We start from the raw sequence: 69,191 nt of genomic DNA, 5'->3' as shown, positions 1-69,191 counted from the left end.
TTTGACAGTAGGTCATATGGAAAGACAACATTATAAAATTTTAAAACTGCAGGAGCCACAATATAGTAACTCTCATTTACAGTGTCTGTTTACAACCATTCACTTTGGCTGCCAAACTGTCTGCTGTATACAGCTCTAAAAAAGCTTTGGCAAGATTTAATGGCAACCGGAGCAAAGTTGGCTATGTTCAGTATTTGCTTCTGAGGAGCAAGTAAATAAAGATACTCTGCAGATTTCCAACTGGCTAGAATAAATAACAAGTTACTATGCAGAAAAGATGCTACCTTTCCCTCTTTCCTATCCTAAATATAGTTCCTAATACCAGTAAACATTTACCTTTTGCCCTTTTAATCAGTTGTTAGCCGCTTCTCTGTGCAGTGAACTCCCAACAGTTTTGGCCTTTGAGAGAAGACTCCTTTGGGCCAGGCTTGGAGGCAACCACTCACTGACTTGATACGATTCACTCAGGCCTGGCCGCTGACTGTTTGCCTTAAAAACATCAGCGCCAACTGATGCCATATAGAAGGGGTAATGTCCTGGGCTCCGCTGAGTTGGCTTACCCAGATTTACACCCCTAAGTTCCCCGCAGATGGATTTATAAATTCTCCTATTGAATACCATGGCATGATGCTTAGATAAAGAGTAACTTATTTGAGAAAATGCTTTAAAAAACCCCTCTGTTGTTCAGCTACTATTTTAATGCGCTCAAGCTGGCAAAGAATACAAGATCTACAGCATGGTTAGCAAAGGCTGATTCCGCATGGACCAAAAACAGCAGTGTGAAAACGTTGTGAAAACAGTATAAACCCCTTTACACCATTTTAAACCCTTTTACACCATTTTCACACCGTTTTCACACTGCTTTTTTTGATCCATGCGGAATCAGCCAAAGCCTTTCAGAAGCATCTGGGTTTGGTTAGTGACCAGGTAGGAGATTGCCTTGGATCCTTGTGCGTGCCTTCCAATGTTTCACAGAATAAAAATAGAGCCAAGTGCAGCCCCTTTATTTTCATAGCAAGGTTCCCTACTGGAGGCCCTCATCCCCATGCCATACATTGCTGAAGGATCTATTCTGCTTGTTGTATGCTGTATTCAGTTACTCTTTAACAGATTTAAAAGCCAAGATGGTTACAGATATACTAGAAAAATGTAAGTAACCTATTACACTTCAAAATGTTTACCAGTTTGGTAAAATGTTTACCAAAAATGCAATGTGTACCTCTCTGCCTACAATTGCCAGCATCCAAGAGGAGCCTGGAGATTTCCCAGAATTACAACTGATCTCTAGATGACAGTTCCCCTGGAGGAAGTGGCAGCTTTGGAGGGTGGATTCCATGACACTGTACCCCACTGACCTCTCAACCCTCCCCAAACCCCGCTCTATCCAGGCGCCACTCCAAAAATCTCCAGGAATTTCCCAACATAGAATTGATCAACCCTGCAGTCTTAGGTCCCGTTCTGCAATATGCAAAATGGGGTAACCATACAAACCTATCTTACAGAATTGTTTGGACTTCTTAAATATTTGTGAAGTATATTGCATGCCGCAAAGCACTGCATGGTTGTTATTGTTTGGATGGATGTAGATGCTTTAAGTGGCAGCCTTCCAGTGGTTGGAAAATCTATTTATTTTACTGTTTTAGAAATTCCCTAGGACCATTCTTTTCCAACAGGCATTTGGTTGATCCTGGCTTTGACCTGTTCTAGAAATGTGATATATAAAAATAAAATATAATATTGTGGAATAGCTATTTCACTATTCCTAGTAAAGAGGAATGTAGGGAAATATTGCCCCAAGGGTGAGATGCCATTGGAGTCCCCCTGCTGCATTTAAGGGATTGTCATCCTTAGCTGCTTATAGCATTCCTGCTCGATATGGCCTGGAACTGAAATGGAACCTTGACTGCCAAAGTAAAAATGAGTGGGATCGAGAATGCTGGCAGAAAACTGAATAGTGCTGTAAGTTTAAACATTTTAAAATTTGACTGTGCTCTCAGAGTTGTGTTGTGAGTGGTGCTTATTTTTTTTAACTTTTAGAAAAGATTGATGGGGCAGATGCCTGCAATCCCCTTCATACCATCTGACCTGAGAAGTCATTCCCCTTTTGCATGTTCACCTGTTTAGGAATTTCTGTTTTATAGGTGAGAAGTTCCCTAGCATTTTTACTTTGTGTAAATAGAATAGCTATGAGGATAAGAGACAGACCTTGGATAGGTGGAGTTTATTTAACCCTTCCCACTGTACAATATTTCCAATTTGTAGAAAGCCCGTAGAGCTGCTACTTACATAATTGGAGTAACTTCCAGGCACCAAAGGGGCAAATATCATCTCAGCCTGTAGGAACAAGAAGATGATGCTTTGTGGTCCCAGGGGAGTGCCATGTGGCTACTGTTTACAGTTGGGAGCTCTGAACATGGAACACCCATCTTGGAAGGAAAAAAGTAGGCCAGGCGTGGGTTTTTCTGACAAATATTTTTACTTGTAATTATCTATTAAAACATAGTATCTAAGATTGCCAACCTCCAAGGTGGTAGCTGGAGATCTTCTGTTATTACAGCTGATCTCCCTGCAACAGGGATCAGTTCACCTGGAGAAAATGGCTGTTTGGGAAAGGTGGACGCTGTGGCAATATACCCCGCTGAAGACCCACTTTCCCCAGACGCAGTGCCCTCCTCAGATTCCATTCCCACAATCTCCACGTATCCCACTTTTTATCACAAAGTGCCCCAAAGTCAAGTGGCACTTGGTACAATGGCTGCAAAACACTAAGAACAACAGCAGCTGCCAGAGTTTGGTTTTGTTGACTTGCTCCACTCCAAAAATAGAAACTGTGCTGATAAAAAGCTCCCTGGCTGAGTAAATTGTTCTACTCTGTTTCTGCTCATTATTGGCACTGAAGTAATTTATAGGGATTCTTTTAAGTTTTGACTTCAAAATGCACTTGTGGAAAGGCATAATAAAACTTTACTACATGCCGATGGTGTGTTCTTATTCATTCAGGGTCAAAACTCTGCCTGCCAATACAATTTCTGATCCTTCATCTCCTATCTCTTCTATCGCTTGAGCTAAGAAAACAAAAATTGCTATGTTGGCAGAAAGGATCTGATTGGCGGAGAGTCTGGGTGGACGCAAAGACTCCTTCTGCTCATGCTGATGAATAGCAGCACCAGTTTAATTCTGATATAAAAATAGCTTTATAGATTGGTAGCGCACTTAAAAGGAGAGAGCCTGTGTCTCAGCTGCCTGCCCTTTTGTACTCTTGAAGCATTTTTATCTGATAAACCAAGCTGAGAACAAAACATCAGTTACTTAGTAAAATCTCTCCCAATAATCTTTAGACTTTTCTAACAAGACATTATTTCACTCCTCTGCTTAGTTAATCTGTGTCCCTAAGTTAATCAGCATTGGTTGGCATTTTGGGGCTTATGAATACCATTTCCAGATCAGGGTGAAGTGTCTGGTTTCTTGCCTTCCTGTTCTCCTCCTTGGTTGGTCACAATGGAGAACAAATAAAAGCTGGTGTAAAACAACCTTTTATATGATTAGCGGGGCTCTTACATTAGCTTGAGAGTTGCTCAATACAGATTTGATGATTTTTACCCTAACTCCATCTCTGCCATACCAGGCAACTTTTGACCTGCCAAATTCTTCCCTCATTCTCAGGGCCCCACAACAACCTATGACTTAAAGCCAAATGTGGCTTAGCCTGGAACCAAATATGGCTCTTTGAAAAAGAAATCATTACGTTAAGGATATTGTAGGGGTGGGCAGGATGCTAAAATAACCAGTAGATGACAGGAATAGCAGATAATGGTTTTATGAGACTAAAGGACTTTCTGGAGATACTGTACAGAAAGGGAAATGACAAAGGTGAAGAATCTGCAGTAATTCAAGTGTGACCTATGCACAGATTTATGTGAGCACACTAAAAAAATATGCAATGTGTTCCTGGGTATATTTATTACTTATTGTGAAATCTAATGAAGGATTCACAACAAGCAGTTTTTGAACTGTAGGAACTTTATGGATTATGAATTAACATTTAAATTATCAGTAATGTTACATTGTTGATCTCTTACTCTAAAAATTGCTGTAATTTTTGGCTATAAAAGGCTTCACACCGCTATCATTCTCCTCCTAGTTGCTGCCCCTAATTCATATTTGCTCTCATCCTACCCTTCATTGGTTATGTCAGCTGTGTTATTTGAAGCCATATAATTTATCAATTCATTCTTCAAGAATCTATAGCAGGGGTTTCCAACTCTGGCACTTCATATGTTCATGGACTACAATTCCATTGGCCATGCCAGCAGGGACTGATGGGAATTGTAGTCCATGAACATCTGAAGCGCCAGAGTTGGACACCCCTGACCTATAGAGATGGTTTTTCTATGAATAAAAAGTATTGAATGAGTTAAGGGGCCAGCGTGGTATCGTGGTTATAATGTAGAATCAGGATTGGGGAGATCCATGTCTTTGCTCTGTGCCATTAAATTTTCTGAGTGACCTTGAGCTGGTCATATTCTGTCAACCTAGTCTACCTCACAGGGTTGTTGCATGGATATAATGTAGAAGAATCACGTATGCTGTGCTGAGCTCCTTGAAGGGAGGGTGGGATAAAAGTAATTGCAATAAATAAATAAATGCTCCTTGATTCCCATTTCCCTCAAGGGTTAGTAAGAATCATTATGGCTGTTTCCTGTAAAGCAGGGATGGATTTGGGTTGCATCAGCTTTCTGCATATGGCCACAAGGAGTTATTTTCCCGGAAAGATTTCTCAGCCACACAAGACTGCATCATTCCGGAACAATAAATAAGCAAGATAAAGGGTGGGTTGATGAACTAAATTACTTCACAACAGGATATCCTATACTTAAAAGTATTTTATGACCATTAGAGCTAGGAGATGACCTTCTTTCTTTTCCATACCTTGAAATCTAATTATGCGTAGCCACTGATGCAAGTCTGTTGAGTTTTGCATCAACCTTACCATGGATCTGTCCACACAACAGGTACATTTTTCTGGACACCAATGCGCAACTATGATAATGGATTCATAAGCACCTTCTTATATCAGATACCCGCTGACTACTATGCAGATCTGCATGTTTCCAGCTATTAACCAACAATGACCAACAATAGCCTGTAGTAAAGTTTTACATTACCATGAAGTTTTAATTTTTAGAGTTTTGGGAAAGAAGTAGAGTCTTGAAGAACAACTTGCACAAATATTTTAAGAGGACTTCTCCAAGCAGCTTTGAGTCTCTTGACTCCAAACGCAGAGTATATAAATGTGTAGATTGAATAGAAGGCAAAAGTAGGGACAAAATGAACGTAATGATTTACCAGGGATTGTGGCTAGAAAATGGAAACTATCCCTAGTAAATGGCAACCAAAGGAATGCACCTTCATAGCTAGGGGCAGAACCATTAATTGCTTAACAAATTACTCTTTGCACAGCAGAAGAACCAGCTGACTGGTCAGAACCAGAGGTGCGTCTGATGAATCGTTTTAAGTGGTCTGAAAACCAGAAACATCTGGAGCTTCCAAACTGCCATATGGAGTGTTTTTCCACAGCTAGCTGAGGTGTCTATTCTTGACATAAATGGTGCTTAAACTAAGGGTTTCTCTTTGCAATCAGAAACCATTCAGTAAATACACTTCTGACCACACTTAGGGCTTTGAATAATTTCTCCTCTCTGCTTCTTTTATCTCTCCACTGTGTCGCCAGCATTAGGATAATTTGTGTTTCTGAATTTTAAAAGCATAAAACTCAGAAATCTCAGTCTTTGAGCATATACATCAGAAATATTCCCTGCATAGGCAAAGCTAATTTTTTAATACCATTCCTGCCAAGTATTAATTTGAAGCATTTTGGTGGTTACCTAGTATGTCTGAATAAGGCATATGCTAAATTCATAGAAGCCTAGTTTAGAAAGCAAAAAATCAAGATTAAGTGTTTCGTGTAAAAACAAATGCTATGTTTAGCACTCTTTAATTGCTGTTGGTTGCCAGCTTTCTTGCTGCTCCTGGTCCTTTAACAGCAGCCTCAAAGGCAAAACTAGTGAAAATAAATATTTCCCCATCTCATTCCAAAATAACGTTGCCATGACTTTCTTTTCATTGTACAGTGTATTTTTACGTTTTAACTGCAAACTGCTTTGACATTGTCAGCAGGATGTAAAACAAACAAACAAACAAACAAACAAACAAATAGTAAAAGCATCATTGAACCAGGAGGTGAGAGAGACCTTTTCCTTTCCTTTGGTTTCATCCACTGTAACTCCTGCTTCTTAAACAAGCAGTGAGCTCCACAGTGAAAGGAGAAGGCAGACAAAAAGCAAAGAAAGGGGGAAAGGCTGGGAAATGGGCAAGGTTCCATGCCACCCAATTAACTGGAACATTTGAAATAAAGACACTAAGCTGGCACCACATACATTGTCCCTATGAAAGCTTATCATTGCTTTCTAGAGTTGTCAACTTTAAATTGGTCCCTTTCTATCTGTCCCTTTAGTATCCATTTGATCTGTAGCCAAAATCAGGGATGTTATTTCTGTGCCTTGAAGACACATTGATAATACAGTCATCCTATACCCTGCTGTTATAGACTGCAAGATTAAAGGAATTGGTATCGATCTTACAAGTTGCTTGTTGGTTTTTTAAGAGGAAAAAGTACAGAGGACGCTTAGATATAACCTCCCCTAATATAGATTGCATGTAAAGGTTCAGGCACCTTATTGTTTTAATAATCAGATACTACACACAGATAAGCAAGGGAGCATGAGGCTGTGCATGAGATTAGGACACCTGGGTCTCCTCCATCCCCCTCAGCAGTGGTGCAGCAGTGGCGTAGTGGTTAAGAGCAGGTGCAGGTAGATTTCCTATCAGAGGGGCTACCATGGAGGACCATAGAACAACAAAGTATCCTTAGAGTACCCTTTCTACTTTTACAGACTCAGCCCCATAAACATATCTATCATAGGTCCAGAAAGGCCCAGGAAGCCCTCACCCCAGAGGGTAAGTTCCAGGGGGGCAGGGCAGGGGGCACGACGCACTGGGCGTGGGCCTCTGTGGGGGTGTGGCAAGGGCATTCCGGGGGTGTTCCGGGGGCATTCTGTGGTGGGGCGGGGCGGAGGCCACACCAGTGCACTGGGCGCTTTCTCCCCTTGCTATGCCTCTGCCTTGCCCATAATAAAAAATAGGGAGGCAGACAAATGTTCAGCCTCTAAAAATAACTGGAGTAGATGTATGACATGACAACCGTAGAGGTTTAAAACAGGTTTATTTAAGGCTAACAATATGAACTATAGAACAGTTAACAGCTAACAGAAGCTCTCTCATGGATAAAATTGCATTTGGGCACAAAATATTCTTCAAATTTTCCCAGTTTATGATGGTTCACTTGAAACTTAATAGAGTGCCAAAAGCAGAATGCACTTTGTAGCAACTCATGTAGTTAACTATAATTACAATGACCTGTTGCATCGCCAAGAAGGTGATATTAGAACTACCGCCTGGATGGTTTATTCACTGTGGGCTCCTAATGAGACTCTTGCTGTCTTGCAATGCCATCATCTAGCAACAGCTGCTTTGTCTTACGTCAACCCATCTTAAAAGATGAACTGCCTAAAGGTGTCCAATATTCCTAATATGTTTGTAAACATCAAAGCAGGTATTTCTACTTTTTCGAGATCCTGCAAACTATGGCTTAGAAATCAGAAGGATCAGAACACAAACAGTTGCTCTAAGGATGTACACGAACAAGTGCGTGAATCACTTTGACCTATTTTGCTTAGAAGACAATAATATACAGCATTTCTCAAACCTATAATGGATATCACTTCTCCCTTTCTAAGGTTACTTTTTGGAGATCCTCTGGGGTTTGGGGAGGGGAGGGGATGGATCAGGAATGTAATGGTGTAGAATTAAGCTTCTGAAACTGTCCTTTCCTGCAGTCAAATTGATCTTTGTGAACTGAACTGGTAATCGCTGGAGTGTTGTGGGGTTTCTGGGCTGTATGGCTGTGTTTCACTATGTAGTAATGCACTGCTGACCCAGCAGCACCGTGGTAGAACGTTGGGACGCCAACGGACCTACGGCCTTCTGGTCGCACCGCACCCCCACTCCTCATCCCCCTATGAGTCACGGGTCATGAACTGTCTGGCTCAGTCACCGGGCGCAGGGACAATGGTCTTGCCCCCAGGTGAGGATTAGGCTCAGGCAGCTTAAATCCTCTCCATGCGTAGCCAGGTGAGATCATGCATCACATGATGATCACCAGGTCTCCCGTTATAGCTCATCTCCCTACCCACCTCCTTTACACGCCCTAATGAAACCCTAATAAAAGGTGCCAGAGACCAGCACAGGGCAGAGTTGTCAGGATCACGAGAAATCGGCGCTTCCTGTTGCTGGCGCTTCCACCAGATGAAACCTCCTCCCAGCGTCTCGCCTATTCCTTAGCGACCCTGCGGGGATGACTACAAGCTGGTGCTGAAACCGAGAATCCTCGAACCTCCACCCTATAAATTAAGCCTGGAAAGGGCAGCGATACCGAGAAAGTCCGCTGGATCGAGCATCCAGGGACCACCGCTTCGGTATCGCCTGTCCTCTGAGATCGGTAGCATCCAGAGACACGCGTCCTAGGACACTCTCGTCCGGCGGAACACCCGGTGAGTAGGAGCTTGCAAAAGCAGGGCTTATATGACAAGCGTTGGCCGAACTGGCGTTAGCTGAAATCGTGGGGTCGATAAAGAAGGGAGCTGCTTAAATTGGTTGAGGAGATTGAAGCTCAAATTGTATGACTTTGGAAGGGGGGGGGACATTGAATCTTAAGGACTAAGAGAAACATCGAGGCGCCTCTTCCGCTTGCGACCTCGGCGTGCCGATGTCACTGCTACTGGCGATGGAGACAATGTTATGTCGCCATCAGCCTGCAGACCTGGCTCCCTTGCTGTAGGCCACCCTCGCTTCGATCTTTCACCTTCAATTTCAACCTCGGAATTTTCTCTATCCACTAAATTGGGCGTCTGTCCTCCTTCTGCCTTATCCTTCGCCCATTTCAAACTCTCCGGAAACAGGCGCCCCTCTACTGCTCCGCCTTCATTTCCAAAGCCACCGCACCTGGCCGTCGGCGCCAGTAATGGCGGCGGGTTTCAAAACTCTGCAGAGCGTATTAGCCCACGATCTGCGGAAGGGAAGAGAAATTGACGGAAGACGATGCCGATATTCGCATTGTGCCCCGGCCCATTTCACAGATACCGAGGATGGCGTTGTCCGGGTTGGCCGATTTTAAGCCCAACATCCTCACTGAGCTCTAGCAGCGGTCACGGGGCGGTATCAGTCCCTATGGAGGCATGCTAGAAGGCAGTCAGCGAGGAATCACTTAATGGTTCCGGGCTGGAAGACCACCTTCCATGCTCCTGAGCCCTGCACAATTTGTGATCTGGGAAGCCAGTTCCGCCAGCAGTGCTTCAGCAAGGCAACCGCCTCCGGCGAGCGCCTACACCGCCGCTTTACGGCCGATGCAGCCTTCGCAACCCCAACAATCAGATTGTCCTACCTGAGGCCATCCTTACGATCGCCTCAGGCGCTACAAGGCGTTTGTCAAGGTTCCAATGCCGGCCAGCCCACCCAGAGCTTCTCCACCATCCGGCCAAAACCCCCAGAACCCTATGCCGAAGTTTGTGAGCAGGCTCCAGGAAATCTCAAAAGGCAGGTTGACGAGGAGGCTCAGGCGGAAACAGCGCGCGAGCGCTCGCGAGTGTTCGCCAAAGCGGTCACAGGCCTAGGAGAGGAACCCGAGCTGGCGACATGCTCAAAGCTTGCCAGGATATCGGGTCTTTCGCCCATCAAGCCAGCCTTCTAACCCGCCCGCCCTCTCCGCTGCCATGAGAGAGGCGGAGTGTCTCCAATTGGCGGCAAGCCAGGACATTTCGGAGGAATTGTAGCAGGCTGCCGGGGGCCACCTACAACCCGGTCTCCCAGAGGCCAAGACCCCAGGAAAGTCTAAGACCGGCCCAATGCCGCTGGGAGGCCAGCGCCGGGCATCTCCCCAGCCCGGAACAAGATCCACCTCAAACCCTTCCCGGAGCTCCCCATGAGATCTTGGCTGCCCCAGCTCAGTATAGTGATCCCATCCCCACGGAGACCATGGGGCTGGTCTTGCCAGCTTGCTCCCCCTCGTCTATACTTCCTGCTCTGCTAACCCTTCTACTTCAAAGTCACCATGCCTCCGTAGAGTGCCCCAGAATGACGCATTTCAAAATCTCTGCAGAGTCCACAGTCACTGAATTGCAACAGAAAGAAATGCTGTGAGGACTGCCGTTTTGAACCCTCCTCAGAATGCCCCATAGCCAATCTACAGGACAATGAGGCATGGAAAGGGAAGATGCTCACACAATGGCCTTAAGCCAAAAGTCCTTCGTGAAGAAGAAGCCCCTTGGCCCTCTCTCCAGCTGTAAGGTTCAAACCAGATCTCATAGCCTCTCGCTCTGTGCAAAACCCTAAGCTCAAAGCTCCCAGTGGCAGCAAAATGCGTCAGTACCTCAGAGAGCAAGATCTCAAATCAGAGTTGTAATCCTCCTTGTTACTTTATATGTGCTCTCTGTATGCTGCTTGTATGTTCTTATGTCTTGCCCCTTTCAAGAGACCCTAAAGTTTTCCCCTCATAAGAGGGATTTTTCCATTGCTTCTAAGCTATGCTCTTGTGCTTCAATTAAAGTCTCTCTCCTTTTGACTATGTGTGCCAATGCCTTGAAAGCTTCACCCGTGACATCAACCTTAAACGGGGCCTTGGCTCGTGCATGCTCCTAGGAGGCCGATGGGACCTGCTTCAAGGCACTTCCCATCTTGGTTAAACCCTCGAAACTCTTCATTCAAACCTTTCCTTAGAGAACCTTTTCCTTGTCCAATGCAGGCTGCCCACATTGGGTGAAGCAAGTTTACATATGAAGCCAAAATCATTTTCTGCTCCCATTTCTCTGCTGGCTCCCTAGTCACAGTGCCAAGGGGTCTCTCAGCCACACCTATCTTACACAGCCTCATGAAGGTAGGAAGCCAGCTCAAACGGCCAAAGTCCCTTACAGGAGGGAAGGTAGAGCCTGGCTTCAAACCGCCTGCCTTCCTTTCTGCACCTCCCTCTTTCTAATGGGCTGGCACCCCACCTCTGGAATAGGAGGATCTGATAAAGGGTTTTTGCAAACCCCCCCTCTCAATTTGCTCCTGTGATCAAACCTCAAGCCCAGGAACTGTTTTCTTTGCATCTTCTTACATCTTTCCTATAGATGCTATTACGATATGACTATAATTGTGAATTGTTTAAGTTGCTTTTAAAAAAACCCCACACCTTAGGCGGTGGTGGGATTGTTTTACAAACAAACATCCGACCTGGATATGACCTCTCCTTCTCCTAAGCCTTGGGCAATTCCTGCCTTGTATCTCTTAGCAGATGTTGCAAGTGATGGATTGTGGAATGGGCTGACTAGCCTAATAAAGCATTTATATAAGCGAAAGAAAAGAGATAGTTCCCCCTATTGACCCAATCAAGGTCTCATCAGCAGACCATATCAGTGCTACTTCTCTATTACTCTATCAAAATTGCTTGCTACTCAGGGCTCCGGGCTTTCCATTGTCATCTATAAACTAACTCGTATGCTTGAAAACCCTGGGGCATTAAGCTTGTTTTCTCTTCTATACAGGAGTCCAGCTTCATGCCATGCCAGAGCCAGCCCATCGGAGATGGGCGGGGCCTCCCTGGAGAATCGACCCACTTCGCCCCTGTTGAGAGAGAGCCCGATTGCCCCCAGCCTGGGGCCGAGATGGGAGGGATCTCTGGAGCCAGCACACCCATTCTTCCACACAAGGATCACAGCCCCGCTGCATTCACCCAGAACGGCAGCCTGGAGCCAGCTGTGGCTCAGAGGTTGATGCCCGGCGTGTTGCTGCTCCTGGCCGTCATTCTCTCTCCCTCTGCCTGCGCTGGCTGAAACTTGGAATTGCAGCCAGGAACATTCCTGATAGATTAACCCTTGGAACTCTCCGCTGTTTTTCAGTCAGCGAGATGTCGATGAACACGCCTTCTCTCACAACCTTGCTCGTGAGAGTCACTGAACCTGCAATGCTAAGGAGCTATCAGTAGCTCTCCCTCATCTTGAGAAACCCATGGACTCCTACGCCATGGCTTCTGTAGCTTTGGTAGTCAAACAGCAAGAGCCATGCATTGGACAATTATGCAACCGGGTTGCCTTCCTTCTTTACATCTAGCCTATGTACCGTTTAGCTATGTTTATTGTTTTCATTTATATGATGTCGCCTATCTACAAACATGCATGTCTTGTATATATTGTTGCCAATGTCTGATGCCTTGCTTATGCCCATTGGGCGACCTCCAAAGGGGAATTGTTGAGTACTGTGACCGACTGATTATTGAAGTTACTGCATGCCTGTAATTTTAGAAGTTATAAGTATTTACTGTTGTTGCATTCCATACAACTATCTGCCTGGGGACTCTCTACTGCCGTCTCACCATTGTTTTGCATCAGGCTTCACCTCGGGGAGCCAAGCGCGGTCGCCGCTCCGCCCCTCCCCTCGACCCCCCTTTGCGAGATGACACAGAAGCGGCTCTAGCCAAAGGCCGGAGCATGTTTTTCCCTTCGCGACTCCTTGTAGATCCCCGACTTGTTTCATGTAACACTAAGACTATCGGCCCGCTCTGGCCTGTGCCTCTGCGAGAAGTCTAATAGCTCTACCTCCACACGCTCTGGATGCCCTGGCCTCCGAAAGCAGCAGGAATTTCGTCAGCGACCTTAGATAATGCGTGCAGCTATTGATTACTTATTGTTGTTGCATCACCAAGGTTGTGAAAATGTCGTAATATGTGTTGCTTTAATCTCTGATAATTCCCAATTGATTCATATGAAGATGCCTTGAATTGCAGGAAGTTGTATCTAATCTGAAGTATGATGTTTTGCCCCATTGGTGGTCAGCCCTCTCTGGAGCTGGCTGCGGAGGATGGTTGCTATTGTACAGCTCTGCATTGGTTTAATTATGCCTCATTATCCCGGATCTTCTTTTCGTTCAATGTATGTCTAATATTGCCTGTAACCTATGTAAGAAGCCCTCGAATTTCCCTTACCCGCCAACCAAGTTCTAATGTGTTACACAACTTTAGCTCGGTCGAAGCTTGACCAGACGGAGGAATAGCGTCATAAATCACCCCTTAGCATTTCGTCCCCTTCTAAATATAAAAAAGGAGGAGATGTCTTAGTAATGCAATTGCTGACCCAGCAGCACCGTGTAGAACGTTGGGGCCATGTAGCGGACCTCACGGCTTCTGGTAACACCGCACCCCCACTCCTCATCCCTATGAGTCACGGGTCATGAACTGTCGGCTCGAGTCACGGGCGCAAGGGACAATGGTCTTTGGGTGAGGATTAGGCTCAGGCAGCTTCAGCTCCTCTCCGCCCGCACGTAGCCAGGTGAGATCATGCATCACATGATGATCTCCAGGTCTCCCGGTCTCCCGCTCATCTCCCTACCCACCTCCTTTGCGCTGGCGAAACCCTAATAAAGGTGCCGAGAGACCAGGGCAGGTTGTGGATCACCGAAATCAGCGCTTCCTGTTGCTGTATCTCCAGATGAAACCTCCTCCGCGTCTCGCCTATTCCTTAGCGACGACCCTGCGGGGATGACTACACACTAGCATTTTCTCCTGATGTTTCGCCTGCATCTGTGACTGGCATCTTCAGAGGATCATGCCTTTGACAATACATTGAACTGAAAATCATTGTAATTCTGAGAGGCTGACAACACCACTTCTATTACAGATGAGGATCTTTGGACTGGAATAGGTTCTATTTTATCATTCATTCATTAGATTTTCATCTTGCTCTTTTCCCAAGGAGCATGAAGTGACCCTTGCCCCATTTTTTCTTCACAACAATTCCGGTGAGCGTATTCTTGGCTGAGAGAATGTAATTAGTCCAAGATCACCTACAGTGCATTCCTAAGAAGAGCTACTGCTATTCACAATGGCTGTCTTCTGCTGCATGCTTTCATTGGTGCCTTCCATATCTGGCCTATGGGGAATAGCCAAGTGCTCAACATTGTAATTGGTGGTAAAACCTCTGGCAATGGTGTGTTTGATTGTATTTAGCTTTTCTGCTCTTGACTCTATTGCTCGGACTGACTGTCCCTCCCATTATCACTTTTCAATCATGACGGCCAAATGCACGATATGACCTGAAATAGAAAAGCCCTGTAAAAGTCCATATGTATTAGAAGGGTGTTTGTTCGTGTGTTAGATAAGAGCTAAGTAGCTCGGATAGACTCTAGGTAGAGACTTGAGCGGATCAGATTGACCTCTGTCCCATTATCACTTTTCACTCATGACGGCCAAATGCACGATATGGCCTGAAAGAGAAAAGACAGATCCAAAAGTTAAAGAACATGCGGCAGCCAGGCTCATCACTGGAGCTTCAGTGAGGGAGCACATTACTCCCATCTAAATCAGCTGCATTGGTTGCCAGTCAAATTCCAGGTCATGTTCAAGGTGTTAGTTTTGACATTCAAGGCCTTAAGCGGTCTGGTACAGTCACATGTTTGGGACCGTATTTTCCCCATATTGCCTGTGGAAGTTACTTCATTCCTACAGTGAAAATCTGCTGGCGGTCCCTGGCCCCAAGGACATTAGGTTGACCTCAATCAGAACCAGGTCTTTTTCAGCCTTGGCTCCAGCCTGGTAGAACTCTATTTGTGCCAGGGCCCTGCAGGATTATAATCAGTTCTGTGGGGCCTGTAAGACAGAGATGTTCTGCCGGGCTTTTGGTTGAGGTCATCCATCATTGTGTATCATCCTGCTGGCCTCCTGACCACTTAACGTCAACCAAAATCGGACCACTGAGATTAATACCAGGGAGCGCCTTTTTAATGTATTTAACCCGTGCACCTCCCCCCTTCTTGCTTACATCTTACTGTCCCCACTTATCTTTTGGTGATTTAGATAATGGGGATTTTACAGCCTGAATTGATACGATTATTGCCAGCAGGGAAGTAATTTAGATCTTAATATTTCAACTGTATTTTATTGTTTATACATATGTAGTATTTTTATTGTTTGTAAGCTGCCCCGAGCTTGGCCATGCCCTGGGATGGGCAAGATATAAATGTAATGAAATAAAATAAAATAAACTGCTAAACATTTTTAAAAATATACAAGGATATTTTCAAAACAAAGCATTCTCAAATTCTCTGTGAATTTAAGACTTGCATTGCATTCCCTGTTCCCTTTAGATAATGATGTTGATTTAATAGCCGTTGGGCCTATTGACCACAACAGTGTCCTGTGATAAGCTGCAGAGGCTAAATCTTTTCCATGTGCCATTTCCTACTGAAGCCTTGCGTCATCAACGAGGCAGATAGGCCTCAAATCAAGATACGTGAAGCACCACTGATAGAGCAAAGAGCACTGTGACAAGAAACAGGTGCATTCTGGAAACAGTAATTTTTTAAAAGCAGATTATAGAAGTTATGCCTCATACTGATTTGGGAAGGAGAACAAATCTAAAGGGATGGGGGTGGGGAAACCTGTTGGAAAAAAATTATGTGAACTTTTCAGTACACTACAGGTGTGTCAGGAAGTACTGACTTTTCCATATTGATTTTAACCAGTTACCACCTCCTTTTTATTTTCACTTGCCCCATAGCCTTCAAAAGTCTTTTTCCTGCCCATTCCCCAAATCTGAAGGAGGCCTGTGCTCTCTTAATAGTGGGGCAGAAGAGGGGATTTTAACAGGTGTAGGTGCAAGGAAAGCTACACCTGCTGAAATACTTTGGTCCAACTAGTCAAGATTCCCAGTACCATCATTCTTGGCATCCAATCTCCCTGGTTCCAGTAGGCATGCCAGCTGTGATAAAGCCAGACACTTGTTGTGGTTTAAACAAGAACATCAAGTAATTCTAAGGATGGCATTTTGCAGTCTTTTTATGTCACTAGCCTCTGGCCATGGACAGCCCCAAGGAGGGACTGGTTGGCTCCTTCTTTAAAATAATCAAGTCATGCTAATAATCAAGTCACACTCTTATTAGAGTGAGTCTGGCATGTGATGAGAAAGATAATGGATCAGAAAAGAGTTTATGTTTGTTTATGGGAGGCGGCATGACCTCCAGGATATGTCAGGCTGTGATGTGTGATGCAACAGAGCCGAAGCCTTACAACAGTGATTCTTCTGCTGTCCAACAGATCCTGCAAAGTTCCAGAGAGGAATAAGATTATAAGGCAAATAATATATTTTTCCTCTATCAGCAAAGCACCTGGGTTAATCAAATGCTTCATGGGACTGCACGCTCGTTGATCCACACTGGATTTCTGGGAGTGAATGGACTCTTAATACTCTGCTAATCTGATTTAGGAAAACGGAGTACACAAACACTGGTCTGTTAATATCTCCCCATGACTAGTTTGAAGGTAGGAGGGGTCCACAGACCATGCCCCAGTGAGATATACTGTTGGATTCAAATTCCAACTCTGCCATGAAGCTCGCTAGTGGTACAATCCTAAACAAAGTTACAGCCTTCTGAATCCATTGAAGCCTAGAAGAGTGATAGTACTTTATCTATATACATAAATACCTCTTTCCATATCAAGTTGCAAGCATGCCTCCACTCACAGATTACAGCAACTTCCCAGCCCAGGGATTCCTACTGCCTAGTGGTCAGGAAGCACAAAAGGAGAATGATTTGAATTCAGACAAGGGACTCAAGGATTCAACTAGTGTTAAAAATTTTGTATGCAACATAATCCATCCATCAAAACTTTGAACAACACAACACCTGACAGAACAGTTAGAGTCCATCATGTAGCCCAGCAACAGGATTTATTATCATCTCAGCAGTAGGTGGAGGTGGGGAGAAGAGACAGGAGATCTTTGACGTTTCCTGTTGCTTTGTGCTGCAGTGGCTAAGTTCATTAACAAAAGAAACTGTAGTGTAGTAGCAAACTGTCCTTTTCAAGAATACATTGGAAGACAGTGGAATCCTTAGTGAAGTTCTCTTTGTATTGTGGAGTTCCAGGTGGGCATTTTAAGGTTTTGAGGGACAAGTGTTTTTCATCTGTCATTCTTTCCCCCTGCCTGTTGGGTGTAAATCTGTGTTAAATGTTTCCTTTGTGCATCACCAAACTCTCCACTTTTGTACCCATAATTCTTTCAGCATGGGGCAAAACATTGCGATTCTTGTGCTATGACTTTTGATATGTGGTCAGTGTTTCCTGCTGTGGATTGTATATGCTGGGAATGTGATTGACTGCAAAGCTGGTTGGAATTGAGCTGGGGTGCTGTGTGTGTTGAGCTGGGGTGCCTGTGTGTGTGTGGGTCTTCCTGGCTTTACAATTAGTGACGTGAACTTGTCTTAATTTATGCCACCTCTTTTGCAAGGGTAACTTTATGCCATTGCAGAAGTTGGGACCATGCCCTTAGCACTTCGACTACGACACACTTATGCCATGACATGCCCTAAACTTGATAAAGGTTCCCCCCACTCCTTTGCATAACTGCTATTTAGACAGCATTGACTGCCAAAAGCACTATGTTGGTGCTGTCCAACACAGATTCACTGTGCTAATATATCTTTGTACTGCACCAGTGTAAGGCAGTTTAGGAAAATCTTATTCTTCCACCTTTTCAGCATATTTGAACTGGTAATAGGATTGCCTGTTGCTCTGTTAAAGCTTATTGATTAAATTAGCCCAAGCCATTTTTCTCCACAGTGGTGACATGGGTGGTTTTTTTAAGCTGATCGGCTGATACACCACAGAAGCAGCTTTGCACCTGCACAGTAACCACTTGTGCTGAAGGGTCATGGCTGGTAGTCATACCTTGCTGTTTATACATGTTGTAGCGTATGGCCACTTTTGTGCTTGCATAGTTGGTGAATGAAATAATCGTGATCTAGGGAGAAGAAGGCACGTGGGTCATTAAGTTGGCCCACTTGTCCAGTGTGGGTCATTAAGTTGGCCCACTTGTCCAGTGTGGGTCATTAAGTTGGCCCACTTGTTGAACACATAATCATTTCCTTACCCACAGTCTGATGACTGACCTTCGATACGTTGATTGCACAAATGTTTATACCTATCCTTATGTGGAAAGTTTGGTTACCTTTTATTTTTTTAGTGCAATAGTCCAGCAAAAATAGCCCTAGGACACATGTTTAAAAATTATTCTAAAAGATGTAAAAAAAGATTTCTGTAGATATGTTTGTGGGGGAATGCCTCCTACAGTAGCCATTTTATGGCAGCAATTTGTTGCTGTGCTCTCCAAGCTGAGTCAGAATTCAGTATGTGCCACAGGATCAAAAAAGTTGGGGACCCCTGCCCTAGAGTGTTTTCTGTTTTTTAGCATTCTTTTCCTTTTTTCCCACCAGTCCAATAGGATCACAAACTTTTTCTTCTTGGTAACTTTAGCAACTGGGTGACATGCAAAAATTCAGTTAGTTAAATCTTCATGGAGCATAAGCTTGATTTTGTTCTAAGCCTGAATATTCATAGCCTCTCAAGGCTTGTTGGTAGAACCTTGACTTGGATCAAGTGTTGATTTGAAATATTTTATATTAATTAAATATTGTTGTATAAAGTAGACATTTAATTGTAAGATAAGGAGATTTCCAATTAAATTCCAATTAAATACACAAATGTCAGTGATGTGCAATAAATCATGGAGATGAGCTTGTTTTTAATATATACTTTAAAATTAAATTGAGTTATTGAGTTTTTGCTAAAGCTGTACAGTTTGGTCAACAATTTGGTGATATGTATATGTGTGTGCATATGTACATACGTACGTACCTATATGAAAAGAGATAGGAGATGGATAATCTAAAATGTGGGAATTGGTAGGAATGTAAGACACAAACTCTGATTCTCAACTTGATGATTATTTCTTATACTCCTAAAAGAAAACAAGGAGTTGTATAATTATGATAACAGTGATTGGTTTACAAGGCCTGATTCAGATCCCAACTCTCCCATGAAGCTCACTTGGAACCTTGGGCCAATTGCTTTTTAACTTGGGTCTCTGAAATGTTATATACTTAGACCACATGGTTACACCCTGTCTTCAAGGAGTGGCAGTGGTTCCTTATCTAGATGGCCCCACAGTTTCCACTGCTAGCAAAAATGTGCCTTTTAATTTTATTACAAATTCTAACTTTGGAAAACTGTGAACCTGAGAAGGGGAGATTATGGAATTAATGAGCTCCTCCGGAGAAAATGGCTCACGCTCCATCTCCAAGTCTCCATGAATGTCCAGGCCGGAACTTGCAATGTTACACACTAAGAGATGAAGCAGGAACAGTACTGTATATTGTAAATACCATAATATGTTGTGCATCCTGACCATCTGTGCACATTCAAAAGCGAGTCCCATTGCATTCAATGGGTTTACACCCAAGCACTGCAGTGGTGCAACCTGATCCCATGTGTACTTAGAAGCTTGCTCCCAAATAACTAGGCACTGGAATTCCCACAGTGGGACTTACTCTCAGGCACATACAAAGAATTGCAGGTTTACAGCATGCTCCACATACTGTCAATTTGAGGAGGACAGTGAGGTATGGCTGGTGTGTGTTGAGCAGTGTTGTGCTTGATGCTAAGGCCCCCATGTTTCAGTACAGCTATCTGAATTTTTAAAAAACCCGCACTAATGAATTTGAATTCTCAATTTGTGAATGAACCTTGGGTGATTCCAAAAGGAAATAGAAACTGAACCAAAATGGCCGTCGTCACGGAGGACCACACAGTTGTTCCCTCCTCCACGTTAGGATACAGAAGGCAAGCTTTCAGGAGGTTTCAGGAGTTACCCTTACAGCCCGAATTTAGGCATGTCTTGTTAGAAACAAGCCCTGTTTACTTCTGTGCGATTTACTTCCAAGGAAGCGAAACTGCGAGGAAACACAGACCGATTTATACAAGCGGCGCCTTTCCTGTCACGCAAGGCGGGAAAATTGTAAGCGGCGCTGCGACTCCCGCAGGCGACAACGACTGAGGAGATTAGAGGCAGCCAGACACACAGGGGCGGAGGGAGCGGAGATAGTCGTATATACATATTTTGCCTTGGCCACAACAGGTAATAATTATTTATAGGAGTTGCTCTCGTAGTCCTTAATTTAATGGGGGGGGAGGGGGAATTCATTTGCAATTATCCTTTCCAAGCGGTACGTTAGATGCCGAGATAGCGTTCGCTCACCGTTCCCGGCCTCGCCCTAGATTATAGTTGGAGGATAAGGGGCGGGGCCTTATGGAAGATGGGCGGGGCCTGGTCCTATAAATACCCTCGTTGAGGGCCGCCGCGTTCATTCCTTTGAGGCGCCAGCTGTTGGGAGAAGGGTCGACGAGCGGTGGTCGTCTCCACACCTGGTTGCCTCTCGAGTGATTCTCTGTTGTGTCTGTTTTTGCAACTTCTCCCCTTTTTTTAGTTTCCCGATATCGCCATGAACGGCTATCGCGACAGCAGAATCGAGGAGGGCACCTTCCTTTTCACCTCAGAATCAGTGGGGGAGGGGCACCCAGGTGAGTGAAAGGGGAAATCAAGCGGGGGAGGGGCATGCCCGGACTGACCGAGTCGATCGGGGGGGGAGGAGGAAGGGGGGGCTGCGGCGTCGGCGGTCATCTGAGGCTTCTCGCGGGCGGGCGGACGAACCGACGAAGAAGCTGTGGGGGAGGGCCTCCAATCCCACGGATCCGACTGAGTCGCGCTGGATTATGGGGCGAACCGGGTTGGGGGTGGGGAGGCGTTCTGTCCCCCACTTTGTGTAATCATGGGAATGGGCAAAAGGATAAAAAAAGATGACGAAACCGGCTTCTTGTACGGGCGCGCGCTCCCGCCGACTCGCGTGCTGGCGGGGACGTGCCCCCGCATTGCAGACGACTCTGGCGCTGACCACGTGGTGTCCGCATGGAGCCCTCTCAGGAAAGATGATGGGGACGAGAGGGGAAAGCAGAAAAGCTTGGAGGCATCCATTTTAAAAAGTCTTTTACATGTTGGGGAAAGAGAAGAACGGGGTTTCCTTGTTAAGCATTTTTTTAAAGAAAGAAAGAAACTGAACAGGATGGGTCCCGTTCCGGAATTATTTAAGGAGAGGCAGGTCATACCTAGCGTCTAAATTGGTTTGTTTTTCTCAAAATCAGTAGTGGGGCAGGGGAGAAGAGGCTAAAAACCTTCGCAAAAATGCTTGGTTTGGTTTGTCTCAAATGGGAGTAGTGGTTGATATGTCGACATGCTTGAGAAGGACTTGCTTTGTGTCCTCCTTCATGGCGGCTGGGTAGTCTGCCAGTGCTGAGTAGTGGCAGAGGGTGGGATGGTATGTATGATTTTGTATATGGGGAGATCTTTTCTAGATTAGACCTGTAGAGGTGACCTGTATGCCAACAAGGAATTTTTGATTCAGGAGAAAATGAAACAGCAGCAAGCCGCCTTTTTCTGGAAAATCCATAGCAATTGCAGCAAAAAGACACGTGGGCTAATTAAGCCATGTGGCATCTCAGGGCACCTTTGCTTTATGGAGGAAATATAAAGACCTGCACAAGAAAACCTAGGCAAATTCCAGTGGTTTTATTCTGTCTTTCATGTTACACCTGCATCAATAATACATTCTTCTGACCTTGACAATGTGTCCAACAGTCATTCTTTTTATGTGATAAATGTTGATTCCCCCGAAGTCCACATTCTTGTGTCACTATCATAGGCAGATTTTTATAATGCTTTTCTGCTCTGCCAATGAGTCATTTATATTGGGGAAGAAGGGTTAGGCTTTGGTCTATGATACTAAATTGTGATAGTACTCACAGTTGGAGCTGAAATATAATAAGCATTCCTGTTAAGGTTTTGCTGGAGAAATACTGGGAGGAAGATGTACTTTCCTTTGGTAAGCTGGACCTTCCTTGGTGGATGTTAGGATGCTAGATCTTTGCTGTTGTGTTCTGGAGACTGCCTGTTCACAAGTGCTCTGAAAGGTCTGTTACAGACTTCTTTCTGCCTTTAGTCAAGCTGATCTTGCTCATGCTACAATTAGTGCTTCATCAGGATCACAGAGCATACCACCAGTGGAACATCTTGGCCATAGAAGCAGGGGACTTAAACATTGGGAAGGGACGGGGAGAGAAGAAGAAAAAAATTGTAATTATTTTGTAAGCCATTGGAAGAGTTTTATGATCAGAAAACAGGTTAAAAATCAAGTAGTCTCTAGATGATACCAGCTTTAACTGTAGTATTTTAAGATGTGGATTTTCATTAGGTAGGATTGGGTGAAACACCTACACAAAGTGCTTTTCTTCTGCTTAAAGCTAGTCACTGTGCACACAATACTTGAAAATTTGGATGTGACTTTGGGGTCATCACTCTTGGGGGGTCCCATGAAGATATCAAAGTAAAAGACTAAATGTATGTATTTAAGTCCTAATTGGATGTGGAATCTTGACAACATGAGGTCTGAATAGAATTAGGGATGGCTGAAGAATATAAATGCAAGACTTAATTACTTCTGCTGAACCTTGATGAGGTGAATAGTTGGGTATTCCTGCAATTCAGCGGATAATGGCTATTTTGATTCTAGTGTTCTTGAAGTAAAAGAATAAAGGTTGTCTGTGAGGGGTGACTTCAGTTAACTTAAACTCCTATTTTGGCATTAGACAGGCACCTGGATATATGATTTAGTACTATGCAAGTTGATTTAAATTTTAATAGCTATTCATCTTGGGAATAGCCAGTAAATGGCTAGATTGAATTTTCCCATTGCTTGTCATTACTTTTTCTAAATGAATAATAGGGTTGGTAGTTTACTGAACTTTTAAGCTTTGGAGTAGTAGCAATCAGATTTTGGCAAATAATGTGGACTTTCTGTTTACAGATAAGATTTGTGACCAGATTAGTGATGCTGTCCTTGATGCACACCTTAGACAAGATCCAGATGCCAAAGTAGCATGTGGTGAGTCAACTCTTTCATTAAAGGAAGAAACAGCACCTGTGGGGGTGCGGCTAGTTAGAGTAGCAGTCTTTTTCTTGAAATTCACCTGGTACAATTTTCTTTTGTAGAAGCAGTTGCTAAGACTGGAATGATTCTCCTGGCTGGGGAAATAACATCTAGAGCTGCAGTTGACTATCAGAAAATTGTTCGTGAAACAATCAAGCATATTGGGTATGATGATTCCTCAAAAGGTAGGTGGTCTGGATGTGTGGCTTTTTCTAGCTCCGAATGGGAAACTTTTGGCTGTTGATACTTTATTGCTTTTGTGTGTCTAGGTTTTGACTATAAGACGTGCAATGTATTGGTGGCTCTGGAGCAGCAGTCCCCTGATATAGCTCAGGGAGTTCACCTTGATAGAAATGAAGAAGACATTGGGGCTGGAGATCAGGTTGGTGTTCCTAGACTACATGGGACACAGTAACATTTCAAAGGCAGTCTTGGAAATTGAAGTTCCACATCTTTTTGTTACAGGGCTTGATGTTTGGTTATGCTACTGATGAGACTGAAGAATGCATGCCATTGACGCTTGTTATGGCACACAAACTGAATGCTAAGCTGGCAGAGCTTCGTCGTAATGGTACTTTGCCTTGGCTGCGACCAGATTCGAAAACTCAAGTAAGTGGCTTGTTGGTGCAGCTCTATTCTGAGAGGAATGTGAATGAAAGAAGTAGATGACAATTTTGGATTCATATCTCACCTTTCTTTCCTTGAGAATCCAGTTAAGGAGACTCAAGGTGGCTTACAAACTGCTTTCCCTTCTTCTCCCCACAACAGACACCTTGTGAGGCAGGTGGGGCTGAGATAGTCCCGAAGAACTGACTAGCTCAAAAAGCCAGCCTACATATGTAGATGCTGCAGAGCAGCAAGAAAACTCCATGGGACTGCTTCATATAGTTACAGTTATAGAACATTTCTTTGTTAGAAGAAACCTGATAGTTCGACCTTTCATTTTAACAGTTTGGCAGTAGAATCTTTTATGACGAACATGTGAAATGACACAAAATGCTATTTTTCATCTGTTTTGTTTCAGGTGACTGTGCTGTACAGGCAAGACCGAGGTGCTGTCATCCCCATTAGAGTCCATACGATTGTTATTTCTGTTCAACATGATGATAAGATTTGTCTGGATGAAATGCGAGATGCCCTGAAAGAGAAAGTGGTCAAAGCTGTTGTGCCTTCAAAATATCTGGATGATAGTACAATCTATCACCTGCAGCCTAGTGGTCGTTTTGTAATTGGTGGACCCCAGGTATGAGGTGTGGGGCTGGCTTCTTGTCAGTTGCCTACTCATCGCAAATGTGGTAGCTTTTTGGGAGGCCACAGATGTTAACTTAAATAGTTCCATTTATGTATATCAAATTGGTATAATTGAAATTGACAGGTTAAGTACCCAGGATTTTAAAGAGAAAAAAGGCATGTGAAATATAGCTGTTCTTTACTACCATTTGCTCCATCAGTTAATAAACTATTGTTAATTGCAGGGTGATGCTGGCTTGACTGGCAGGAAGATAATTGTTGACACCTATGGTGGCTGGGGAGCTCATGGAGGTGGTGCTTTCTCTGGTAAAGACTACACAAAGGTTGACCGTTCAGCTTCTTATGCCGCTCGCTGGGTAGCAAAATCCCTTGTAAAGTCTGGTCTCTGTCGGAGAGTACTTGTCCAGGTAAGTTCAACCTGCCATTCCTGTCCTAAAAGATTGAGCAGGGGGAAATGGGGATCCAGTTAAATTGCAGTTGGCTAATAGTCCTCTGTAAACCTTCAGGCTTATGGTAGACCAGGCAGGTAAACTTATGGTAGATCAGGCAGGTAAACTTCAAGACAATAGTTCAGGAAGCAGGTGCACAGATAGAGAGATGTCTGAACAAGGCACTGTGATGTGTTCATAATGCATAATTCTAAATTGATAATTTGTTCTAGAAGAACTTTCAGATGAGTAAAAATATGGCACTCAGGTCCCAAATCCTGCATCAGATTCTTATAGTGAGAATATATGGCATATTGGTCTGTTTAGCACCAGTGATGCTGCTGATGTGCAAAACAGAGTAACCAGTTCCAGTCTCTCCTTTTTAACAGTTAGATGGGATATGGGGACAGATCAGAGTGTTGCAGCGCTAGAAAAACTACTAATTGAGTAACCTAGGTTATACGGTAGGCCCGTGGTGGCAGGGGCTGATGGGAATTGTAGTCCACAACATCTGGAGTGCCAAAGGTTCGCCACCACCACGGCGGTAGGCTGAGGGTCAAATGCAGTCACACAGGCGTGCCTGGAGGGAGGGGAACTGGTGGTCTTGCAGGATGTTTGAAGTTTCTGCATGCTTTAATCCTTACGGTTTATATTAATTTAATTTTGTTTCCAGGTTTCCTATGCCATTGGTGTGGCCGATCCATTATCGGTGTCCATTTTCCATTATGGCACCTCCCAAAAGAGTGAGCATGAACTACTAGAAGTTGTGAAGAAGAACTTTGACCTCCGCCCAGGGGTCATTGTCAGGTAAAAAAACCAGTGAAGAATAAGCATGCACATCTGTACAGATAAATACAGACAAGGTAATAAGGATGGGGATAGGCTGCAAATGTAAGCCCAAATTTATGACACAGCCAGTAGTCAAAACTGCCTTGAATATACATAGATTTTGACAGCACTCTCCACTATGCGACCCTCCCCACCCCCCACAAATCTACTGCAAGGTAGCAGAACCGAGCAGTTAATGAAGAACTGTTCTTCTCATGTAGTGATAAAGAAAATGGCAGGATTCTGCATTTGAAGTCAGGTCACCTGGACCTACTGCAGGGCATCTGGAAGTCTACCTGTAGAGAGATAATTGTTCAGTATGAAAAGCAAGCACAGGGTCAGTGCTGACTCATGGGGTGATGTCACATACATGATAAAAATAAGGGAGCACTACTGTCAGAAGACCTTTTAAGAGTATTTTGAGGACTGGGTGGTAGTCTCTAAGGCTTTCAGGTTGGTACTGATTGCCTTAAGAGTTAAGGCAACTTGTGTATCAAGGCTGTCTTCTGGATAAATGGTAAGCTTTAAGATAGCCTTGTTAGGGTCATTGATGCCCAAGACTTGAGAGCTTTGGTATCTGTTACTAACTGCAGCCCCAATCGTGACTCCATTGCAATTCCTGCATTGGAGCTCTTCAAACACTTATGTTGCTGCCTCTGTCCTTAAGAATGTGCTCTGGAAGCATCATGTTGGAAGTGGGCAGGCCTGGTTAGAAAAAGCTGGTGATTCAGATAGTGTCACCTCCATTGGAGAACCATGTGGTGATCTGCGGTTGGATGTAGCGGCTGCTAAAGGCTGGTAAGTATTACATAATGCCAGTTGAGCCCAGGGGCTTAGTGCTTCAGGACATACTTTACGTTGGTGCCTGAATTTCCCAAAATGGGAGTAGATGAGTTGATCTGAATTGTATAAGGCAGCCATTGATCCATTTGGGGCCTGCATCATTGAGCATCCCTGCTGACAAGTTGATCCTTCAGGTGTAGCTGCTTTTTGCTTTGTTTGGTGAATGCCCTGTATTGAGTTACGGACTTGTATATTCCAGGGATCTGGATCTGAAGAAGCCCATTTATCAGAAGACTGCAGCCTATGGCCACTTTGGTAGGGACAGCTTCCCATGGGAAGTTCCCAAAAAACTTAAATACTGAATATGTTGTGCTTCTTTCCCCAGACCTGTTGGTGTAATTACAGAGAAACTTTCAGGCTCTGTGGGAAAGAGCACCCCTTCCCTAAACTGGTCCTGTCCTTCTTTGCTCTTAACGTGGTGCACACTATCAATTGCCAGGCATATTAATTTCTATTGGGACCACAAATTGCACTGTGCTTTTTCCTCTTCCTTGCCATACAAGTAGAGCCAGTTGAACATGGGAGCTGCCTAAATGTATTGTAGAGAGGAACAGGCTGTAATCAACAGTGCTTCGATCCAATCTCTGTATTCTCCAAAGCCTAACAGTACTCCTTTCCTTGAAACGGTGAAAAAAGAAATTTCCCTTGTAACGCACACACAGTCTGTGGTTCCACATACTCTGTCCAAATACATAGACCAGTATAATGCAATGACTTGGCTCCACTGAGAATGTAAAATTCACTTTCCTCTGACTTAGTTCTCATGTGAGCCATCTTACCAGAGAGCCTTGCATGCAGCACAAGTTCCATATGGAGAGCCAGTCTGGTGTGGTTTTTATATGGAGACAATTTGACAAGCGACGGTATTCTCGTAAATCCAGTCAGCACCATATTTTAATCATTTCCTACTCTGTCTTCTTGGAGGATGTACGTAATAAGGTTTTAAAGAGATCCTATGCATGGTTTTAGCACTAGCCAAACCTCACCAACTTCTATCAAAACAGGCACTTGACCAACCTTGTGATGTATTACAGAGAAACCACAGGGATGTATCCAAGGTCTGTAGGCTGCACACTTTGGCACCTGGAATTATTTTTCTTCAGAAAAGCCAAGGAATCCATGTTGCACAAAACTCCCAGCATTTAAGTTTTCAGAGTCAGGTCCAAATTGCATTCTGAAGTTAACTGGCGTTGCTACAGAGAAACCAGCTTCCTTCAGAACACAAGTGCATTTGGAATGGAAACGGGGAGAAACCCTACATACTTGAAATTTTTTTATAATTGCTTATTTATTGTGTTTGGGACAGGGTGTGAGTACAGAGAAGCCCTTGTCTCAAATGGCAGCTTTTAAACTTCTTTTTGACACCACAAATTCCTTGAGTTTCCAGTATTCCCTGCTAGGCCAAGGTGTCCTACAGAAAAGCCTTGGGTCACAACCTACAGGGGGTCTGGCTTGTGTAAAACAGGAGGGCAGTGCTGAGGTGGCTGTCCTTGGGAAGGGCGAACTTGGCTGGTGTTGTACAGAGAAGCTAGCTTGTTTACCTGCCCCTCCCATGGCCAGTGTCCTAAGCAGGAAGTGCCTTTGCGATCCAATTCTGGGTGTTTATTACGTATGTCTGGTTCATGAAAAATTCCAAGTTGATTGAAGATCTCAATAAAGTGATAGGTTCTATCTCTGTTTTGTCTGTGTATTCTATGGCCTGTAAGAGTCAGAAAAATGGCCACAGGTTTAAACAAAGGTATGTGTGGGAGTCCTAGAGCACCGGTAAGACTGTCTTTCTCTAGCTGCTGCATATACAGGAAAGAGCAGAGCATTTTGGGAGGTACTTTCTGGCTGTGCAGAATTTGACTTCTTGAAAACAGGCTGCCATATTCAGTAGAGAAAATATGCCTAAAAGGAATTAGGGATTTATGGATATTCCTGCGCTTTGCAGTTTCTTTTATAAAGAGAACAGCCTTGCAGGTGGGAGAAGGTACAGTGAGGATTGCAGCTGGATTTAGTTCACTGAGCTCATCAAGCAGCCAGAAGCTGTGTTGTACAAATGTTTTCATTGTATTTGAGTCTGCCTTCATACAGGAACCATGAAACGTCAGGTATCTTGTCATATTATTGCAGAAGATTCTAAGTTTGCCTACTGAAGAATGCTTATACAGTTTGGAGGATTGATGCATACCTCATGACAAACATCAAGGGGCCCTGATTCCATTTGTCAGAAACTGAGTGTATACCTTACAATGCAGTACAGCAAAGTACTCTGGCAGAATATTGACAATTAAAAGCAGGATGTTTTTCCAGGGAGCCTTATGTGTCAAAAGTAATCTCACAGAGCTGTCCCTTAAGCTAGGCTTCCTTTGAAGACTGCTGGAAGTTGCATGTGTGTGTGCATGCTGCGATGACAAAATTCCATGGGGCCTGCTTGGCATGGTGGTACTTGGCAATACATTTTGAGGTCCTTTTTTGAGGGGGAAGTTACTTTGGCCCAGTCTGTGTTTTCCTTATTTGCTGTTGGGGAAGAAACCATGTCCGCTGCCTGAATTTGATGGAGAACGGTTGAAATAATGAGGAAAGTGCACACAACAGTTCGTACACATACACACTCATGTGAATGGTAACTTGTGGTTTGTTTCCAGATTGTTAGGCTATGTGAGATGCAGCCTTCAGGGTTCCTTTGATTGGGAGTAATCAGTAGTTTTTTGTATTCTTGCTTCTGCCAAGGACAACTAAAAAATGTCTGGACCAAGTTCTGCAGCTCTTCAGGTGAAGCAGAGCCAACATTACAAGATACCTTTCTTACGACTCATTTGTCCCTTACATGCATCTCAGGTGGAACAGATTTCTGAAGCCCCCCTTTTTGGAGGCAGGTGCAAACTGAGCCTGACACGGATTGCCGGGCCCAGCCTCTTGTCCTAGTGAGCTGCAGCCTGTATAATGAACCCCCTTCCTAAAGCTTTTAAGCGGATTTCACAGAATCTGTCTGTGTCTTAATGGGCCAACTATATTTAAAATACTTTCTCTGGTTTTCAGGCAGTTGGCCTAGTTTGGACCTTTCATTACTATTGCTGCTCTGATTTGGTGTAATTCCATGTTGTTAGGAGCCTAACTCGGTCCCTTGTCCTATTTAACTTGTGTGGTTCGTGAGCCTGATTCAGCCATTTGAACAAATAAGGATCAGCAATAATCTTCCTGGGATTAATTGAAAGTGCCAGTAGCTCAGTTGTATTCTTTAAATTGGAGCCATGTGTTAATAGAATGGTCTGGAACAGCTCCTTCATTCCTCCTCCACCTCTGGGCCCACCACTGAACTCAGTTCACATAATGGTGCAAAAAGTATGACAGTATTAAAACTTGCTTGCCCCTTGTCTCCTTTACAAAACAGGTAAGGCTTCAATCTGAAACAGCTCAGTTCATTAAAATTCATTTGGATTGTAGCGTGAGGCAACAATGCTATGTACACTAACATTGAGACCATTGTGGCACAAATAAGATAATTGAATATCTGCTCAGTTCAAAAATAGCATGATTTTCCTTGGAAAAAGCTTCACTTTCAAGTTCTGCAAATAATGCAGCAAAGCTGTGTCCACTGACAGCAAGTGATTGAGAAGACAGGTGTCCTAAAATAGGCTGTTTTTTTCTGACCTAGGAAAGGTTGCCATATTGTCATTGTTAATTAATCGGACATGCATCTGTCAAGATATTCAGATTCAGTTTGATTACCTGTTGCAATACAGATATATCATTGTCCTGACCTGGAAGGCAAAGGCTAGCTGGTTCTTGGAGGTTAAGTAACATTGGACCTGGTTAGTATTTGGATGGGAGGTCAGCAAGGAAGTCCAGATCTTTGCAGAGGCAGTCTATGGCAAACCACCTCTGAATATTGCTTGACAACCTCATGAGGGGTGCCGCAAGACAGCTGTCACTTGACAACAATATCCATAATTCTCTTGCTAGCAGAGCACTTTTCTATTGAAGGCTGCTGTACTGCCCTCTGGTGCTGAAAACACTAAGGAAATTTGGTCTAGGAATTTCATGATACAGAGCTTCAGGTCTGGGAAGTATAAGAAGGATCCAATTGTCTCTTCTAAAGCTTAGAATATAGAGGCATTGCTGCAGATTTGATTAGGGAAAACAGGTGAACCTGTGTATCCCACTTCTGAGCAGCCTCCAATGTGACATTTGCAGGCCTTGTCTAAAAATATTGACTTCCCTCCCTTGGAAGCATTAAATTATCCATTTTATCCTTTGCACTTCACCGTCTCATTTTCTACATCAGTGGTTTTCAACATGGGGGTCGGGACCCCTGGGGGGGGTTGAACGATCCTTTCACGGTGGTCGCCTAAAACTTTGCATTAGTGATCTCCAACTGTAAAATGGATAAATGTTCAGGTTGGGGGTCACCACAACATGAGGAACTGTATCAAAGGGTTGCGGCATTAGGAGGGTTGAGGACCACTGCTTTGCATGTTACAGAGTGGTTTAATATAAGGCACTCCCAAGCATTCATGTCTGCTGTCAAATGTCAAGAATACTAAGCAAATTATTTTTGTGCCCAAAATGGTGTAAAGGGTATATGACAGCTGACTGCAAGTTTCATTAGAGGCATGAATCTTGCCATCTCAGAACCTGCTCCTTATATGTTTTTGATCAGAATAATTCCTGCAAGTTTATTCCACTAATACATGAAGAAAATTCTACACATATAGCTGCATTCATGTACTGGAGGTACATGAGGTACCAGAGGCTATTCGTAACTTTTAAAGGTGGGTTTTGGTCCACTAAATATGGTGCTGAAATAAATTATCTGAAATGCGCTATAGAATCCTGTCTGATGCAGTGTGCTGCATGGAGCCTATGCAGGATTGGATTGGATTCTCTGAGCTGCTATAGTGTTATAATGTCAGATCCTGAGTGCATGGCAGTTTGCAAGACTGTTAACTATAGGATTTTTGGGGGGGGAGGCCATCAATTCACAGGGTCATCATAAGTAGAAAGTGACTTGACAGCACAAAACACATGTGGTTTCTGTTGCTGTTAACAATGCTGAAAGGTTAAAGAAGAACTGTTTGGTTACCAATAAAGTGCTAATTAATGGTACCAATTTGCTTGTTCATCCTCCACAAAATTCTCACTTTAAAAATTGTAGATAAGTTCTTTTCACTATAGTAGACCACTGTTATGGAGAATCAAAAGTCATTTCTAGGAAGTTAAAGATAAATGTAAAGCACTGTAAGGAGGATGTGTGGATCAGTGACAGCATTATTTTATGCAGAAGATCCTGAATACAGGACCGGGTCCCGCATCTCAAGGCCACTGATGACGAGGCCTCCACCGTCCCTTCTTGTCAGGCTGAAGGTCTCTCCTCTGCTTCCACGCAAACGTACTTTATGCAGAAGATCCTGGTTCAGTCCCTGAATACAACGAATAAGGATCGCAGACAGTGGTTATCCAAGACTGACCTTTCTCTGCTTGAATCTCAAAAAGCTACCAGAAATTTCAAAGAAGACAATAGTGGATTAAAATGGACCAGGTCAAATGATGCTCAGTATTAAGGATTCATATTTGATGGGAATGACATGAGTCCATGAAGGCAGTACTGTGGCCTTCCTATTTTCTGGTCCCTGACCTGACAAATCCCAGTTCTGTCCTTAAGTTAACTAGCCTTTGGGTGCATTGTTAACATCCCACAATCTTATGCACCCTTAGTTTTACTCATGATTGTACTGCATATTCTTGAATGAAATATATTCTCTCGAATGTGCATAAATTCATGCACTGTGAGCATCACGTAGGTCACAGCCTGCCATTTCAGACTGAGGCATATTTTGAACAGCTATTGTAACCCAACTCTGTTTTTCTTAAAATACAAGCACCCTCATGGTTTTTAAACTGGCAGAAAACAGTTGATTGTAAAGTACTCTCAGCGTACAAGAAGGAACTATGACATCTTGCTGTGTGGGGAGACGACCTTCACACGCCAGTTTGTAAATGCCCCAGCTCTAATTCCAATGCAATGACCCATGGAACGAGACTCGGAGCGTTACAAGGGTGAGGAGGATTATTTGTGAAATACATTCTTCCCCCCCGCCGTCCTTGGGCTATCACGGGTTTCATGGCGGAATGTATAAGGGTTCTAGAAGGTCGTGCATCTAGCACCGACAGGGGTCTGCAATTGGCCATGCTGGCAGGGGCTGATGGGAATTGTCCATGAACATCTGGAGAGCCATAGGTTGCAGACCCCTGGACCAGACCAACGCGCTAGCCAGTCTTAGCGAGTGCCTTCCAGCCACACCCTAAAACTGAAGCATGTGCAGTTTGCTCCACCAGCCTTGATTGAGCAGCACATGACAAGGGTCACACTCGTGGGGATCGCTTTGGCAGATTTTTATTACAACACAAACTTAATCTCGTGCACGTTTCCTCCGACGGAGAAGCGGTCCTTGCTACGAAGGCCGTACCTCTCCGACGCCACGACCCTTTTGTTGTGACAGCACGGAAACCCCAACAGCACAACAGTTCCGGGAGGTGAAGAGCATCAATGCGCCTGCGTGACCACCGTGACGAAGACGGAGGAGGGCTGTTTGTTGAGCGATGCGCGCCTGCGCACTGCGGTCCATTCGGGAGGAGAAGGGGCGGGGCTAGAGCGAGGCCTGGAGCGTTACGCTTGCGTGGAAACGGAGGAGAGACCTTCAGCCTGACAAGAAGGGACGGCGGAGGCCTCGTCGTTGGTGGCCTTGAGGTGCGGGACCCGGTCCGGCCCTTAGCAGTGAGGAGGGGCGCTTCATGTGTCCCCTTTCCCCGGTGGGGAGTGAATCCTGGCCTGGGTCGGGACTGGGAAGGTCCCGAGGGGTGAAATCCTTTCCCCACCGCTGGTTAAAGGAAGCTTTATTCGCCTTTCCCATCCCTGTACTTCTGTAAAGCGGCGTGGAGGCTGCCTTCCTTTTACAACAACCCTGCGAGGTGGGCCATGCCGAGAGGGGGCGGCTGAGCGGGGTCTCGACCTCGAATTGCCCTTCCTAGGTTAATCTCCCTTACAGAGTGGGCTTCCCCAGGCTCCTGGTCTGTACTCTTTGCCTTCCTGAGGGTCGTTGCCAAGGACTCAAGTCACAGAGGTTTCTAGGAGGAGGGCATTGTGAGTGTGATGAGGGTTGGATGTGATGGGGGGGGGCACAAGTGTGGGATCTTTGACTGGCCACAAAGCAAGCTAGTGACCAGCTCGAGAGACCTTAGGTGAGTTGACAGTGAGGTAGAGTTTTGAATGGTCTGTTGTGGACTGTTCTGCTGCAGACACGTGTGGGTGGCCTGGATCTGGGTGTTTTATCTGGGTTTCTTCAGGCAATTTACAAATATGCAGGGCAAATCTTTTAAGAAACTTTATTGCTGCAGAAAATAATAGCTTGAACTGACAAGGCTTGTTCACACGTGCAAGTTACTGGTTCTCTTTGTCCTTTGATCAGTAAGCAGCAAAGTTATATCTGTGAATTAGTTGTGAGTTGCTTCTAAAGGGTAGGAGTAGGTTAGAAGATTGGTGGGAGATTATTAATGCTGTTTGTGTTTAATTCTTTCCCCCAAAAACTAGGATTGATATGCAAGAGGGAGGGTTGTTGCACATTTTATTCTGTCTACACCCTGAGAGGTGGATTAGACAGAAAGTGTATACTGGTTCTGGTGGGTTTTCCGGGCTGTGTGGCCATGGTCTGGTGGATCTTGTTCCAAACAGAAAACCCACCAGAACCAGTTGAATCCGGCCGTGAAAGCCTTCGACAATACAGAGAGTGTATAGCTTTTCTACTTTGGGATAGTGAAATTTTCCAAAGATACTTCATGACTAAAAGCTGCAGTTTTGGATCTTTAGCTACTCTCCTATACTGGTGACACAGTTTGTTTAAACTGTCTCAAGGGTCGGCCCTGGAAAACCATTGCAAGTTAAAGCTATGTTTCTGGTATCACTCCTCACTTACCACACCTCACCTGCACAAAATACTGGTTTTTCGTTAAATTGCTGTAGCCAGTTCTCAGTGTTAATGTGTTCGGTGTTGAGAGTCTTCGTTGTTCCCAAAAGATACGCAACTTTTACTTTCAGCTTGTTGCTCAGATAGTCTTCTGTGACCTGAAGAGTCACAGAAGAGTTATGAAGTCAGCAGAGCTGTCACAGTCCACACAAGAAAAGGATGTGCAAACCCCATGGCAGTTTGGTATCATGGCAACTGAGTGTCTAACGCCTATGGCTGTGGTGACGAACCTGTGGCACTCCAGATGTTCATGGACTACAATTGGCCATGCTGGCAGGGGCTAATGGGAATTGTAGTTCATGAACATCTGGAGTGCCATTGGTTTGCCACCACTGGCCTGTGTGTTTAGTACCTTAAAGGCTAACAGATTCAATACTTACTCCTATATTTCTGATTTTGTAGTTAAATTTCTGAACTAGCAATACAGGAAGCTGCCATGCCCAGAAGAGTCCCATGTCCCCATTCTGTTTTGGAGGTGGTGGTGGGGTGAGTGTACAGTGTTTTCCCCAAAATAAGACAGGGTCTTATATTAATTTTTGCTCCAAAAGATGGGTTAGGGCTTATTTTCAGGGGATGTCTTATTTTTTTCCCATGATTTTGCACCCCCCACGTGACCAGATCAGCTGTGCCAGGGAATGTGTAACTATTTTTGGAGTAGGTCTTATATTTCAAGCATCCTCCAAAAATCCTGAAAAACCATGCTAGGGCTTATTTCAAATTCTCAGCCTTAGCGGATGAAATGTATGCAAGTGGCATAATTCACCATGGAAACAAGCAGGGGGAGGGGGGAGGATGAGCTTTTGACGTGTGTCAGAGGTAATGTTTAGTGTGGACTTAAGTAGTTATCTTTCACTCGTCTGAAAGGCTATGTTTGTCAGGCTATGTTTGTCAGTGCAAGGTATTAAACTGCACGTAAAGAGTGGAATTCTGTATGCAGTAGGTCAGTGATTCTCAACCTGTGGGTCGGGACCCCTTTGGGGGTCAAACAACCCTTTCACAGGGGTCTCCTAAGACTCTCTGCATCAGTGTTCTCCATCTGTAAAATGGATAAATGTTGGGGTTGGGGGTCACCACAACATGAGGAACTGTATTAAAGGGTCGTGGCATTAGGAAGGTTGAGAACCACTGGGTTAGAGAGAACAATAGAGAGACATCTTTATTGAAAGTGCTTTGGTGGTGTGATTAGACCTAGTGGCTTGATCTATGTTAGGAAGTGTAAATTGTGTAAATTGCTCCTATCCTGCTTCCAATTTTGATTGTCCTTTTTTGTCATAGCAAGCCACGTCTAAATAGTTGCAGATCTGAAAAAGTAGATTTGAACGAAGCACACTGGTGAGAAGGACAGATAAATGTCATGGTTACCTCTCACAAGCAAACCATTTTAACGAGTGACATGTGATGTGAAATGCTCTTGACTAACTATATTGCTTAAACAACTTGTTGAGAGTGATGAGGCTTAGAATGGGTCTGGAAAAATGGTGAATTGCAAGGGCAGCTTGGGTTGTTGTTGTATTCAGAATGCATTCTTGCAGCCAGTAGTTACAAAAGCTACCTGCATACTGTTGGTTGTCTCACTTCTACACCTAGCATTTTAGTGCAGATTTGTAATATTCCATTCATTTCATACTTGACATTGGAAATCAGTAGAATCCTTCTGCCTCTCTCGTGACTTTCTCTTGTGACTTCCACTACATGCTGAAGAGCATTCTGGAACACTGAACAGGGGTCATACCGTCTAGTGTGTCGTAATGGAGTAGTGCGTAAGGACTATTTTGCACACACCCCTTTATGTGGACAAAGGAAATAGTACATGTGTCTTTTTGTGTCATGTGTATGTGTGACAGTAGATCCCAGTATGTGTACAAGTGGCAAAATAGAGACATGGATAACTTACGTTATATATAGCGTATATGATGTTTTTGCTGTGTGTGTGTAGTATCATCAAAGTGGCCTGTTCTCTGGTCGTCTCTTTTGGGAACAACATCAATGGGAGAATGGTTTTAACTTGTTATATTTCCTGGTTTTGCACATGCTTCCAACTCAAGCCACAGCAGGATATACATTTCTGTGAGTAATCCATGTGTCAAATTTAGGTGGGATTGGCTAAGGGCTTTTCAAAGAGTTCCAAGAACATTATAAACAAAGAATACTAAATTCCAAAAATGACAGTTTTTCTTCTCCCAGAATGATAGTGTTGATCTTGTAGCTTTAAGAGAAAAAAATTTGAATTTAGGTGTTGCTAAGCAAGCATGAGTTATATTTTGAACCCATGGTTTGAGCTGTATGTGGAACTATTCCGAAAAAAATTAAATCAGACATAAGTAAATAGCACTGAATATGCTTGCTTCTAAAAAAAAACCCCACAGCACCAGATGTGCATTGGGAACCATTCCTAACCATGAGTATAAGAAATCACATCTGGGATTAGATAATATAATTTTGTGAATATGAAGTGCATATTTAAAGGTTAAAATTGATATGAACCTAAGGTCAAATACTGAATAGAAAATTACCCTTTTGTCGAACAATCTGTAGCATAGGTTGCATGGTCTTTTATCTCTAACCCTGCATGCATTTTCCCCATGTATTTGACAGGTGTAAATAAGAGCTAGAGGAGACTCCTTCAGTAGGTTCACGTTTGAGAAGTAAATGATTTAGGAGCTAAATTGTCAGATAAGAAGTCTGCAACCATGTTCGGCTGTTCTACTTCTACTAGAGCCCGAGGTATTTATATGTATTCTCATAGCAGTTCAGATAATACAGGTAAATTGTTAGAAACTGGATGTGTTAAGATAATATTTGCACTGGCAAAGAGGTAAACTACCCAGTCGCACACAACTGGTTTGCTGATGTTCTTCATGGTAGAGTTGTGCAAATCAGTTCTGTGCTTGACTAGTGCTATACTTTGCAAAGCGATGTTAGATGCATTATAAAGCAAGACTGGATCACTTGTCAAGCAAAGGTCAGAAGGGTGCCCACTGGGCTTCCAAAGGGAGCAAGGGGGGAAAAGGGGCTTATAATAGCGATAAAGCTACTGTGCAGCCGTACTTTTCTGTAGTGCCAGACACATAAGCATTTTGACTCTGGAAAGCAAATGGTCAATTTAATGCCTTCCTTTTTATTACTTTGGTGTCTCCAAGTTAGAATATTGTAAGAAAGCTACTTTTCAGAATAATCAGGCAACACCTTATTGCTGGGGTGCTGTGTGGTTTCCGGGCTGTATGGCCGTGTTCTAGCAGCATTCACACACACGGCCATACAGCCCAGAAACCACACAGTACCCCAGTGATTCCGGCCGTGAAAGCCTTCGACAATACATTGAACACCTTATTGTCTTTATTGAAGTAGCCATGATGACTAAATAGAAACAGATGAAGCTTCCTTATACCAGATCAAACCATTGGCCCATCATACTCCATATTGTCTTCTGAGACTGGCAGTGGCTGGGCAGGGCCAAGGGCCAAGATCTTTCACATCATCTTCTACTTGAGCCTTTTAACTGGAGATACTAGGGACTGAACCTGGGACCTTCTGCTTGCCAAGCAAATTCTCTACTCCTTGAGCCATGGCTCCTCCCAAATGGAGCTTTGCTATTCAGAATCAGTAATTCTCTTAATACCAGAGCTGGGGAAAACAGGCAGCATCCAGTTTGAAGGTATCTAGTTGACCACGTAACAAAAAAGTGCACTGAATTAGATGGACCACTGGTCTGATCCAGCAGGCTATTCTTACATTCCTGTTGTCTTTGTACATTCAGTTGCTAGTGGCCTGGAAACTCCAACCCAAAAGAACTGGGACCAAAACCTTTTACAGTTGATAGAGGCAGCAGTTCTTGTCACAACAGAGGCAGTCTGTTATTCTTGGAACTGTACCCAAGCTTTAGATGTGTGTCATTTTTTGATATAACAGATTGTACCTTGGAACAAATATTGCTGGAGTCTCATTCCACTAATGAAGTATATCTTTTTTTCTGGTATATTTTGGGTTAATTTCCACCTTCTCTCCAACTTTGGAAGGAAGATCTCCAAATACAGGTTTTTGATTCTTCATTATGCATTACATCTAAAGGGGCTGTGAGTTGATTGTCATTTCATGAACTATTAGCATTCATGCTTATGAATGGCTACTTTTAAATCTATACTGCCTTTTTCAGATCCCATGGCTATCCCACCACCTTATTGCGACCTGGGGAAAGCTGCTAGGGATGTATTCAACAAAGGATATGGTATGTAGTACAAAGACCACTCATTCATCTACTTTGTGCTATCCCAGCACTGCATAGGCTGACCATAAAAATTACAGGTTATCTGGATTGCAGAAGTAGTCTAGTAGCATCTTTGCACTGATAGTCATTTATCCTTGATGGTTTTTCAGGAATGTTGACTAGGGATGCAATGTTTCTGAAAATGCTGAAGTTGCAGGCAACAATTGAAATTTTTGGAAAAATTAAAATACATGCAATACATGTAGGGCCTAAACATCATTATTTTTAAGAATAATAAAATGCTGTTAACAACATGCATAGTTGGATTGTTTGGTATATTTATGAAGTATAAATGTGCTAGTGTTATTCAAAGAGTAATTTCAACTATTCTATGCTCTCTAAGGTATATTGATGTGTAACCTTGTTTGTACCAGTTGGGAAGACCGGGAAAAATAAGTTAAAAGTAGATGTGTGAGGACTGGTTGAATCTAGTGATAGCTACAGCGAGCAGTAGGAACTAGATAGAATTGCTTTCCTCTGCCTCTTGCACCTGTGGAGCTGCATGCACTGATTAAATCCTTATATTTCTGAAAGTGGGGTAATTTACATGATGAATAAGAAAACCCGTGTCTTGGCAATTTCAGGGTTCGGAATGATCAAATTAGATGTGAAAACCAAGTCTTCCAGTGGAGTGGTAAGTAACAAACACATTGACTTGTTGGTGTGAGAGGAGACTGCTGGTGCCCTATTTGTCCTAACATGATAGCTCTGAAGTGACTCAAGGGCATCACTGACGTTCATAATTTCTCCTTCCTTCAGAAATGTGACTAATAAAGAAGTAGCCCTTGCCCCGTGCCTCCCTGTAATGTTAACTGTGTGTCGAGACACACACTTAGCATCCGATAGACTAGCTGTTAGTAAAACATAAAGTTGTGGGAGGTCCTCTTGGCTGCAGTGTTCGAGATGATAGAGTAGAAGAGAGATGGGTATGTAAAAGAATGAGGAGCTCTAATGACCATGGAAAGGATCTATCTCTGCCAATGGAAACAGCAGCATGGACATTTGAATGAACTGATCAATACTGATGGATTGAAAATTTTTAATTACTAATATGTTTTCTCCCTTTTCCATGCAATACTGGTTCTTGATGTTTATTCAGCTGGTAAGAATATAGCGCTTGCTTTTGTGTCTCTTGTATTTTTTTCCTTAGTGTTCATTTGCTTGTGTAATGGGCCGCTACCATGCTTCATTCCGCCCCAGAACTGGTGACCAGGCATGAAGCACTGGTTCTGGAGATGACTGCCAAAGAACTGGAGACAGGAATGTAGTTATATCTCTGGCCAGACACCTACTATTTGTAGTATTGTTCCAAATGTAGAATTTAGCTTTTGTGACCACATTCTAGCAAGAATTGTTCGGGTTGCTCTAGGTTTGTCAGATATTGTCCCCAAAACACCACACGTGGCAGCAAAGGAAAAGCCCTCTGTGTGTGTTTAGAAACACACCATTACTTGCTCAAAGGCTATCTTTGTAGTAAAAAGAAAGTCTAGGACTAAAGCAAGCCATGGAAGTTGCAGCAGTTTGTGCCTACTGGCAGGGCTTTTCATGTGTATCTTTACTATGCATAGTGGAATCCATGGAACAGAATTCAACTTTTGGAATTTTAACTTATTTAGCTTTTAGGTGAGAAGTGTAGCATTCAAGGGATGCTTCTAAGTTGGGCTGAATTGTCTTTTCAGATGCCCTTTTGCAAATGGTACGATCTGTGCTGTTTCAATGTAGAACATGAGACTGATTTATTTTTTGCACCAGGCACTTCTGAGCTCTTTTTCTAGTTGGCTTAATGTGTGTGTTGGGACAGAAGTTTCAGATTCTGCTTTTGCCTTCCTCTTTTGATCTCAGTAAGATGTTGCCAAAGCTTTGAATTATGATTTGTGTGTTTTACTGAGTGTCATCTGTGGGGTGAACTGAATTGTCAGAAGCAGAATTTTCTTAGATCTGCCTCGTTCATCAACCCTTGTGTTTTGCCTCTCTCATCTGGCTTCCCCTGGAAATCGCAACATTTTATTCATGCCCCACCTGGTGGGATCTCTTTCCACTGCCACACATAAGACCCCTTCTCTTTCTCCTTTGGAAAAGCTTGAAGAGCACTGCTTTTCCAGAAGACACCCTCTTGATTATTTTGACTGCTGTCAATGCTGCTTTGGGAAGTTTTCGTGGTGGGCTGGGCCTGGTTGGTGTGGTTTAGGTCTTGATGAATGTTAACAGGACTTGGGTGCTGTGTGGTTTCCGGGCTGTATGGCCGTGTTCTAGCAGCATTCTCTCCTGACGTTTCGCCTGCGTCTGTGGCTGGCATCTTCAGAGGATCCTCTGAAGATGCCAGCCACAGACGCAGGCGAAACGTCAGGAGAGAATGCTGCTAGAACACGGCCATACAGCCCGGAAACCACACAGCACCCAAGTGATTCCGGCCGTGGAAAGCCTTCGACAATAAGTTAACAGGACTGTTTGCTTTTTTCAAACATGTTGCTACCTATGCTACCTATGGAAAGCAGGGATATACATTTTTCTGAATTAAGTTCAAATTAGCAATGCTGCATTCAAGAGGCCTGGGGCACTAATGATTATCCTCTCATTACATTGCTCATGCAGTTATGAGATGAATAGTAGATTCATTCTGCTCTAACCTGGAAGGGGAAGACATTCTTCCAGCTGCCAGAGAAGCCTTCCTAATCATATGACCACAGGGTTTTTTTTCTTCTGTGTATAGTGAAGGAGGCCATTCAAGAAATACGTTTCTCCTCCATTGGTATATTTTCAGATGCCCAAAGATGACGTGGAGATTATTTCTAAATAATTGGTCTTTGAAATTCTCACATTTTGAAACCAATTTTCTGATGCAGAATTTACTTTCTTTTTTCTGCCCCTCCTGGATTGATTTCTTGTTTTTGGACAGGAAACTGTTGTTAATAACTTGTTTTTAAGAAGGACCTGTTGGGCAACATTACAGCTAACACCTACCACCTAAGTATTGTAGCAGAATAACTTGAGAAAAACTGGACCTCATAATATAGCCTTAGGATAGAGAGGTACAGAGAGTGATCAGGTTTATGAATTGCCACTAGCCTGGGTGCCTTTGAAAGAGAAAAACTGCTTCCAAACAGCCACAGAAAGCTGATGTTGTCTCCCGGACCAAACTGGATATTAACGTTTTTAAATTAGTTATGGGTTCACTGGAACAGACTCCCTTTCCAGAGAGTTACTCAGAAGCTGAGGGGCGCTAATTTTTAAAGTACTACTGTACTGCAAAGTTCTGGACAGATGCAATGGTGCAAGAGGAGCCATTTCTATTTAGGGAAAATGGTATGCGGGGAGGGGAAAAGCCATTGCCCCAATCTGACCCAGTCTCTTTCTTTAAAAATTCCCTGCAGCTTCTGTGTGACTGCGGAGAATGAGAGTTAGGTCTGGGAAATCCGGACCTGATTTGTTGAAAAATGCCACGTCTGCTTTTATCCTAAGTGACTTACACAGTCCTGTTGTAGGCAAGGTGTTCAATAAGAATTGTGGTCAGTCAGCAACATTTATTTCTCTGGCAAAACAGGATGTTTGACTTGTCTCTTTGCACACCCTCCAGAATATTATGGATTTTCTGATGTGCCTGTGGAGTTTCGGTTCAAATCAGCTACTCCTTTTCAAAACTTGGTGAAAGGAGTTAAGGCAGCTCCATTTATACAAGTGGGTGCTTGTCAGGAATATCTCTGTTGGTAGGGGCAGTAGAGCCTTGTGGGTTATGTACATAAATATAATATGGTGTAACTGGCTGCTATAACCTGTGTTGTTTAGGTGAAGTTAGGCTTGCATGATTGTCAGAATCACATTTTAACCATCTAAATCTGCATTTGTGGTCCATAGGAATTTACCACCGCAGGCTCTTCCAACACAGACACGGGCAAGGCCTCAGGCACTCTAGAGACCAAATATAAATTCAAGGATTATGGACTTACATTCACCCAGAAATGGAACACGGACAACACCTTGGGGACGGAAGTGGTCATGGAGGATAAGGTGAGAAGGGATGGCGTTTGAGACAACTGGAGGAAATCAAAAGACCACGGTGTGCTTCCTTAATAAGGCTAATAAAAATCTTAAGATTATGGGGAAGTGGGGATTCACCAAAAATGTTATTGCTGGTAATAGGTAACTAGACTAAGTAGTCAGATGTACCGTATATACTCGTGTATAAGTCGACCCGCATATAAGTCGAGGCACCTAATTTTACCACAAAAAACTGGGAAAACTTATTGACTCGCGTGTAAGTCGAGGGTGGGAAATGCAGCAGCTGCTGGTAAATTTCAAAAATAAAAATAGATACCAATAAGATTGCATCAATTGAGGCATCAGTAGGTTAAATGTTTTTGAATATTTATTTCAAAGAAAAACAGTAAACTGGCTCTGTAAGTGGAAAAGAGGGTCAACAAGAACAATATGGTATCAACAATAACTTTAAAAGTACAAAAACCTTAGCTCAATCAGCAACCAAGCTAAAACAAAAGAGTTCAAATCCTTCAAAACTGGATTCCTCATCATCATCTGTATGTCCAAATGTAACTCAACTTAGATTTTAAGAGGGATATTATCAGAAATGGAAAATCTACTATTAGCTTCCATTGTAAACAATGGGGGATGGGGCACCCTTTTGGGGATCAATAACTTTGGATCCCCTGACCCAAACTTCACCAAACCTGGCTGGTATCATAAAGAGACTCTCCTGATGTGACCAGCCAGGTTTGGTGAAGTTTGGTTCACAGGGTCCAAAGTTATGGACCCTCAAAAGGGTAGCCCCATCTACTAATAGCTCCCATTGAAAACAATGGGGAATGGGGGCACCTCCTTTGGGGGTCCATAACTTTGGATCCCCTGAACCAAACTTTACCAAACTTGGCTGGTGTCATCAGGAGTGTCTTCTGAGGGTACCCTGAAAATTTGGTGTCGCTAGCATAAAAACTGCGCTCCCTGCTGGCCGGCAAATTAAAAACACACAAACAATTTTAATGACCCACATATAAGTTGAGGGGAGCTTTTTCAGCATTAAAAATGTGCTGAAAAATTCGACTTATACATGAGTATATACGGTAATTTAAAAAATGAAGAGCAGAAAAAGGAAAGTGATAGTACTTAAAAGCAGTGGGAGGGATGTACAACAGCTGAGTGCAGTTCAAAATGATTTATTCTATCACGGTAAAATTGAGTAAGGGCGCTGATGGGACTATGCCTAAGGCTAGAAACGTGAACACTCTTTGAATGCCACAGATTCATTGTGCTAATGGCAGTGCCTTCTGCCCAGTGAAGAGCCCCTTGTAGTATACAAAGGTGATTCTTTAATGAAATGGATCTTCAGGGTCCAACCATTTGATTCTCTAGAATCTCCATCATATATTCTTCTTGGCACGTGTAGACTTTGATTTCATTTATGTATGGAGAGCTGAAAAAAGCTTAAGTAGTTGAAGAAAGTGAAAATATACCTTTCCCTTCGCACATAAGAGAGACCCAGTATAATATCTCTTTGTCTTTCAGCTGGCTGAGGGACTGAAGCTGAACCTTGAAACCATGTTTGTTCCAAACACAGGGTAAGTATTCATCTTTGAATGGAGACATTCTTTAGCTGCGCCTGTTCCCTGACATATGGGGACTGCATCGTGTGCAGCCAACTGCTATAGCTATTAAAGAACATTGGGAGGATATTGTTCCATCTGTGTGTTTATTTGAAAATGACTGTATCACAGTGCTCAAGCGTGTCTTCATGAGATCAGGTAGCCCACAGAGATATGTTGCTGCCAGATTTCTTCTGAGCTTTCTGGGTTTAAGGTTAGAAATGTTGTCTGTCAGATATGTATTACATACGGTATTCCATTTGTTCCCTCTTCAGGAAGAAGAGTGGGAAGTTGAAGACATCCTACAAGCGAGAATATATAAACTTAGGATGTAATGTCGACATTGATCTTTCTGGGCCCACTATCCATGGCTGGGCTGTGCTGGGCTACGAAGGTTGGCTTGCTGGTTACCAGATGGCTTTTGACACCGCCAAGACTAAATTATCACAGAATAACTTTGCATTGGGATACAAGGCAGCAGACTTCCAGCTGCACACAAATGTGTGAGTATTGCTTTGAGCTCAGAGAGACCAGGCTGCTACCTTTGGCAGATGCTGATTTCAGGCTAAAGGAACTGAAATTCCCCTTCTACCCCTCTGATAGATATTTAGGCATCGATCCCCCATCTCCTAAAGCTCTAGCCAGGAAACATTTTAGTACTCAAACTCTGCTTTGAAATTAACCTTAGTGTTTGGAGGAAAGTTTAAATTTAAAATACAGTTTTCCCTTCCACATCAGTGAGGTTAGGGATATGATCCCTCCCCCCCCCCCTTCTTTTTTCTGTTGGAGCTTGAGTTAAACTTTGTGCTGTTCTACCAGGAGCTCATTACAGAAGGAAGATAATGCGCAATCCTCCGTCATCTTCATAGTGCTCCAGGAGGATGAATGTTTGGGAGCCACACTATAATAATTGTTATACTATAATAACAACTTCTAAACAGCCTCGTTCGAAGGCTTCTTTCTCCATTTGCCTACTTTCGTGCCTAGACTGTACCTCAAAAGAGCACATTTTAATTTGTTGGGCACATCTACTTCGTCTTGCAAGGCAGCTTTTGACTGGGGGAGGAAAGCTTGTTTCTGTGACTATTCCAAATCACACTGTTGTGTTTCAGCAGCTATTGCTGCATCTTCATGAGTGAGGTGAAATCTAGGATTTTGGGGGATATAGAATTCATAATGGAGTGGAGAAATGTCCAAGCAAGAAAACAATATATTTTCCATATTTAAAGCTGCTGTTCGCCACTGAAGGAAAGAAGCAATCTCTGTAAGAAGGGCTATAGTGCTGGGATGGGGCTATGGGGGACTCATCTGGATGTCTCAGGCTAGCTAGCCTAATCTCATCAGAACTCAGAACCTAAGTAGGCTTGGCCCTGGTTAGTATTTGGATGGGAAACCATCAAAGACTTCCAGGGTTGCTATGGAAAGGAAGACAGTGGCAAACCACCTCTCTTAGTCTCTTGGCTTGAAAACTCCATAGGGGGTTGCCATCAGTCAGCTGCAGCTTGCTGGCATTTTACACACACACGGTATGGGGGTGTCGGAAGAGAGAATATTGGGAACAGTCGATATTGAATTGGCTCTTCTTACACACAGGAATGATGGAACAGAATTTGGGGGTTCAATTTATCAGAAGGTCAGTGACAAAGTTGAAACATCTGTAAGTCTTGCTTGGACTGCTGGCAGCAATAACACTCGTTTCGGTATCGCTACCAAGTACCAATTTGATGATAAAGCTTCTGTCTCGGTAAGAACATTAGCATCGTCAGAGTATATTATGAATGTTAGTTGCTAGCTGTGTGACAGTGAGGCAGTCCTTCCCCGTTTTCCCTTGCTTCGTGATTGCCTTTTGAAAAGATCTTCATGACTATGCCAGAAGACAATGTAGTGTTGAAAGGTTGAGAAGAAGCAAGTGCAAACTTCAGCACGTACAAAGATCTTTTAGAAATGCATTCCCCTTGCCTTGCAGCTTGCTAACCATGAGCTGTCTGTCAAGATGCTAGAAGGCAAGAAATAATTGTTTAGTAGGATTATGAAGTTTAGGCCTAGTTTGCACATATAGCAAATCTGAGATAGAACATACAAGCTGTTGGTGTTGAGGCTCCATGTTAATGCTTTTCCATGTAGTAACTCCCTGCAAATAAAAACTGTCTAGAATGGGGGAGAATGTAAGCCTTTGCTAGGAGCCTAGCTTTTCACATGCTGTGGTAGTCTTCCAATTCATAAGTGATAATAATTGTAGGGGACCAGTGGCGTAGGGGGCAGAGGTGGTGGCTTGCCCCCGGCATGCACCAGGGCGGGGGCCGTTCCGGGGCGTGCCCCAGGTGCAATCCCCCCTCGCTACAGCTCTGTAGGGGATCTTTAAAACATGTAAAGCCAACCTGCAGTCTGAAGTGATACAGTTCATTTTGTCACCTCGCAGTTTTCCTCCTCATTACTGCTTTGTTCTGTTGCATCTCTAGCCCAGACCAGAATATTAAGCAATGAGATGCCTGCCATTGGTGACAATTACAAATTAGTTCTTACTGAGCTGAACTTGTTTCAGCTGTACCACTGTAGGCCATAGCAGGGGTTATCAGAATCAAATGCTCTTCCACATAGAAAGCTAGATAGTGAGGATTCTAGCCTAGCCTCCCTGACATGTTAGTTTTCTGTGTGCAGGGAATTATCCTTTTGTAGGGAGGAGTCATGATGGTACATCCCAGCCATTTTGGCCATGTCAATAAGTTGGAGGAACATTTCCAGGATGGTGATTACACAGCTGTTACCAGTATTCTTAGTCTTCCATGCCTTTAGATGACGTTCTAGGAGTCTGCTAGCTGAGGAAAGTGCTTATGTCTACATTTCTTGAAAAGGAAGTAAAGATCTGTTATCTCGTTCCTGTTTCTGATTTTTTAAAGGCCAAAGTTAATAATGCCAGCCTCATCGGACTTGGCTACACTCAAACTCTACGACCTGGTATGTTGACTGCTGAATATATTAAATACTTACATTTCTTGACATTGTTTATCTCACCTATAAATTAGAATATATAGATATAAGAGTTTACATTTGTCCAGACAACAAACAAATGCAAGGGAAACAAGATACATTCTGTGCAGCCATGAGAATTTTCATATTATTTACAGAATCATGGCTGTGTAAAGATCAAGCAAGTTTCTAGTCCTTCTGGATACAATAATATGCTTGAATGTATGGGGGGCAGTGCATGATGAAATTTCAGAAGTCAGTAGTGATAGAGAAGGGTTGTTATAGGTTAGTGTGGGTAAGACTTTGGGACATTGCAGAGTTCCTTATTCATCCCACATGATAAAATTATTAAAAACTAGTTGAGTATTACTTCTTAGCTAGTTGAATGCTTTCAATTGGTGATTGTTTTCAGAGAAAAATGCATGGAAGTAAAAGCTACAATAGAAACTGATTAGCCTGTCCCAAGACTGGTTTTGTACTGAAATCTGGACCATCCTGCTTCATCTCTGTCTTATTGGGTCTTATGCTTGACTTTTCCTCATTATGCTTTCCTTACTGGAATTGTGCTGATATTTTTTAACCCCACTGTGTTTCTGCCAGGTGTGAAGTTGACTCTTTCAGCTCTACTTGATGGCAAGAACTTCAGCTCTGGCGGTCATAAAATTGGGCTGGGATTTGAGCTGGAAGCTTAATGCAGGTTTTGATGAAGTATTAGATCTTTATTTGGAAGATGAAGGAGAAAACAAACCCCACATGTTCTGGCCTTAAACTCTTCTGTGAAACTTCAAAAAGTGTGAACTTGATATTCTTCCAAAGAATTGTTGTAACCCCAAATATTGAAGTCTGGAGAGTGCAAACCACCATGAAGGAAATACTTGAAGGCATGGATGGAAGTTGTAATGGTTATGCTACATTTCAGTTCAGTTCCACAGTTACTTTAAAATGTGTTCCTCAAAAGACAGTATAGCATCCAGTGACAGACATCTCCCCATCTTTCTTTGTTACCTTGTCACATCCTGCATGTCCTACACCTCATGACTGGTCTCTGTGCTGTAGTGAAAACTTTAGTTTTTCATCAAAGCGGAATAAATCAAATCACATTTGGAACCTATCCTGCGTGTGCTTACTACTGCCTCTTTAGCAACACAACACTGATGGTACAGCTGATGCTAGAGAACTTAGAAAAATAGTTTGGGGATTTGCTCCTTCACTGAATTAATGTGCTGACCTGCTCTGAAAGGCAGCCATTTTAGAGTACTGGACCCCTCCAGGTCTTCCTGCAGTGAGTCAAAAGCACCCCCCTGAATTGAAAATGGATGGTATGCATGAGGGCAACTTAAAATTGCTAGAAGAAGCCAAGGCAGTATAGAAAATCAGTTTTATGTACAGATATTTAAAAGATTTTCAGGCAGAAACGTTAACAGTTGTCCCGTTGTCAGAATGGCTTGCAGACAGCAGGGCTCTCAATAGGAAGAACACATTGGAATACATTTAAGAACACAATAAAAGCACTGCTCAATTAATGTTTTTTACATCTGAGTTTGTTCTGGGTCCTCTCGTTCTTCCACTTGAAGTTTCAGCCAACTCCAGTCCAAAGCCTAAAAATAAATCAAATATAAAATTAGATGCCTCTCATCCAACTTACTCTCTTACTCTTCCCCAGTGCTGGGCAGAAGTTCCAAAACACTGTGTGGAACTGACCAGCCTAGGAGAGCCCCATGCTGGGCAGCACCAATACAGTGACGGTGTAAGGGTGCAGCTGCAGGGAACACTGATCTCATCTATAACCTACCTGTCTCCTTTTCCAGATTCTAAATATGTTACTTTCTCTGCTAAGAGCTTTAGTTTGGCAGAAGAATAGCAAGAGGAATACAGTCAAAAGGAGTGTTTGACAGAGGAAGAAGATGTCATTGTACTGAAGGTTAACAATGCCTCTTTCCCTTCCTTGGTAACTAAGCACCCAATACATTTTAAAGACAAACTAAAGAGTGACTGAGTCAAGTGGGGACTTTTGAGCCACTTTCCTTTACACCAACACCTTACAGTAAAAAACAAATAAACTAGAGGTATTACCATAAAGCTGTGGTCTTGATCCTTCATTGTGTCAAGCATCACGTTCTCTAGCTGGCTGCAGAGGGTTTGAGATTCCAACAACAGCACCTCACTAAGAGACACATTGCAGAAAAATCTGTGCAAAAGAGTGTCATGCAGGTACAGGAGAAGCATTTGCCACAGAGAAACTCCACCCGAACTGAAGCACAATTTTCACTAAAATCTGAAGAGCTGCTTCGGCTCCCTCAAGAAACCTCTGAATTTAGGTAAAAGACGGTCCCCTGTGCAAGCACTGGATCATTACTGACTCATGGAGTAACATAAGATCACAGCATTCACTAGGCAGACTATGTTTATGGGGTAGTCTGGCACTGCCTTTCCTAGTTATCAACATGTTATCCCAGCAAGTTGGGTATTCATTTTACTGACCTCAGAAGGCTGAGTCAACCTTGAGCCAACTACCTGAAAATTACTTTAGTTGGCATCAAACTCAGGTCTTCAGCAGAGCTTGGACTATAGTAACTGCAGCTTACCACGGCACTATGGGGCTCCTCTGAATTTACCCTTTCAGAATTTGCTCTGCAGTTTCAAAAGCAGACTGGATGGCTAGAGGACTGTTCTTCACAGACAACGTCTGACAACTTCATGGGTTCTTTAGCTTGTTTCTATTAGAAAATTCCACAGCTTTCATAAACAGACACTTGAAGGGGAAATTTCAGCCCTGCTGCAGAAAGCAAATTGATGTGGGAAACTGATTTGAGAAAACTGATTTGAGAAAAAGCAGTTACTGTCCACACAGCCAAATGGACAATGTGAAACTGCTGCTGAAGTAATTCAAGTACCCAAGTACAAAATTTCTGGCCAAGAGTAATTTACAGCAACATCATTACTGAGGCCCTAAGTCCAGATATCTGAACAATCACCTCTAATGTTACCTTTTAAGCAGAGATTCTTGTGAATTGCTGTTAGGGGCTGAGTTCTGCAAGGATAGCTGACCAGGGTTACTAAGGCGTGATGTATTCATGCTGTCGGAGCCACCACTGACAGGACCACGCACTTTACTCTGCGGGGAATGAAGAGAAAAATTAAGTTTTCTGTACACAGCAAAGTGGAAAACAAGAAGAGCTTGGATTTATATCCCCCCTTTCTCTCCTGTAAGGAGACACAAAGGGGCTGGCAATCTCCTTTCCCTTCCCCTCCACAACAAACACCCTGTGAGGTGGGGGGGCTGAGAGAGCTCCAAGGGGCTGTGACTAACCCAAGGTCACCCAGCTGGCATGTGCTGGGAGTCCACAGCTCAAGTGGCAGAGCGGGGAATCAAACCTGGTTCCCCATATTAGAGTGCTCCTGCTCTTAACCTCTACACCATGCTGGAAAAATAAATTGTTTTAATTCAGTGGGAAGCGTTGCTGCCATCAGGTATTGGGGAAGATGGGCAACCTGATCCAGATGCGGGCAAAGCTCTGGGGCAGCCAGGAGTAGTGCAGTGGGCATAGAAAAGAGAGAAAAACCCTCCTGCTGCTTGAATAGCCCCATAGGCTAGACAGGCTTATGCCACCCTTTCTGGCGGCATAAGTCTGCTGCCACAGAGGGAAGCGTTCCTGGGTTGAGAGGCTGGTGGAAGCCAGCTAAAGTCAGCTCCATCCTTGGGAATGCTCTTGGCCTGCCCACCCCATGTTGCACCAGCTTGCACTCAGACAGCAACATATCTTCTGGGCAGCAAGCATTTCCAGGTTTAAGCTCTGTGGAGGTATGCGGCGCCAGCATACTGGCACCTTTGCTTTGATTAAGGCTGTGGTTTTTATACTGAGTTCTAGGGAGCCCTAGGTTTCCTTGATGAGGGAATCAAAAATAGCAGGGAAAAAATCCTTCAAATTTTCCCTGCAATGTTTAGCCTGAAACAGTGATAAGAGTAGTCTATGGCACACTTCTACTTAAAGCAAGGTTTATCCAGTGTCTTAAATAAACAAGTATGACCAAGAACATAATCAGTTTCTGCAGTGAACAGGGTTCCACTGCGGACATGCAGAAGTACTTCAGTACATGAGGAAGGGAGCGTGTTCCAGTGCAACCCTGTGCACTGCAGACATGCAGAAGTACTTCAGTACATGAGGAGGGGAGCGTGTTTGTGCCAAGAAAATGTCTGCAAGTTGCTCGATTATGGGAGGGGAAAACAGATTCAGATTTGCCATCTAATCTTCTCTCAATGGAAGAAAAAAATTTCCCTTGCACTCACACAGGCAATTTTCAGCAAGTTCCACAGCTCCTTCTGCCGTTTCTCTTGGAGCCCGATAACCTTTTTCTCGTCTTCATTCATCAGACGCATCACTTCATCCACCTTAGGAAACAATTTCAGTGCCTTTTGTTTGCACACGACTGTATTGCTGAAAAAACACCAACAGTGTAATCACCAGTCAGAAGCTGATTCCTGAGACTAGCAATGGGCACGATGAGAGAATACACTGCTCACTAGTGTTGTTGGTATGACATGATGCCATTGATAGCCTGCAAGACTGTGCATTGTTCCAGCTCTTTTCCAAGTACCCAGCATAGCCTTCCCCTTTTCAATATGTGGTTTGGGATCCTACCTGAGTTGTGCATAAAGAAGGCAGACTTTCTTTTCAAAGGTCTGGATTGCCTGCAACAGCAGCCGCACGACATCCTGGCAATCTCCATTAGTCCTTTGATCTAGAGAGAAGTGTGAGATATCAAAATGTCATATTGGAGGGGACAGAATTTGGCAAACAAACTGCACTTACTCCAATGAAATGAGCACCGTCTTCTGTTTCTGTCCTCACAAAGAATGAAGGTTTGAATAATCCATACAATATTTGGGGGCTCAATCTCAAATATTGCTCAATAAAAAACGGAGCCAATTTTAAGGCCATTTTAGAGCTATCGATAGGGAGTTAAAGCTTACAGAAGAAGAGGGAGAGTTGACTGCATTCATGATCTTCAGAAGATGTGCAGTTCTGTCTTGTGTACTTTGAAGGAAAGAAGTCGGATTAAGGAACTAGGAAAAGGGAAGGGCAGATTACATGAGTTTGCGGGGAAGTAGCTAAGTTTGCGGGGAAGTAGCTAAGTAAACCAGTAGCTGAGCAACACTGCAGAGTTGCACCAAGCTTAGTAGGGCAGGCTGGGGAACAAAGAGGAGAAAGAGGTGCGAAGGTCCAGACTTGCAGCCCTTCCCTCTTCTCCCATTTGGGTTCCTATAAAAGAACACACGTGGAAGGAGTACTGAAATGCTGTGAAGCCTTTTACCTCTGGGCTTTTCCCTCAGTCTTCGATACAGGTCCTTGGCTTGCTCCTCTCTACAAAAGCAACAAGAAACACAACACCATCATAAGGGTTTTAAATTTGAAAATAGTTTTACAGTGCTTGAGAAACTGACTTATTCTGGACATGAGCTGGTAGATTTCTGAATGGTTGAGTGTAGTGGTTTTGTTTGTTTCACTGAGTCAGGGGAAGGCCTATCATACTTCTTTCTCTTTTTGTCCTAAAAAAATTACCTGTGTGTATTTAGCAAAGAAAGAGAGAAAATAAAGAGGCAGGGAGCTACACTGAAAGCGGAATGACCAGGTTCAAGTCTGTCTGCAGGGCCCATTTCTCAGTCCTCTACTTGTAAAATGGAAATAGATTAATACAGTAGCATCCCTTACAGATCATCCAAAGAGCTCCCTTGTTTGCGGCCCTGTGGGATTCTCTGCAGGTCCACAATCTCGGTCTGCAGCGCCATTGTTTTTTTCACCAGCTGTTCAACTTCCTCCTCCTGAGAGTCAAAGACAGAAAGAAATGGGAGCAACAGTAACTCAGGAGCGGTTCCATTATGTGTTGAGAAACTTTCTCCTAGCAACTTCAGTTGAGTATTGATTAATCTTGGAGCAGAACTGAAGCTTCATCTTGTCTTCCTAATATTTCTTCTGGTTTTGCTTCTTTTTCTTTGCCTCTTCTTTGCACCCCCACCACACCCTCACTGTGTAACTTGAGACTGTGCTTGGCTCTGGTCCTCCTTTTCATTCTTCTATCAGATCTGATTTCAGCTGCTTAATATTTTTAAATGCACTCATTTTTTGCTATTGATACATTTTAACTACTAACACATTCCCTTATTCCTTCTATACTTGGTGCCTATAACAATTTATTTTAATTTCTTGTCTTCCTTTTGCTGGCATCTAAAATTTCCATTTTGAGTTCCACTCCCCATCTCTACTTTTTTTTGTGCATAGCTTCTGTCTCCCTCTGATTCTCATCTTCAATAGCTTTCTTTTCCTTCATGTAGTCACCTTCTTTTACTGTTAAATGCAGATACATGTTTAGTCTTCATTATCTTTCTTCCGTTTCTTGAAGGTACCCCATAGTGTCTACATTCTTCTGGTGCTTTTTCACTCTCTAAACCAAAAGTTTACTTTCACTCCGAAATGTTGTGCCAACAGGCACTATCTGTTAAAGTCACACCTGAAAACTTTTTGTTTTAGCTGAGCCTTCACCCCTTGAGTCTCATCTTCCCTCTTTTTTTATGTCTTAATTCTCAGGTTTTTTGTTTATTTTGTTAGACAGTGCATAGCACATGTCTTATGTTTTAACTTTCATACAGTGCCTATTTTAAGGTGCTTTACAGACAATATTATTACATTATTGTAACTCAGAAGAGAAATAAATGTATTCATCTGTCCCTAGACCAACAGTCTGCATCTTTCCCATGAAGTCCAGCACCACAGACTAAGCTCTCTGCTGACCAAAAATCATTCCCACTCCCCTTGCCAATTCCTGGGACCTGGCTGGATAACTCAGAAGAGATACTCAATGAAGAAATTCATATTAAAAAGGCAGAGACATACTTGCCCACAGAGTTCCACATCTTGCTCCATCTCCTTCCAGGCAAGCAGCAGTTTTTCAGATGCTGTGAAGGCAACATAGCACCGTTTTTGAAACTCTGAATCAAATGAAGCTTCCTAAATCAGGAAAATATTCACTTGAGTCTTCTTAAGGGCAACAAAGAACAGCAGAGATGCCTAATCGGCTGGAGAAACCAAGGTTTGGTAAGACAAGGCAGGGATTTAGGCAAATTTGACTCACTGCATGCATTACTTGTTACAGAGATGATATCACAGGGACCTGGGCTGAACAACAGAACAAGTCCTGAAGGACCAGTGAAGCCTCCTTTATTGGTTGCATTGGGAAGGGGAAGGTTAGAGTCTTTTTGTTGGAATGTGAGTGAGCCCCAGGACATAGCAAAGGAAAGGTCAGCCAAATGGTAAAGTTTCTAAACAGTTAAACATAAAATAATGGACTATCCTGATTATTTGGCTTCTATTAGTTCTTTGTCTAGTTAAGGAATTGAATCTCTGGTAATATCAATTGTTAATATAAAGACCTCTGTGTTTTATTTTTGTTCTGTGTCTTATTGTTGACCTAAATGAGCCCAAAATGAGGCACATTTGACAGACACAAAGGGGAATGCCCTATATTTCTTCTCCTTTGTCCCAGCAACTTGGTGCCACTTGACAATTTTGTACCAAGCACCATCTATACTAATTGCATTAAATATACAGTACATTCTGAACCCAGGCAGTGGCTGCAGTCTTCAAAACAGGTCTCCAAGCAGTCCCCTCACTTTAAAGAATGATCTGCTACTACCTGGGCCTAAGCCTTTCATGTTGTCACCCCACAGCTGAGGAACTGTCTCCTGGAAGTCCACCTTACCCTAGAGATCTTCAGGTGAGGCAGAACTGACTTAAGAGCGCTTAGGGGAAAAGATGTGAGCCCCACCATCATGTCTACTCTGAGGGTGAGACTTACTGATTCCAAACTCAGTTTGCTCATTGTACTTCTCCAAGTCAATCTGGATGCTGGCTTTGAAGAAGTCCAGCTTTGCCTTCAGCTGCTGGGACAGGGAAGCCATTGAGTTCTTCATCTTGGAAAGGGTGCTGTTATGCCGCAGCAAGTTCCTCCTGAAAGGCCAGGGAAGGAGAAAGAGAATATTTTGTAGAGACTAAGCTGTGTGTAATGTATACAGACACTTAACCACATTCAGGCAAGAAAATTTTAGAGCCCAAAGGGTTAATCTAGAACTCCACGTGATTGGCTAAAAGAACTGCACAGCATTCTATAGTCCAGTCAGGCATGCCCCTCCCTTTCACAAGGAACTCCATCACGTACATGGCTGCTCGCTGACCATGCTGAAGTTGGTTAAAGTCACGATTCAGCTTCTGGATCGAATGCCAGACTTGGCCCCACATCTTGCGTAGTTGGGAGAAAGAGAGGGTTTTCTTTGGATCCTGAACTGCAGAAGAATGAGGTGAAAGATTATCATCAAAAACAGTTGGGGAGCTGGACCAAAACTGGGGAGAGGGGAAATGAAGCTGAACTATGACTGTCAAATACTGGCTTCCGGGAAACTACAACTACATTTTCCTGGGTTTCTTTAGGATTTCCCAGGCCTGTATTTGCCCCCAACTAGGCCACTTAATTGACTGGAAGTTATGTAGAATTCTCTCTATGATCAGATCAGGTTCTCCCTGTTGGCAACCACAACCGACAAGCCAGGACCCCTTACACTCCTTGGCCTTCCTTTTCCCCAGGCCCCACTTTTTTTGTCCTTTTTTTAATGCAAGTTTTTAGTTCTACAAAAGTATGCTTGAATGTATATGTGTGCTGAAATCTCAGAAGCCAAAGGCTGACTAAGGTGATTTCTACAGAAGGACTGACTTGCGTGGTTTCCCTGCTGCTGTTGGGGCTGCTGATAACAGTGCAGTGACAAGCAGGCTTCTACATGCCAGGTTTCCCTGAGGTTCCTTGCCCCAGTTGCCTGGTAGCAGCCAACCCTTCTCCATTGGGTCACTAGGACTTTTTCTGTTTACAAAGATCAGCTATTGAACACCATTATATCTATAGAAAATTTAACAATTTGTGTACCAGGTCCTGTGAATCACCAGCTTTTGTTTTCTACAAATATACATCTCTGTAAGTCTTTTGTTATAGAGAGATGCCTTTCCTTTTATATCTTTGCAACAAAAGAGGATAGAGACATATTTTGCCAAAGAAATTAAAGCCTGGAATTCAGAGAACTTGATGTACAAATTGTTAAATGTTATATTGTTGTAATGATATTCAATAGCTGATTTAAAACAAAACATCTCCCAATAGAGTGGGAAGGAAATGGCTGCCACAAGGACAAGGAAAATGACTAACACATGGATGAGAATATCTGAACTTTCCTACCATATTGTAGCCAACCAAGTTTTACTGAAAATCTTCCCCAAAACTCTGCAGAAGAGGAGGTTTGATAAAGTTCGCATAGACAGGGAAACCACAGAAAGTTCACAGCTGCACCATGATGTCATGGGGAAGCTGAAAAAACCCACATCTCAACAGAAAGGAACATGGAGCTGATAACCCATGTGGAAATGATCTAAGATTCCAAGTGACTGGAGGCCCACCTAGGGTTCCAGGACCACACACAGCTCACAACAATCAGAAACAGAAGTTTATGTTCTTACGAATGTAGTTAATGCTCTCTGGATGAGGCCGCAGAGAAATCTGAGGCTCATAGGTATCTTTTCTGTTGTCAAATAGGAAGATCAGGTCTCCAGGAGTAGCAGCAACATCATTTAGCTGCAAGAAAAACCAACAAGATAGGTCTCATTCCTTACTCTTTCCGGTGCCCTGTCCTTAAGAGGGAACATGCAGTAAACAGATGAAACATTTGTAATATAATAGGACAAATCTATCATCTTCATTTTTCAGTCTCAATCTTTTCCACTGTTTCCCATGTTTCCTTTCGGGAAGCAATGTAGTAGGTTCTGAATTATCTCTTAGCCAAGCCAACTGTCACCAAAGAAAGATTCCCCTGCTAAACCTTGAACTCTCTCCGTTTGAAACTGACATTTTGTCAAGGACTCTGAAGTTAAACAAGGAAGACAAAGTTCTATCCAGCCAAGTTTATGTCATCAGCAACAGAAGGTGACTTTGTGCCACTTGAGGAAAATGTTCTTGAACCCACCTTGCTGTCAGCAAGATACTGAATGTCTGGTTTTTCAGGGAATAATGCTAACCCCCCTTCTTGTAGCAGTTCTTGGTCCTGCTCTGGGATCCCAGTATCAGCCTGGATCTTGGCTTTCACATTCTGCAAGGTCTCTTCTTCTGCCAGACGGTACACATGAATGACACCTGTTACCATATTGAGGATATGAATGAGCTGCAAAGAGAAAGGCATAAACAGGAGGAGGGAACAAAAACCATCAGAGGCATTACTCAGTACACAGAATGTCTCACCAACTCCTGAAGGAAAGCAATAAGAGGAACTCACCCATTAACAAAACTACCCTTTTGCTCTCTCTGCCAGAATGACTATAGGCAAGAATGGTGTCTTTTATGCCCAGAGAATTCTGTTTTCAATGCAAACCAACTCTGTGACTGACTCACAAGCTTTAAATAGGCAGAAATTTTAGTATGAGGATGCAGACAATTCCTGTCATGTGTGTTCTGAAGTGGTACAGTCTAGCGATGGAGACACAGGGGAAAATAAAAAAAATCTACCCCCAAACTACTTACTTCCTCCCCCACTACACAGGAAATTTTGGGGAACTCTGAAAAACTCTTCCTTTGGAATATGTGGAAGACAAAACTAGATTCATTCAAAATATGCTGTATGAAGATGATCAGGTCAAACACCATTAACAACTAATACTTCCTGCTTATACAAATATCTTCAAGCATCTGTTTACTATTTTAATTGTCCACAATTAATATATCTTAATGCAAAATACATTATTGATGAATTCACCCACTAAGTTAAAAAGGTTTTAAATCAGTCTATCTGGAATCTGGTAATTGGCTATACATCTCAGTCACATGCAGAACCTCTCATTTCTTCACTCCAAACAGGACTTACTTTAATATTCAGGATGTCATCCAAGGCCTTGAAACAGCCATTGGGGCCATATGTGGGGTCAGTGCCTCTCTGCCGGGGATTCCACTTGAGCATCAACTGTAGCCATTTCTCCAATTGATCGGCCAACACACTGCAAACACACATGCATTAAAAAGTGAGCAGGAAGGAAAGAATGGCCAGCTGTGCCAGATGGATTCTTAAAAAGTGGTGGATTGAATCGAGCATCCTTCTTTTTTTTTCACAGAAGGCACTCAAATGTCTGTGGGAGGCAAGGGCATGTGAACGCAATACCGCTCCATTTACTGTACACCCACAAGGACAAATCCAAACTGTACACCTATAGGACAAATCCATTTCCCCCTCTCCACTGTCTCCTCCTACTACATGGGAATATGAACTCCTTGGTGCAAAGGCCTTTCTTATTATGAAATGAAGTTATAATTAAAAAATAATAATGGTTATGATGATGCCACAGTGATGAGAGTGATAAGTTTGATTTTGGAAAACCCAAATCCCAACTTGATTCTAGACTACAATGTGCAGCCAGTGGAAGAACATATTATTCTAATCAGGGTTACTGTGAGGATAAAATGACAGCGTAGACTAACAGATGAAACGTCATTCTCCTTGCCAGAAGGGTAGGATTAAAATGAAATGAATGAATTGGCTATAGTGCAAATAAGACTTTAAAAAAATCAATTTCTTCCTGTAGTTTTCCCTACATTAGATTTAGCAGCCATGATGTAAGCAAAGAAAAATACTGAGCACTTCTATCTGCATAAATGATTACCATTTCATAACTGGGAGTGAAGAACCAAAGACACTGACAGCCCAGACAATCTATATAAGAAGCAACTAGCTTTTTCTCTGTACAGATATTTCCTTACCAGTTGAGATTGTTGGGTTGTGGCAATTTGCTAGAAAACTTCACTTCTCCAGTCAAGTCTTCATAGACAACAATATCCAGTTCACTTTTCTGCCTCACTTTTGCGTGCCTAAAAGAATCAAGGTAAGTTTGAGGGGATCTTTTTCCCAGGGAAAGTCTCCTTGTATGCTGAAAATTGATTCATTCTTTCAATGTATAACCCACCCACCCCCAACACAGTGGCTAGCAACAAATATAAAATAGAGCAGTTTAAAACAGTCCATCTGTAAATAATATAAATCTAAAAACCCAATGAACAGTCGAATAAACCTTAAGTCTTCCAATAGTGCAGATATTACCATATTTAAAGGAAGAGCTCTCTCGGTGCTGGATGATGAAAATGAGAGAGCATCTGGTGACAGAAGCCAGCAAATATAAAAACGGGAGGGGGGGTGGGGGCGGGAAGAGAGAAGTGCACGTGGAAAACAGTAAACCGGTGACATGGGAATAAGTATAGGAATAAAACTGTAGCATGAACTAGAGTCTGCTTTGCAAATGTCAGAGGTTTTGTTCTAAGAAGGCATATATATGAATAGAAAGTAAAAATTGGGGATGAAAGCCATGAAATGCAATAGCTCAGGGGTCTGATGGAGCTGATGGGATTTGTATCCATGAACATCTGGAGAGCCGCAGGTTGCAGACTGCTGCAATAGCTACTGTAGGTCGGTGGTGTTTTTATACACCGCCCAAAATGTATGTCAGATAAGAACAGAATAACTCACTCTTGGGCTTTGTGCAGAAATGGCACAGACCTCTCATATTTCATGGTCTCTGGGTCCTAATATTTAACAGTTCTCTCTCCTGTACCCAGGTGAATATTTCTGCCGACTGAGAAGAGCAGTTTAAGTAACTGATGAATCAAGTGCTAGTTCACAAAAATAAGCACAACAAATCTATTAGTTTTAAAAGTGCCACGCAGCACCTTTATTTTTGCCATAACAGTTTATTCTTCTTTGTCTGCTACAAAAAGTAGCAGCCATAAATGCCGCAAACAATAAATGGTTAATTATAAACATGCAACCTGTACAAATAAAAGCAGTAATAACAAGAAGCCACAGGATTCAACTGCAAGTTCAACCATCAAGGAAAAAACTACAGTAGCAACAAGAAATATAATCCCTCGCACTAAATAGCACCCCAAAGTGAGTAACCTTCCTGAAAATCCCACCAGCAATTCTTCATTCCTCTTCTTAAGCTTGAAGGGGGCTCAGTGGCTTTCCTCCTCTTGGCTGCCCCAAACAACTATTGACCAAGTTACAGGAGGGAAGTTCAGAGTTTCTTTGAATTACTCACCACTGCACTGGTTGCCAGCTGGGGAGAAAAGGTCGAAAGCCTGTTATGCACTCAAATGCCAGAGTGCCAAAGCTCCAGTAATCAACCGTCACAGTGTACTTCTGCTGCTCAAGCAGTTCTGGTGCCTAGAAAAGGAAAACCAGAAAAAGGCTAAGTCAAGCTCCTCATTTCCCTGAAAGGCTCCCTGGAAGCCAAGCAGAACTCCAGAGGGGGCTCCCCCTCAGCCCCTTCCAAAACAAAAAAAAATGGCAAAAGTGACAATCAAAAGCTTTTTTTACATGGATAAATTCAGGACTAACAGAAGGAAATGCTTCTTTGCACAATTAACAGAATTCACTACCACAAGAGTTAGTGATGAATGCTAGCTCAGATGATATTTTAAGAATGATTAGACAAGTTCATGAAAGATAGCTAAATGGAACCTGTTTATACAGAGGCATTATACCTCTGAATACCATATACTGGATGCTAACAATTAGGGGGGGAAAGCAAGATAAGGGATAATTGACATCATGCTTTGCTTATGACCCTGCCTGAAGCATCTGACTAGCCACTCTGGGCAACAAAACACTATGCTGGATGGGTCTTGTTTAGACCAAGGTAAGCAATTATCATACCATACAGCTGAAACACTTACTTTTTTAGTTGTTATCAACACACCACTTTTTTAGTTGTTATCAACACACCACCCCACTTTGTTTGTTGAAGCAGGCCCGTTGGTTTACTCTAACTGAATCCTAACAGTTCTCTCTCTCTTGCTTACCCACATGCAGGTAGAGTTCTTACCAGGTACTGCAGCGTACCAACGAAAGAAGTGCAAAGGCTGCCTTGATCCAGCTCTTTGGCATATCCCAAATCAATGATCTTGTGGATTAGCTGAGAGAAAGCACAGAGGCAAAATTTATGGGAGCATGTTAACATGGCTTGGAGGAAAAAAAGAATATGGTCACTTCTGCACACCAGGGGCGTAACGAGGCAGCCCTGGGTAAACTGTAGCCCTGGGCAAAACCTGAGTTGGATGCCCCCCCCCCCCATGGGTGGCCACTCCACCACGACCAATTTTTTTTTTTTGCACCAGGACATTGGTGCCTGCAGGGGGTGCATTTTTAGACATATCCATAACTTTGGTCCCCCTGAACCAAACTGCACCAAACTTGGGGGGTGCCATCATCTCCAGATGATACCCTGAAATTTTGGTGCTGATACATCCAAAAATGCACCCCCTGCAGGAACATCCTAAAAATTTGCCCAAGAATCTTTGTTCTGCGTTGAGTTTTCTGCATTGCTGTCAATGGGGGTAGCAGGCTGTGGGGGCACATTTCTGAAGGCAAAGTCTCAAAACTTTCAGGGTCTCATCAGAAGACTGCCCTAATGATACCCCCCAAGTTTGGTGCAGTTTGGTTCAGGGGGGCCAAAGTTATGGACCCTCAAAACTGTAGCCCTCATCTCCTATTAGCTCCCATTGGAAACAATGGGGATAGGGGCACCCCCTTTGGGAGTCCATAACATAAGGACAGTCTCCTGATGATATGCTGAAAATTTGGTGCCACTAGCCTAAAAACTGCGCCCCCTGCAGGCCGGAAATGGAAAACCACTAAAATACCCAAAAACGAACCCAGCATTTTGATGCCCCCCACAAGGTGATGCCCTGGGCAGCTGCCCACCTTGCCCAATGGGCATTACGCCAGTGCTGCACACACAACTATTTTCTGTGTCTTCCTAAGTGATATTTGACCAGTGGGGTACATTTCTGCCCAACATCTTGTACTTCTTTGTGACAGTACTAGATGACACCATAAGAATGCTCTGTGCGCCACTCACCCGCCCATTTCCTTGCTGCAGAACAATGTTCTCTGGTTTCAAGTCTCTGTGGATGATTCTGTTCTCATGAAGGTATCTGAGAGCAGAAGCTGGGGAGGGAGGAGATTGGGGAAAGACAGAGAGAGAGCAAGAGAGAACTGTTATCAGCAAAATGATCATAACCTATTAGCATCAATTCAAAATCTGCAATCTACTGCCAATGGATAACAAAAGGCAGTGAAAAACACAAAGGCCCAGAACACCAGAGGAAAGAAACAGGGCAAGCAACATCCAATATGCACGCTGAATGGTGGCATGCCAGATCATTTCACTTGGCAAACACAGGCCACTCTCAGCCCTAAGAACTGAGAGGCATCCCTGAGGTACTGGCAGCACCACCAAAGGTCAGTTTGCTTCCAGCGTTTCTGGCCAAGTACACACCCCATCTTTTCCTTCCTCCCTCTTTGGTTTGCAAGTTAGACACTGAACGTTTTCTGGTACTCAGTTTGCCTCGCCTTGCCTAAAACAGATTCTGGTCTTTAGAGGTAACCTTCAGTGGAGTAGACAGGTCAGCCTGTAACAGTGAGAACTCTGGCACCATAAGAAGACTCATTTTCTAGGCATACATTTTATTAACCAACTACTGTCCACAGTGGCACAGCACATTTTTGCTGTTTCTCTACAAAGTGTGTTTTGCACTCAGAGATCGTTCTATCTAAGTCGCTAACTCCTAGTCACACCAAAGGACAAGACAGAAATGTTTTGATTTGTTCGAATGCTCACTTCGCCAACATCTATGGCAGGGGTGGGGCATTTCCTGAGATGAAAAACCCACCACACTAACGAAAGTGGGCACACTGAAATGAATGGGAGTTGTGCAAAGGACCTGCCGTACAGATCTCATTCATTTCAGAAGTGCTCAGGCAGGAGAAATTCCCACCTTGCACCAGAGTTGTCTGTACCCCATCCTTCTGCCTTTAATTTCACTCAATAACACTCTGCCGGAGGTTACTGCTTCTCTCCCCTCGTAGCGGGGCTGTCTTGGGCACTTACCGATGTCAGACAGCAAGACACGAATAGCTCTTTCCTGAAGGCCACAGCAGTTATCAAGCTGGTTTAAATACTGCAGAATTAAAAGGGATAACATAAGAAAATTCCTTGTCTCTGCAGGAGGTTCCACATAATATTCTTGTTGACAAGTTGGTAAAATGCGGTTTGGATCCTGTTACTGTCAACAAGTGGATTTGTAACTTGTTGACAGACACATCTAAAGAGTGCTTGATGACGGTTCCTTGTCCTCTTGGGAAAAAATGACAAGTGGAGTGCCTCAGGAAGCTGTCCTGAGACCTGTGTTGTTTGACATTTTTATAAATGCTCTGGATGAAGGAACAGAGAGGATGCTTATAAAATTTGCAAACTATACTAAATTGGGAGATAGCAAATATGGTAGAAGGCAGAGTCATGACACAGGATGGATTTGAAGTACAAAAAGACTGAGAATCAGTACACTACACCAAGGAAACACAGTAGTCTGAGCAAGTCCAACTAGGTCTCCCCAGACGTCCTGCTTCTTCCCAGTATATGGTGCGCTTCAAAATACTCACCCGTCTAAGATCTCCTCCCTGGCAGTACTCCATAGCCAACAGGGGTAAGTCATTAGGGGTAAGGTTCTGCATCCCTTCTGGGACATCACGGGCAGCTACCACATTGGGGTGATTTAGTCTGTGGGAAAGGAAGTAAAATAGATAATATGGTTTTCAAGGTCTGTCTGTCTAGGGGACATTTCTGCTTTAGTCTGTTGCAGAGAAATACCTGTGAATATCTGCTATAGATTCTTTATTCTCTCTCTCTCTCTCTCGTTATCTAGCATTCAGCAGCACCCTAACATATCGAAGTGGGGAGTCCAATAAAGAGGAAAGGAGAAAAACAGCTAAACTGCCATTTAATCAGAAAAATGAAAGGGGAAAGGGAAAGAGAATGGGAATAAGAGACCAGTTATTTGGTTGTTGTGGGTTTTCTGGGCTGTGTGGATGTGGTCTGGTAGATCTTGTTCCTAACGTTTCTTACATGGACAATTGGCCATGCTGGCAGGGGCTGATGGGATTTGTAGTCCATGAATATCTGGAGAGCCGCAGGTTGCAGACCCCTGAATGATCACTTTCCTTAGCATATAACTTAATGCATCTTGTTGGACTATCACCAGAATTCTCTGCAAGCCTTAAATATGCCGTAGTGGGCAGGCAAACTCCATGTAAGAAAGCATATCTGCAACTGATTCTCTAGAACACAGCTTGAAAAAACCCACAGAATTATACCAGGGCATTTGTGAAATGTTCGTGTAAATGAACCCTCAATCTGGGGTTGTGCCTTTTCTTCAATTCTTTAGAAATAGTCACACACTACCTTAAAGTATAACATTAAATTACCTTCCTGTGTTAAATTTTGTTTATTAAATACATCTTTTGACTCCCCTCTTGGGAACCTTATTATAAATGTTACATGTTATTAAATTGAGATATACATGTAGCTCCAGGAGTTTGCGTTTGTTTGTTTTTGCTGCAAAGTCACAGTTGACTTATGGTGATCCCATTGGGTTTCCAAGCAAAGAGACATTCAGAGGTGGTTTGTCCTTGCCTACCTCCCTGTCATATCTCTGGTATTCCTTGGAGATCTCCCATCCAAATACTTGCCAGGCTGAGAGAGTTTGACTGGCCCAAGGTCACCCGGTAAGTTTCCATAGCAGAAAGGGGTTTTCCCAGATTCTAGTCCAACACCTTAACCACTACATCACATCATGGCGCTATTCATAATTTGCTCAGCTGTGACTAGCTCAGGGCCTTGATAGCCGGGAGATTCGCTCTTGTTACCAAGGTGAGATGCTTTAGTTTTAATAAGAGTTGGGACCAATAGCTCCTTTTCCCACTCTGTTACTATTATTTGATAGCTGTATAGAAGACAGAAGGGCTGCTCCAAGCCTAGCAAAATGTCAGGGATTATGTGTTCAGTGTCGTTTTAGACTGTGTGATGTAGGCAGGACAAAGGACTTTGAGAATGTGAAAGTCTGGTGGCCCTAATGGTTTATCTTGCCCTTGTCAAAATATGAGCAAAGCCAAATAAGCAAAAATTGTAATGTATTATTTCTGTCTACTTCTCTATAAAACAAACTACTCTGAAATGAAGAGTTCTGCCTAAGGTTATAAATTCTGCATCCAAGTTTTAAGAAACAGCTTACTAGATTGCTTGGTAACCATGCTGTATCAAAAATGGTTTCATGCCCAGATTAGCTTGGGGAACACAGAAGTCTGAATGCAGCTGGTATTGTTTTTGCTGGCACTCATATGACTAACAACTTGGATGCTGGCAGATCCAGAGAAACAGTTCCTGGCAGCAAGTTAAGATACAGTGAATGGTGACTGTTTTAAGAGCAATAAAAAGCTGAACAGGGTCAACCGTAGTTAATAATCACAAGGAAGATTGAGACTGGGATTGCTATGTAGAAAAAGGCAATGGTCACTTCTTGCCTTGAAAACTGCATGGATCAGTGGTTGCCATGAGTCAGTTGTGACGTCAAAGCACACAATTATTGTTATTAATGCAAGGACATGGCATGAGTCCAATCTCCTCTTCCTCTCTGTTTATTGTAAACTGTTTAATGTACAAATGCATAAATGCTCTGAAGCCCACAAGATGGGGCATGTTCAATAAATACATCTTCAGTTGAACAAGGTTACTATCCTGATGCACCTTCACATAAAACATACAGAAGCTACACGTTTTCCAGTGCATGCACACTGCTCACCGTTTCATTATCTGTATTTCCAAACACCATCTTTCTCTGTTGCGGAGGCTGAGCTCCTGGCGGCACTGCTTAATGGCAATTTGCTCCCCAGTCTCCTGTTTGTTTGTTTTTAAAAAAAGTTCAAGAAGCATAAAAACAATGCACTGACCTCCACATTCTCAGCAAGCATGACAAGAATACTGGCTTTGATTTAGATTTCACAAATCCCTGCATACTATGCAGTACTATTAAGGATTCGAGAGATAACTATGTATTGATTGAGTCATGTAACAGTTAGGCCTATGGGGTTTTCACTGTACACACACTCACACACATACAGAGGCAGCAAAGCAATCCTAACTAGCCCTGTTCCAAATGTTTGTATTTTACTGGAAACGGTAACCATTGTTCTTTACCTGTCCCTGTTAAAGTACTGACCCTATTTTGCTCTTCAGAGAGATGAAAGGTGTGCTTTTTCTATTTTTTAAATACACTTACACAGAAAAGTTTCCAACCTGTCCTCTGATTCCCTAATTTGAATGCGAGTAATATACACATTGCACACATTTAAACACAAAACACCAGTGCAGTAATGCTATCTCTCCAGATATCATACACTGCTGAAACTGTGCAGTTTCTGTAAGCATCTCCTGGAAGGGATAAACATTCTTCAGTTAAAAGTAAAGGGAGGACAGATGTTAGAGAAACTGCTATTGTCCAGAGAAGAACAATCTACTGTAGATAAAGGAATGCAGCACTAGCAGGCTGGGAAAAGTTTTCAGCAATGTAGAATTTGGGAGAAGGGGGCTGGTTTCAACTTGCAGGATTATTTTTGATACAAGAATAGAGGCATTTCAACTAGCATATTCTGTTCCAAGTCTCTGTTTTCATCTGTGAAAATATTTTAGAGTACATATATAAGAAAGAGGAGGAGTTTGGGTTTATGCATTACTAACCCAAGGTCAAGTGGAGGAGTGGGGAATCAAACCTGGTTCTCCAGATTAGAATCCACCTGCTCTTAACCACTACACCACGTTGGCTCATATATATTGACAACATATATGCAGGGATGGAGCGAGGGGGAAGTGCGCCTAGTGTGCGCGTGCACCCCTCCATGCCCCCGTAACGCCACGCCCCTGTAATGCCCCATCCTGCCCCCCCATGCCTCTGCAGGGGCGCACGCTTGGTGCGTTGCGTCCCCCCGTCCCCTGGGCGCTACGCCTCTGCATATATGGTTGTCAACTTCTAGGTGGGGCCAGAAGATCTCTCAGAACTGATCTCCAAATGTGAAAGGTGAGTTCCCCTGGCAAAGATGGCAGCTTTGGAGAATGGACTTTATGGAATTATACCTTATTGATGTCCTTCCCCTCCCCAAACCCCACCATTCCCAAACTCTAAACACACACACACACACACACACACACACACACACACACACGACATCAACCTTTTTTATCTTTTAACACCATAAACATACACAATTTATTTTAAAAAGTTAAAACAAAAAATGAGACTTCTTCTCTAGTACAAAGGGAGGGCTAAAAACTTTTATGCGGATTTCCAGACTGCAGGGGGAGGGTGCCATGCCCCTAACCTCAGTGATGTGTGAGGGATACCTGCACTTTCCAATGCTGCAGCCTCAGGCTAGCCTGATCTCCTCAGATCTCAAAAGCTAAGCAGGGCTGGCACGGGTGGGCTGCACATGAGTTGTACATAAGTTCACTGTGACTTGTGAACAGAAGGGGTTCACTGCATGTTGCACTTGACTCTTACTCCAGAGTGCTATTTTTATTCACAATTAACTCCCCTGACGTCACCTTCAAACTGGGACGCCTTTCCACACAACAGCTCCCGTCACTCTGCTGACGTCACTCCGGCGCGCTCCCGCGCGTTTGCCCCCTCAGGACAGCGACTTAATTCCCCCCAATTTTCCTCCTTGTGAGGGGCGCGCGCTTGCCCCGCCGGCCTCTCCGGCGCACCCACCCACCTTGTGGTGCCAGCGGATGACGTTGCCGAAGCCGCCAGTTCCGAGGCGCTCCCGCATCTCCCACGGGCCGCAGCAGCCCATCGACTGGAGGGGCGCGGGCGGCGGCGGCGGGGGAGGCGGCGGCTGTGGCGCCATAGCCGGGCTGGTGGAGGAGGAGGCCCCCTGGAGATAGGAGGCCCGTCGCCAGTACTGACAACAGCAGGCCCAACTGCTTCCGTGTGGAGGGAGGGAAGGCAGGCAGGCGAAGGCGGCGGGCCTGGGCAGGGCGGCTTTTAAAGGGGCAGCAGCCAAGCGTGAAACGGAGGCCGGGAAACGAGGGAAACAGTCGGCGTCTCGATCCTGAGCACTAGTATGTTTGCATTTCGACCACAGCCCTGACGCAGGCTTAATCTTATAGCCGTCGCCTTCCAGAAATCACAGCCAGCCTCCAGCTCTCCCCTCTGTGAGATCATGCCGTTTGCAGACTCGCTGCATGTTGCACTTGTCTCTTTTACTCCACATTGCTGTTTGCGAGTTATTTTTTCCACTGCAAGTTCGCTGTATGCGCTTCAAGTGTTTCTGCCCATAAAAAGTGTAGAAATCCCACGTGCGCTGTTAGCAGTTTTGCTCACAAGGTGGCTTCCAACAACTTTTGTTAAAATAGGAATGATTTTTTTAGAAAGCAGTAGCCTCAAGCTAGCAATAGCTGCTGCCTGATTATGTGCTCATAGGGATAAAAACAACAACTGTTTTGTGTGTTGTTGAAAATCCACAACAGCCAAAACCTTTAAAAAAAAAAGAAAAGAAAAGGAGGTCATTCAGCCTAACCAGACATAATATTGTCCTCATGTATCCTTAAGACTACCAGTGTTGGAGCAAACAGATAAGTCAGGTTTCTCCTCTTTGAGTGTATTGCAGTTTTCAGGTTGTTTTTGTTAGTATGGTGGCACATCCTTCCTGCTCACTGAGACTGAAGCACAGAGTACAGGTTAAGTTTATCAGTAGTCTATATTTTTTATTCACCATGTTTGCATATGACAAGGGGCACTGCAGGTAGGTATCATGTGCAAGTATTTTTTTTTATGTTTTGGCATCCATGTAGGTTGGAGGCAAGTGAGTTTCGACAAAAATTGAAAATAAAGATTGACATCACCTTCAAACATGATCCTGTGCATGATTGTTTGTTTGAATATTTGTACATACAAACTCAAGGGAAAAAACTGAAATCTACAATTGGCCTTGTATGATTCCCTTTAAGCACACCATCAGACATTATTTGACACTACCTCA

At 43.4% G+C, this 69,191-nt stretch overlaps 3 protein-coding genes across 5 annotated transcripts; 2 read left to right on the top strand and 1 right to left on the bottom strand.

The window, feature by feature from the left end:
• Positions 1-20,355: 20,355 nt before the first annotated feature.
• Positions 20,356-28,037, top strand: MAT2A (methionine adenosyltransferase 2A). The gene is made up of 9 exons (XM_048512903.1): positions 20,356-20,557; positions 22,894-22,971; positions 23,079-23,201; positions 23,286-23,398; positions 23,482-23,625; positions 24,041-24,259; positions 24,492-24,674; positions 25,369-25,502; positions 26,566-28,037. The coding sequence occupies exons 1-9, from the start codon at positions 20,479-20,481 to the stop codon at positions 26,666-26,668; spliced, it is 1,176 nt and encodes a 391-aa protein (XP_048368860.1). The 5' UTR covers positions 20,356-20,478; the 3' UTR covers positions 26,669-28,037.
• A 4,931-nt stretch (positions 28,038-32,968) lies between these two features.
• On the top strand, positions 32,969-48,305 carry VDAC3 (voltage dependent anion channel 3). Of its 2 annotated transcripts, XM_048512082.1 has the most exons (11): positions 32,969-33,099; positions 36,968-37,096; positions 38,526-38,597; positions 39,221-39,270; positions 39,736-39,738; positions 42,489-42,641; positions 44,151-44,203; positions 44,503-44,730; positions 45,821-45,971; positions 47,125-47,182; positions 47,795-48,305. In XM_048512082.1, the coding sequence occupies exons 2-11, from the start codon at positions 37,063-37,065 to the stop codon at positions 47,884-47,886; spliced, it is 894 nt and encodes a 297-aa protein (XP_048368039.1). In that variant the 5' UTR covers positions 32,969-33,099; positions 36,968-37,062; the 3' UTR covers positions 47,887-48,305. The 2 variants fall into 2 exon arrangements, with proteins under 2 accessions (XP_048368039.1, XP_048368040.1); XM_048512083.1 differs by lacking the exon at positions 39,736-39,738 and having other exon boundaries at positions 32,970-33,099.
• Positions 48,306-48,555: 250 nt separating this feature from the next.
• Positions 48,556-68,167, bottom strand: IKBKB (inhibitor of nuclear factor kappa B kinase subunit beta). 2 transcript variants are annotated; one of them, XM_048512080.1, is made up of 21 exons: positions 67,923-68,167; positions 65,957-66,051; positions 63,762-63,879; positions 63,211-63,280; positions 62,179-62,267; positions 61,144-61,233; positions 60,358-60,482; positions 59,027-59,134; positions 58,140-58,269; positions 57,249-57,443; positions 56,746-56,860; positions 55,406-55,529; positions 55,046-55,197; positions 54,085-54,146; positions 52,906-53,015; positions 52,508-52,557; positions 51,835-51,934; positions 51,483-51,630; positions 50,182-50,309; positions 49,268-49,382; positions 48,556-48,792 (listed from the first exon to the last, which is right to left on the bottom strand). In XM_048512080.1, the coding sequence occupies exons 1-21, from the start codon at positions 68,055-68,057 to the stop codon at positions 48,724-48,726; spliced, it is 2,328 nt and encodes a 775-aa protein (XP_048368037.1). In that variant the 5' UTR covers positions 68,058-68,167; the 3' UTR covers positions 48,556-48,723. The 2 variants fall into 2 exon arrangements, with proteins under 2 accessions (XP_048368037.1, XP_048368038.1); XM_048512081.1 differs by having other exon boundaries at positions 49,268-49,358; positions 67,923-68,166.
• Between the last annotated feature and the right edge of the window lie 1,024 nt (positions 68,168-69,191).

This window comes from Sphaerodactylus townsendi, linkage group LG12 (genome assembly GCF_021028975.2).
Source record: "Sphaerodactylus townsendi isolate TG3544 linkage group LG12, MPM_Stown_v2.3, whole genome shotgun sequence".
NCBI lineage: Eukaryota > Metazoa > Chordata > Lepidosauria > Squamata > Sphaerodactylidae > Sphaerodactylus > Sphaerodactylus townsendi.
Note: the sequence above shows the minus strand (reverse complement) of the source record. Positions and strands in the feature narration are given on the sequence as shown.

What these genes read in the sequence shown, in the direction of transcription:
- VDAC3 (XM_048512082.1), top strand. Translation starts at nt 37,063, where the DNA reads ATGTTCGGCTGTTCTACTTCTACTAGAGCCCGAG. An exon ending in TTCCAGCTGCACACAAATGT is followed by an intron (nt 44,731 to 45,820) that starts GTGAGTATTGCT and finishes TCTTACACACAG; the next exon opens with GAATGATGGAACAGAATTTG. An exon ending in ATGATAAAGCTTCTGTCTCG is followed by an intron (nt 45,972 to 47,124) that starts GTAAGAACATTA and finishes GATTTTTTAAAG; the next exon opens with GCCAAAGTTAATAATGCCAG.
- IKBKB (XM_048512080.1), bottom strand. Translation starts at nt 68,057, where the DNA reads ATGGCGCCACAGCCGCCGCCTCCCCCGCCGCCGCCGCCCGCGCCCCTC. An exon ending in CAACCCAACAATCTCAACTG is followed by an intron (nt 58,270 to 59,026) that starts GTAAGGAAATAT and finishes GTGTGTTTGCAG; the next exon opens with TGTGTTGGCCGATCAATTGG. An exon ending in CATGGTCAGCGAGCAGCCAT is followed by an intron (nt 55,198 to 55,405) that starts GTACGTGATGGA and finishes CTGGCCTTTCAG; the next exon opens with GAGGAACTTGCTGCGGCATA.
- MAT2A (XM_048512903.1), top strand. Translation starts at nt 20,479, where the DNA reads ATGAACGGCTATCGCGACAGCAGAATCGAGGAGGGCACCTTCCTTTTC. An exon ending in TTGTAATTGGTGGACCCCAG is followed by an intron (nt 24,260 to 24,491) that starts GTATGAGGTGTG and finishes TGTTAATTGCAG; the next exon opens with GGTGATGCTGGCTTGACTGG. An exon ending in GTCGGAGAGTACTTGTCCAG is followed by an intron (nt 24,675 to 25,368) that starts GTAAGTTCAACC and finishes TTTTGTTTCCAG; the next exon opens with GTTTCCTATGCCATTGGTGT.